This window comes from Pygocentrus nattereri, chromosome 5, assembly GCF_015220715.1.
Source record: "Pygocentrus nattereri isolate fPygNat1 chromosome 5, fPygNat1.pri, whole genome shotgun sequence".
NCBI classification, from domain to species: Eukaryota; Metazoa; Chordata; class Actinopteri; order Characiformes; family Serrasalmidae; genus Pygocentrus; species Pygocentrus nattereri.
In genome coordinates this window covers 40,088,552-40,160,640 of record NC_051215.1, presented here as the reverse complement: position 1 = coordinate 40,160,640, position 72,089 = coordinate 40,088,552, and the positions used below count along the sequence as shown (strand labels likewise).

Genomic DNA, 72,089 nt, shown 5'->3' with positions numbered 1-72,089 from the left:
CTGCTCCCCGGGCACTGTGGATATGGCTGCCCACCTCTCTGGGCAAGTGTGCTCACTGCCCCCTAGTGTGTGTGTTCACTAGTGTGTGTGTGGTGTTTCACTTCACTGATGGGTTAAATGAGGAGGTGAAATTTCCCCGTTGTGGGACTAATAAGGATGTCTTAATCTTAATCACTGATCACCTCCAGTATTTGAACGCTGAGCAGCACTTGTATGTCTGTAACCTACAGCTAGTAAGCTGCTGGGCCGTACTTCTGAATCATCTAAAAGGTCACACAGGCTCCCATTATGAGTCAATATGATCATATTTGTGGACACAGTGGAGAAATTTCTCATATGTCATATTGTGCATCACAACTGTAAAGTACATGGAAACACTGTGAGCCTTGATTTGAAGCGGGTGGATGGACAGTTTAGGGTTAACACAAGTAGCACAAATCAGAATCTAGCTACACTACAAACAGCAATGTAAAAAAGAACTTCAAGCAAGCACTGTTATCAAATTTATAAAAGGTTAAATACATTACTTGCTCTGAGTTTTGGACTTGGAGCAGCAGAGAGTCACTTTATTTGAGGAAGAGGAATGAGAGTAGCTTATGTATACATGAGCCAATTGTACCCAAAACACCAAATTTAACAGCCCTGCTCCCCATTCACACCTGGAACCTTGTAACTCTAACGAGTCACATGACACCAGGGAGGGACAACAACACAACTGGACATGTTCACTGTAAGGTGGACTCACTTGTGTTGCCAGCTATTTAGACAGTAATGGCTGTTTGTTGAGTTATTTTCGGAGAACATTAAATCTGTACTGCTTTACAAGCTGTACACTGACTACTTGCTAGTGAAAGGTTGGACCCCCTTTTGCCTTCAGAACTGCCTTAATTCTTCATGTCATACTTTCAACAAGGTGTTGGAAACATTCCTCAGAAAAGTTGATTATTTATTTGAGTTACTGTTGCCTTTCTATCATATCGAACCAGTCTGCCCATTTTCCTCTGACCTCTCACGTCAACAAGCATTTCTCATCCACACAACTGCCACTCACTGGATATTTTCTCTTTTTTGGACCATTCTCTGTAAACCCTAGAGATGGTTGTGCATGAAAATCCCAGCAGATTAGCAGTTTCTGAAATACTCAGACCAGCCCGTCTGGCACCAACAACCAGGCCACGTTCAAAGTTACTTAAATCACCTTTTTTTCCCATTCCGATGCTCAGTTTGCACTTCAGCAAGTTGTCTTGACCACCTCTACATGCCTAAATGCATTGAGTTGCAGCCATGTGATTGGCTGATTAGCTATTTGTGTTAACAAGCAACTGAACATACCCAATAAAGTGGTCGGCGAGTGTGTGTATACACACACACACACACACACACACACACACACACACACACACACACACACACACACACTGTCACAATTGGCCCCTCCCAGTTATGCATGCTCTTGTTTACTTTCATTTGTGCATTTGTTGTGTTTACCTGCTGGTCCTGCCTCCTTGCTTTCAAACTCCGCCCCTGACAGTAACCATCTGTGTTTACCACCTGTGTCTTGTGAATCCTCATTACCCCTGTTGTATTTAAGCCCTATGTGTTCCACTGTGAGAAGTCCGTCCCTCCTGCTCTCCATGTTGGCTCTCTGATATGGATTGTTTTGTATTGTATGGATTTGCCCTGAATAAATCTAGCTTTTCTCAGCATGTGCATCTGTCTCATCGCTGTTACACACATACACATTGTTTTTATTTAGCAGGCAAGTATTCTTAGTATTTTTAAAAGTAAAAGTAACTGTATTCTATAACTTGGACTGGAAACAGATATTTAATTTCTGTATTCTTCATGTGTATTCTAAATACTTGAATTCTGCTTCATCCCAGCCCTGTTGCTTCTGCTGGTCCGTACGTTGGCAGATTTGACGTCACCTAAGCCTAATTCAGTTCAACCCAATTAAAAAAAAATTTTAAATCTTCAGAAACCAACAGCTTTCTTTCTCTCTCAGTTCATTTTAAAAATCCCACAAAACTATAGACAATGGTTAGAGGAAAAACATGAAAATGATTAGACCACAGCTTTAAGAATTGATCATGTTTGAGTTCAACTTTCTTGAGGTAAACTCATAAAATCTGAAGTCTTCAAAGAGTGTCTGAATACATCATTAATTTGTGTTATGCATTCCACTTCTTCCATGCCCCTTTCTGGCCCCTCTTGCTCATCATCACTTGTGTTTTATCAAAGCTGTGATCTGTTCGGTTTTAGGTGGTTCTTTGTATAACGCATATGTTTTGGTTTTGCTTTGCAGAGATGTGCTTGAGTTCACATTTTGAGGTTGTTTTGAATATTTGTTACTTTTCTTTTTATCAACCTGAAAACATCGTGCCAGCTGTTAAGCAGGAGGGTGGATTTATTATGTTATGTATGTACAGAATATGTGGATACAGAGGGAAGAGTGAGTGATTCTGTTACAGAGAACCAGCTTGTTGAATGAGAATATAAAGTGAGGACACACGGCCTCTGCTTTGCACATGAAACAGCAGCTAATATAGAGACATCAAAGTAAGCCTTTCAGTCCAGTGCACTCTGCATTGTACCATGTTCCTCCCCTAACTAAAGCTGACACTCTCCTCTATTCATCAACCTTACAGCAGTTGCAGACTGCAAAGGAAAGCTTACAAGTAGTAGTCCAAGGCTAAAGCATTAAGATGTTACTTTTATTATTTGCTTCTTACCTTTTTGAAGAATATGCCTAGATTTATTCAATTGTTTCTATATATTTCACACAGTTTTGTGTCTAATAGCTGTCTAAAGGAGCACACACTTCATGAAGCCTTCCACCACATTATTTTCAACAACCAACCACATCAGCACATGGCACAGAATTTATGCTTTTAAGCATTTACTCTTGACACACTCACAGTGTATGTATCTGTGGGGAAAGTAGAAATAGTACTACCGCTTTGTTTGTTACTTTGATGTTTGTTTCTCTATTAGTATATGAAAGCGTTGTCCTTTTAAAGCCAAATAATTGTAGTCTTAAATAAATTCCATCAGCAAAAGCCTTTAAATAAAACAACTACTGTAAATATATGGAAACGGTTACCATAAATAAAACTAGAAAATGCATTTATGTATAGACATGCAGTGATTGCACAGCTTTAGCTTGCTGAGATATGCTAGGTGGTTGCTATGGTATCCAATTGTATGCTATGGTTGCTTGGGCTTTTGCTGCACAGTTGCTATAGTATTGCAGGTGGTTACTAGGGTGTTGCTAGGTGGTTGCTATGGCATCCCAAGTGGTTGCTAGGGGTTGTCTCTGGTTGCTATGATAACATACATGGCTAATAATATGATACTAATTAGCTGTCCTGCGATGGACTGGCGACCTGTCCAAGGTGTTTCCTGCCTTCTGTCTGATGTAAGCTGGGTGCACAGGAATTAATTTCTATGGGGGAAAAGGTGTCATTTGACAATGATTGTACAAAGCTATACATTGGATCAAAACAACTTCATCACATCATTTTTAATCAGACCAAGCATTCCAGAGCTGGAACAGTGTTGATATCCTGAGAAAAACTGCAAAACCAGTTAGAAGACAAAAAATGAAGAAGGAAATGAAGAAAGTGCAGTTGGTAAAAAGGATCTGGGCTGTACAGGAGGTACGAGGGAAGAAGAAATGACACAGAGAAGAGTGTGGGTCACTATTGCTGTGGGTTAGAGATTGGGTACCTGCCCTGAGTGAGTGAAAATTCTTATTTTAAACATAGTTTAATATGCTACAGAAAAGTAGAGGTGGGTGATTGGATTGGATCTCTATGGAGAAGTGGGGAAAGTTGAAAAAAAAAAACAGGCTTGTGTTTGACGGCGCAGGATGCACAGCTGGTGTGCACTGAAACTTCGATTTAAATAGAAGCGTATCTGTTCCTTCTGACAGCTCACTGAAAACACCTCAAATAAGGTTTTTAAGCTTGATTTTGAGGATAAGTACTTATCCATAAATATTTAATATTCAACTGTAAAAAGTGCTGTTCAGGCTAGCCCGAGCTCTTTTGCAATATAAACTGTCATACTGCTGATTTAAAGTGTCATAAGTTGATCATGACTGATGTTTGATACAGTTAGACACTGTGTTTTTTGATCATGTTGTAACTCTAGAAAACCTTTGACATATGCTGTCAATTTTAGACTTCATCACAGGCTTTGTCCTGGTAGCAGGAATGAGGTAGAATTGCCCATATCAAATGCTTTTGGCATAAGTGGGCCAGCAAAGTACAAAGAGAGAGAACATTTTTCTCTTCAGGGTGTCGGAGGTGATAACAGTTTTCATTTCAAGCCTGATTTTATCAGATGGTCTTCTGTAGTGATCCATGTAGTGATCCATGGCAGGGGATTAGTCTCAGAGGAGAGCTGTATAATGCTGCCAGATATCCACCCTTGTAACACACATACACACATGCACACACACTCCATTAATCTCCCCATAAAACACTCTCACTCACACTTTCACTAATTCTTCCCCAGCAATTATCCTGGATCTCTTCCCCTTTACAACCCCCCTGCCCTCCCCCCATGTCTCCCTATAAACATCTCCAGTAAGTACAGCTTGGTCAGTTTAAACAGGAACATTTCAAATGGCCAAGCTGCAGTGACTGAGGTTGTTGCATCTCACTGCTCATCTATTGATGGAAGCAGCCACAGCAGGCTGGACTATTAACAATAAAAATGAAGACAGCTACTGTTCATCCCACTTATTCCTTTCAAAAACTGTTGGCACACAACATGACAGTTTGACAAGAACACAGTTGAAATCAGGTCACTTCAGTTGCACAGGCTTTATACAAATCTCTGTCTGATCTTGCCTCACCATGAGATTTTCAGTTAAAGTTCTAAAAGTCATTGTGTATTATGTATTTTGTGCAGCTACCTAGTTAGCTAATAAGTGATTGCAGCTACCGAAGCTCGGTATAAGGGCATATGCAATCACACTCCGTCTGTTCACTGTGCATCTGTCAGTTTAAGGACTAATTGAAATGTTGTAAATGTGAAAATAAAATCCCGCCTATGCAAATGAAGATGTTGGCAGTAGAAACCATATGGTGAAATATATAGAACAGCACAGATCTCCACTAATATGCCTCCTCTACTGTTACATCACTTATAACGATGCTCTTTTTCTACCCTAAAGTACGGTGTGATGTCATGAACCAAATTTTTTGGTAACCTTAAGGATAATACCGTCCTGCACATAATATGCGTAATCGCATTAATTCTTGCCATTGCACCTCCTACTCTGGAAAGCTAAAGCCTTTATCTGATTCCCTGTCCTGCTGCACTGTGCGTCATGAGCTCTGCTGTGTGCAGGTGGGAGTTTGCCTTGCCTTTTATGCAAAGTGAAGAGCAGCGGTGGTGAATTCAGCTGGGGAAACCTAGAACCTAGAATCTGCATTCATATATTTTTCCTTTAGCTTCTCTGACTGTGCAAACAGCAAGTGCTACCTGTCCACCCACGTCAGGTTTAGGCTTCAGAAGCTTAGTCATCCTGCAACGGAACAGGCAATGTGACACATGAGAGGCAAAAATTACTTTTCCTAAAGTTATGGTGGTTGCAGTAGGACATGGTGCTGACAGAAGGAACTGTTTACTGCACAACTTTGAACAGAAGTTAGTCTTTCACATTGTACAGGCTGTGCTCTTCTGCTTTAAACCATCTTTTGCCTCGGTTGTTGCAACTTTTAAAATAAAGAGTTTTACTTAGAAAAAAGAAATCTACACAGCAGTTCTATGTGCTCTGTTTTTCCATTTCTAGGCCTAAAGTGTAATCTAAACCCACACTGAAGTAAAATACTGTCACTTTATTAAAATAAATAAATAGAAATAAATATAAGTAGAAAAAAACTGAAAAGGAATAATAACATTGATTCACACACACACACACACACACACACACACACACACACACACACACACACACACATATACATTTTCTAAGCCGTTTCTCCCTCAGGGTCAGGGGGGTTGGGGGGGTGGGGTGGATGCTGGAGCCTATCCCAGCGGTCATTGGCCGGAAGGCAGGATACATCCTGGACAGGTCTCAGAAAATACACGAGTGCGGAATTCTCAAGATAAATGCAAAAAATGCAGAGAAACTTCTTAGTATATCCAGCATCATTCAGCATGTGAAATGAAGTTTTTTCTATTTAATGGCAGAAACAGGCTGACCACTCCCTATCAGGAGCCACTAAATCGTTCTATATCTCTCCATCACTCTCTGTTTCTCTCTTCACTCATACTCAACTGCACTGTGCCTTAAATCATTCGTCACCACTAAAATCTCATTACCTGTTTGTCTGGCGATGCAAACAAACACTTATTCATTTACTGCTGACTTCCAATCAGTCTGGCTCATGGGGTCCAACACTGGCCCAAATTGAAATCTTACCCAAACATTTGTCTTCCATTCACTGTCTGATCTGCATGCCCAAATGAAAAAACTCCTTCTTGAAGACATAATCAAACAAATATCAAAATATATTTGTCCTCTGCCACTTAGAATAATTTTTACATTACTCTGTTTAAATTGCAACTAGATCTGTCATTAAATGAGTCTTTATTATATGTTTACTTACACCAAATATCATGTCATGTTCATAGAATTGTTCATACAAATGACTTTTGTGTAGTAGTGTTACTATAGCTGCTTTTGCTTAGCATCATCTCAACTCAAATGGAATATGGCTTTGACTCAGCGGTCTATGGCTTTGATTCTAGATGATGGGTACAAGGGTCCTGCTGAGCAAATTACTTAGGTCCCATTTCTCATTTTTACCTCTACCCGTTGTTTTCAAATGTCACCTTGACCCTTGGAACTAAGGTTACAAAAGGTCGTGGTTGAAATATTCCCCTACGAAATGGGATCCTCAAACAAAATAAGAACATTACTTCATTTACAGGCTACTAGCAGTGCTCTGTAGCCGACCCTGCCAGTCTACAGTGATAGCAGAGGAGGGTAAAGTTCAGCAACCTTGCTGCTGGGCTTCCGTTAAATTTAGGGTATTGTATAGTTTCAAAGAGGGGGATAAGATAATAATTGAATTTTGCCCAGCCCTAATTCTTTGGTGATATAAAGCTGAAGTCAGCTATTTGCCAACTTCTTGTTTGAATTTTCCTGTTCCACCTTAAATGGAGCGGCAGTTCCATTGTGACATTTCAGGAGTCAGCACTGGTGGACAATATAAGGTGGAATGGGTAATTTAGCTAGCTACCAAGTTATTAGCATACCCAGCTATTTTTATGCTTGTTATGAAGAAAAGGACCATAATACATCAAAATGACAGTGAACAAAGATAATGCAATGTTATCGTAATTTTTTAATGGAGAAAATATTTACATTTGTGTGATTCTTTGGTCACTTGTGTAGCCATCTTGCTGGTTTTTCTTTTTTTCTCATAACACTCTGTTTGGAGTGCATCTCTGAAATACCTCCGTTTGGAGGGCCATGTAGATCTAAAACTTTGCCCTACCCCCCTATCTCAACAAAAATTGGGACACCCTACCCCTAGGCATGAAAGCACAAGATGGAGGGCTAAGGGTGGCAGGCTAAGTCGTGGGGATAAAGAGATAAAATGGGATTGGGCATTTAGCCAAATTGAGGCTTATCCTGCTGTTGGTTCATCTACCCAGTAGACAGGTGGAACCTAAATGTGGTATAGTGTTGATTCCACCAGATTTAAATAATTTTTGGTTACTTAAAGATCAAAGTTGCGCCTGCTCTTCTTCTGTCCAGCAGAATGTCTTGCTACTCCAGTACTGTCAGACCAGTATAAATGACAGGGGTCAAACCTGAAGTCTCATCAACTGCAGAAAGATGAGGAAGCCCTTGAGGTCCTCTATGTGATCCTATTCCTGCATCCACTCCACTTTGCCTCAGCCTGGAGAGCATCTTTCAGTTAGCCAGCTGCATGTCTATTGATATCCCATCGTTTCACCCCAAAACACGAGGGGGAGTGTCAGGCTTTTAAATGTTTAAATCCAGTTAAATAGGCTTCATATTAATTATGCACCACAGCTGCAGACTGGAGATTTAAGGGGCTGGAGCCTAGACATGTGAAATATTCAGAAGCTCACTGTATTATGTTGCTTTCATCTCTGCGTGGCATCGTGCTCCCCCTTTACGAAAATGCATAAACTGATTAAAGATGGAGACATCCTGTCAAAACACTTTCAAAATATAATAATTAGATATGCCTTCAGATTCATGATCATGTATAGGAACCCATGTGGATTCCTTAATTCAGACCAAACAATGTGAACCTTTGAATGTATGAGTAATGTGCAGTGATGAGATCTGACACCTGTGGTGATGGGGGTAATGTTTGTGGCCATGATCAAGGAAGCTGAACACACTGTACACTTGCAGTATGCTTCAATCTGATTTTCTATTCCCTTCCGAGCTGATTGCAAGAACACAGTCTTCACACCACTGTGGTCTATAAGCTCTTGGCTGGCATTATGAGAGTAGAACCATCCATCATAATCTTAATGGCATTATTTTGGTTGATCTTATTTTATCTGTATGGCTCTTTCGGCTTTGCTGGAGACTCAGTGTTCTTTATTGCAACCCCCCACCCACCTTTCTCTCTCTCTCTCTCTCTCTCTCTCTCTCTCTCTCTTTTCTGTCCGTCTATGTGGGAAACAAATGAGATTATCTTCTGCTGGGTAGTAGCACTGCTAGCACTGAGGGATGAGAAAGCAATGAAGCCCTGGTACTGTCTTTTCTTCTGCGGGCCAAGCTACCAAGCTGAGACTTGTTCGGGCAAGATTCCATTTACCTGATGTCATTGCATGGATCTGAGCAGGGAATACTTTCAGGACATCCGTGATAGAATATGCTAAAGAGAACAGCATCCATCCTATTGTCTCACATCAGGCAGAGCGATGTAATGCCGCTGCTGTTTCCCATGGTTACCAACTGGGGCTCAAGCATTCCATCACTTGTATGGCGCATGGATGTGCATGTGCTATATACGTGAGTAAATGTACAGAGAGAAGGAGGAGAGAAAGACAGAGTGAGTGTATGAGACACAGTGAGCATGTGCCTATGCTGGGGCACATGTGTCACTAGTGTGCACTCTGTTGTGGTATACAATACCTGAGGGAATAGAGATGATGATGAAGACCCTGGTGTTGCTCAGGGGTAATATGTGAGGACTCCAACTCACTCTAATATGTTTAATCCAGCTGCACTTCTGAAGGGCCAACAGATGGTGAAAGCAGGCAGATTATTTTTGCTATTCCACAGAGATGAAGCCAGCCTTTTCTATGTGCATTTGGTGTGAGTTTTGGTTAGAGTGTGTGTGTTTCTGCTGTCGCTATGTTGACTGTACAATGCAAAACTGGATCCAGTGAGCCACAGGTGAAAGCTGATCTGAAATATTTTAACCTAGGGTTAAATGGTCCGTACATAGTTCTGAAGTTCAATTCCTCACTCTCATAACTACATAACATACATAGTTTCATAGTAGACATTGAATACAGTATTGAAGTGAAAATACATTTTAAGATTAATAACTGAATACTAGGACTGCATTTTAAGTTGAGATGGGCAGAATAGCCTACACCCATGCTCAAGTTAAAAGTATTTTTAACCCTTTAGACCCAGAATTTTTCATTTTTAGAGTTAGAGGCCTGTTGATCATTGCTCTGAACAAAGAAAATTACTAACAAACTGAACTTTTAAAGGTAAATCCCACCTCTTTGATATGAAAACAAAACCAAAGGATAGAAATCAACACAAAGCTGTCAGTTCAGCACTGAAGGGGAAGTGAACATTGACATTGTAGGAGGCATTATGAATGTAGTATTGAAAATACATAAAAAAATATAGAACACAGAGAGATAAAGAACTGGAATATGAAATGAGGTGACTTCAATAACAACTCAGACAGGAAGAGAATGTTATGCCACTGCTGGCCCGCTGAAGGCAAAGCCGGCAGACCACTGGCTTTTTCGCTCAGAGATTTCCAGGTGGCCCGCTTGTTGTTGAGTAGTAGACAAAATGACACTTTTAATCATTCATTTTCCTCTCACAGCCCAGTGGACTGATGTTTCCTTCTTTTCTTAGCCCTTATCAGTTAGTTTAGTAAATAATTTGAATCTAGCACTGTATCAGCAACAAAATGTTCAAATAAATGATTTTATATTTAGCCTAGTCAATCATTTTTTCTCTCAGGGGTTTGTCATTTTTTCTTAGCTTCCCAATATTTATATCCCAATAAAAGATAATGTACATTTAGATCTGTTTAAGGACATTAAATTCTTGTTGAACATTGTATGCAAGACAATAATTTGGGTTGTCTGAGAGTGGACCAGCAGTGGCATATAGTCATCTGTTTGCTGACTTTATCAAGCCAGTGGACTGATACACGCTTGTTAACTGTGAACTGATTAAGTTCTTCATCATTATTTCCTAGTGATGACTGTGATAAAAAAAATCACCACTGCATTTGCACATGGCTAAAGGCAGTATAAATAGCCCAAGAACTCCCTCCAGCTACAATCCCACAAAGCAGTCCAGTATCTATGAACTGAAATTAACTGACGACAGAAGTAAAACATATTAACACACACATTTGCATTGCAACAGGAAAATAATTAAATATGCATTCATTTGTTTGGCTTGTACTTGGAAAGTGGAAAACACAGAGTATTTAGACATGCAGTGGAGCTTCTTGGATTTAGCATCTAACAGCATAGGAAGTTAAGCAGAAAAGTCCAGGTGGCTAAAATGGAAAAGACTAAAAATCTAGATTATTTTCCTCACAGATTTACACTCTAAAGAAAATAAGGGTGCCAAAAATGTTCTTTGGTTTGGTGACACACATAAGCTTTCACTGGATGGTTATTTAAAAGATATTTTTTTCTGAGAGTGTGATGAGGCTTTTTAAAGTTCCATAAATGCAAAGATTCTACACTGACTAAAGGGTGTTCCCAGAACCATATAACCAAGCCAAGAACCATTTAGTGACCTAAGAGTATGTCGAAATAATAGCATAAGAATAGTAAAGTGAATTTTTATTGTAAATCGTGTCTTATTTGCCCTCATCTTTCTCTCTGTTCAACTGTTTTCAACTCTTTCACCTCTGGATCTTGTGGTAATTCACCAGGACTGCTTCCAGTAAAAGCTCTCCACATGCTTTTGGCAGCAACTCTAGCATGTGAGCCAGTGATGACGCATGCTTTCACCTTCCTCATACCCACACCAAGGCCAACTCTTTGACTTGCTCTCTGTTCCAATCAGAAGCCCGCCTTGCCATGTGCAGGAGATGATGTCATAATATGATTGACAGTAAGGATGAGTAGTGTTTTGTTGACTTCCTCATTTGGGTTCAGCTTCTCTGTATCTTCTTGGCCTGCAGCCCAGCCCTGTCCACTGGCACGCACTGCCCCAGCTGGGTGCACTCTGCTCTGGGCACCGGATGGGGAGAGACAAGGCCCCAGGTGCTCCAGACTGCACCACTTCTGTCCCAGAGAGAGTCCTCTACACACACAAGTCCCTAGTGCGCATGCATGCATACACACACACACACATACACACACATGCACACCCCTGGAGTTTAGCCATATTCAAAATGAGCTCAGCTGGCTGGTGGTTGGGGGTATGAGATGCTGTGTTATTATTTGTGTGCATGTGCGTGTGTGTATGTGTGCCCTTCCTCACTAGGCTGACTGATTCACATGCCGCAGGCTCCGTGGGAAAGTTTTTCGCCATTCAGTTTAGATTTCACATTAAGCTTCTTTAATGTGATTTACAAAATCAGATTGGAGGTCATTATTCAGGGTTCAAGCTTAAGAAGTGCTGCATTCCTTGGAATAAGGACTGTAGTATGCTTTCCTGTTGGTGGACACTCTTAGCAAAAAGGGCTCTATAAAGTACTGAAAAGGGTTCTGTGACTCATCACAATGGTGGAACCCTTTTTGGTGTGATGCCAAACCATTTTTTAAGGGTTCCTTAAAAAATCACACACAGCTAGATTTCCATTATAGAGAAGAGTCATTTGACCATGCATTAATGCATTCTGTGTAGAACCATAGCCTTTACTAAAGAACCCTTGAAGTACCATTTTTTTAAGAATGTAGAGCATTAGCAAACCTTGAATATTAGAGCTTGGCCTTCAGTGTGGGCTGTCAAAACAGACCAGCACTGGGAATAACATCCCCATACTTTCAGAAAAAAAGGTACTATCACTGGGGTAGTATCCCTAACATCACTGGAGTGGAACCCTCAGGGGTATGTCTTCAGTTCTGTTAAGTAGAGAACATTACCATATTCTGTTGCAATTATATATATATTAAATCATATTAGCTCTACACATCATGTCTTAACTCAAGGCTTTTATATCTTATTTTCCGAAACAGCACTATTTTTCTGATAGTGCATGATGTAAATTTCTGCTAGCACCCATATGCAATTCCAGTAGTATGTTAGCACAATTTGGTTGTTCTAGACTAAAACAGACATTTAAAGCTTGTAAGAGACATACTAACATATATTTTACCTTAGCTGTTTATGCGCACAGCTGGTAATAAAATTGCTCAGTGTACTCCAGCCAAGCAGAAATGCTTACTAGACTCAGAAAATGTTTCATCATCCATTGAACAAAATAATGTTAGTTATGCCCTGTAATGTAAGCTCAGTTCACAATGAGGGTATGCTATCACTATACTAAAGTTTCATTCTTATGTTTTTTACAAAATCAGCAGATATTTTCTTCTACCACACATGGTTCTTTATTTAGATCCCAGTATATAAACACAGCCTTCATACAGCACAGAAAACGCACACCACTGCAATCCGCTTGCCCAGTATTTTCAAGTTAACGCATCAGAACAAATCTTCAGTGGAGACCAAGGTCAGCATAGCGTTTTACCAGAGGAAGTGAGAACATCTTTTCTGATTGGTTATTGTCACCCCACATCACTGCTTATATGCATAAAGTTGAGCAGAGCTGAACTTCTTCGCATTGCACTGGTCGCTTGCTTTGCATTGGTTGTTGTCATGCTGCTATACATCGCTCAGTGTCACTGGGTCTTATTCAATATGATTGACTTTTGGCCGCTTTGTTGTGCTGCGTTGCTGCCGATGTGAAATAAGAGTTAATGAATCTTTTAGTAAAAAGCCCTGGTGCTGAAGCTGATTTTCATTTCTTGCATCTGACTTAAATAAATTTTCACAGTCAGTGATGTAGTTAGGAAGTCCAGAAGGCCTAGAGTGACACTTGTCTCACAAAGTTGGTCCCACTGGATAATCAACACATGATTGGTTGATTCCATATTTCAGTTTCTAAGTGTGTTATTGGTTAAACTGACATTTCAGGTCTTTTCTCCAGCTCCTGAAGTCCCAACCAATGAAAGTGTGTTAGTGGTTAATTTGACACTTCAGGCCTTTTGTTCAGCTCCTAAAGTCCTAACCAATGAAATAGCAAGCTTGGCTGTATCTATCCAGATGCCACACACACACACACACACACACACACACAAAACTTTTTTGAATATTTTTCCATGAAAACAATGCTTGCAGAGTTTAAATATACCATGCATGATAATTCTGTTAAACAAAAATGAACTAAAAATTACAGACATGTTTCATAATTTCACTGAAATCTTCATGCCTTCTCTGAAGGACTAGAATGCCCTTAATTTTTCTCACTGGTCTAAAGGATCTTCAAGTGGGCTCACAACTTTATGCCAATATAATTAGATTTCATTATGCTCTATCAGTGGTTATTCTGTAATGCTTCAAAAACAGTCATTTACACAAAGAACTGAACTATATGTGTGAGTGATGCTTGACTTGTGGAACTGAGCAGAGCAGAGATGAGAGACATGATATTACTTAGTGCCATTATCTCCATGCCATGGTAATTGCAGTACAGTACATGCTGATGGCTTTATTGCAGAGCAAGGGTAATCTGTAAATGAGGAGTTAATAAGGAGCATAACTCAGATGCTTTATTTCTGTCAAAGTTAATTTTGGGGGACATGCAGTACTGTGTCAAACCCTTACAAAATTCCCATTTAATATTGTAACAAACTAAGATGAGGGAGGAGAATGGAAAGGCAACAAATGGAAAGGCAACATTTAGATTTACAGAGCGAATGGAGTTGGGTAAATGGAGCTGAGAAAGAATAAGCAGAGTAATATTGTCAGCATTTTTCCTAATATGAGAGCCAAATATATTGTGACACATGGGATGGCACTGCAGGAGCTGTGAGACTGAATGACAAGGATGGGTGTTAAGAACGGAAATCAATAGCAAGAACAGCTGCGTCCAGAAAATCGGCCCAATCTCAGACACAAAGTTCCTCCCAGCACTGCCAGCGCATCCTCAACACATTCACATATGAAAAGATCATTAGTTTTATACTGGAGATGTGGTGCAGCATAAATACCTTGTCTGCTACCTTGTCTGCTGAATCAGACACAACTCACTGGCTGCTCAAGAGGAGTTTCCATTTAAAAGTGTGTGAAATTCCCGGGCTATTTTCTCACTTGTGGTTTTGCAACACTTTGTCACATGTCAAAGATTAGCATCAAAAAGAAATAACTTCCTAAAGAAAGCACAACCACAGCTGTGCTTTTCTAATCTTGTAAATGAGATTACAGGATCAACTAAGTTTCAGCACTCTATGTATAAGCAAACAGAGAGGTACCACCCACTCTATTTTTAACTAAGCTTCTCAAAATTGTAATAAGTCCTTTTTATCAGCCTGGCTTTTTAGTGTCTGGCTTGATATTTAGGTCTGAAATGCAAAATCACTGATGGCAACAGTAGATAATTCACTTACACATATTTCCCCAAGTTTTGGCTGAGTTCACCCTGAACACTCTAAAACACACTCACAATTATCAGTTTCATCTGCTCAGGGAAGGGATCCTGAAGCACCATCAGCATTACAAATGTTCTTCCACACATTGCTAGTTTACATATTTCCACCAAAGACATCCCAAAACATACACAGTGTAGCTTTAAGTTGACTGCAATTACAATTGGTAGCTTCCATAATCCTGTGTTTACATCATAACAAACAAAACATGAGATGAGTGTACAGAAAACACATTTATTCAGGCTTCATGTGTCTTCTGATAATAATAAATGTTCTATGGTCTGACTTTGTGCATTTAGGGGACGGCAGTGAGTAGTGTTTGTTTGGGAGCTACTAGGTAATGACAACTACAAAACAAGATAATCAAGCTAACCAACCAATTTGGACACTTTAGGCTTGTAATTTAATAGTCGCATACAATGGACAAAAAAGACTGACAAAAATTGAACATTGCAATTATTTATATAGCAATTCATTGTCAGCTAAAATATCATGGTCATGACAAACCTAACATGCAACACAGGTTAAAAAAAATCTGTCTTTGTTTGCTAAGGAAGTTGGAGTGGTTAAGAGTTCTACAGCGGGTGTGGAGTGAGTAGTGATGGAATGATGGAATGATGGGTGGAGGTTAAGAGCAGAAGTGAAAGTCTGCATGTGTCACCATGGAGACGAGTCTCCAAGAGGCAGTGCCAGTGTCCTCTCACATGAACCCCTCTTGCTGTCGCACACTCTGGAGCTGTCGCGATCCATAAAGCTAAGCGACAGTCTGTGCCGCACACACGCACAGACAGATACACGCTCTCACTCTTCTACCTATCCGAGGGGGATGGGTGCTCCATTGCTTTAACATCATGCCTGGGTTTCCCAGGGGCATTCGATCATCAAATCAGTCCATCAGATAATGACAGAAAGAGGAAGAGTGGAGCAGAAGAGATGAAGCGGATGCATTATTGATGCAGAGGTGTAATGCACTGGAAAACCACAGGCCGTAAATTCCTCACATGACCAGTCAGTCATTGCTTGAGGTAGCATAGCCTCTGGCTCTCATTAACTCCCAGACTGCTTCCTGCTAAAGGTCAGAGGAGGTATAAGGGGCACAAAGATGACTCTTGTCAAAGTCTATAGGGATGGTTACATGCTTTTAAACACCATATTCTGGCAACCAGGGAGGATCTAATGCCACCTACTCTTCAACAAGCTGTTCAAATCTCTTGATATGGCTGTAATTGCTTTCATGTTGAAGCTGAGAATGGTGTCGCTGAACCTTTAGAACTAAGGATGACTTTCATGCAGGTTCCATTCCTCTCAATTTCTTTCACACACAAAACAATACCTGCTTATAAGACCTTTCAATCCCCCTCAGATACCGACTATGATGTTGGTATTTGTTGCTCTATGTTAATGTAAGTCTTCAGATTAGGAATGAGGATGCAGGTCTCAAACATTAGGTAGGACTTACTGAACAACAGCATGTGAAGAGATGAGCTAAATCTCAAAACTAGGCTTATTATTAAGCGATATCATGTATAGAGATCATTTTAAGTACAAATTCAGGCTTTTTAACGATAGCAAGTGAAGACACAAGCTCAAACCTGAGACTATAGTCTTATTCAACAATAAAATGCGAAGAGACGAGTGCACCATCAATACTCATTTTAACATGTCCTCATCAACTTCACCATTTGCCCTTGGGAAATTACTGATGCCATCTTACAGGCCATTCCATTACTTTTCAGTCATCAATTGATGTTTATTAGATTAACTCCTGAAGGGATGAGGGACAGATTGAGCACAAGTGCCAAAAGTTTAAGGTTTTGAATATAAGATTTAAACAGGTTACATTGCTTATGGCAGTAAGCTGTAATATGTCAGTACAGTCAGTTTACTCCATCTCAAATGCTCAAATGCTCAAATCACTCATTATGCCTGAGTGAACACTAAAGGTCTCCTATGTCTTCTGCAGCCTTCACTGTGAGGCAAGTCTGATTTTGATCACTTAGCCTGTGAAGTGAGCTCAAACACAAAACCAGGCTTATTAAACGATAGCATGTGAAGTGATGAGCACAAACCCAAAACCAGGCTTTTTAAATGAGAATGTGTGAAGTGATGAGCTCAAACACAGACTATCGTTTAACAAGCCTGATTTTGTGAAGTCATGGGCTCAAACACAAAACCAAGCTAATTAAATGGTAGCTTGTGAAGCAATGCACTCAAACCAAAGCTTCCTTTTTTCGGATAATGGCAAACTGCTAAAATTGTCTAGTCAGGGATCTTCTTTTACAGTCATGCCCATATCTCTGTCTTGATAAGATTCCAAGGTATTAAGTATGCACTGACTTAGGTATCAGCATAAATCAAAGCCACCATAAAATAATTATGTTGTATTCTCATATAAATAACTGAGAGATAATGAGCTTTTTTGCTTTATTCCATGGCAAATGCCTCTTGCAGCACTGGCACACAGCCCAGCAGAATGCAAACACAGTATACTGCATTCCTCCAGCTCAGCATTTCCTATATATTTGTCTTTGAACAACACTGCATTTTTAAGACTTTATTTCTTTCCCTGCATGGAGTCATTCTGCTTCTCAGCAACCCTCAATCCACGCCCTAAACACTCGGTTATATCTACATCCACTATGAAACATTATCCCATTGATTGGTGCAGATCTGGAGGTGCAGTCTGAAATGAGAGAGAGAGAGAGAGAGAGAGAGATATTTATAGGCCTCCAGGTTCCCCTTGGTCTGATGGTTGTTTTGATGGATTGGATGTTTTTGGTCAGGCTGGCACACAGGCCAGCTCACAGCAGGACTTCAGTGCGTGCTGCATTGCAGTGGAAACAAAATATAAAGACATTAGAACACTGTGTGTTTGTGTGCGCATATATAGATGAATACTTACTTGTTTGCAAGTGCATGGTGTGTGTGGTCGGGTGCCCTTAAAAATCATGCATCTTAATCAGAGCAAGCATGCTGCTGCACTTCGGCCCTTACCTTCTGGCTGATATACTTACCTACCTACTGTAGCAGAACACTTGAGCACATTTATAGTCCTTACACACACACACACACACACACACACATCCTTCAACCCCTCCGGATAAACACATGCTCCGTACTCTACAAGCATGCCAGCCCTTGACACTCTTTATTTCAGTGCAGCAGTCACACAACTGAAGGTGGCTGTTGTAAGAATCATGCTTCAACCTATTGTACCTATTTGAGCAACTACACTCTGAATTAATACATAATGTACAGGCTCATTCTTGGGCAGTTGGCCAGAATGTGATCAATATGTTTCCACTCTTAATATCATACATAACAGGGTGGCTGCTACAGTAGGAAATTGATTGCTACCTTGTGGATGTATTAAGAGACTGCACTGTCCCTGAGTCAATAAGTGAAGAGCACCTACTGGTTTGTACTTCCTGTTCAGGACACACACTCGATCAGACAATTTCAACATGCTAGTAAATGCAGTATAGCAGAATGTAGAGGCATGTTGTATGTTTTACTGATCATCTCTGACAAGATAAAACTTTGTACCTCCAATTTTGTCGTTTTTCATTTCGTCAAGTTGTGAAAACAACACAAGTCTTACTGTCCAAATTTCAGATGTGTATATAATGTGTTATATGTGTTTTTGAATCATAACACCGCCACCCATTAGAAGCCCTGTGATTAAGAATGTGTGCATTAAGTCTGTTGTAGCCATTCTTAGTGTCTTATTTATCATTTTTTTTAAAGATCGTATCGCTGAATCTTAAATAGCCAATGCACTTATAAGACCACTGTAACACATCTAACTAATGTACAGGTGTATTATGTCTAACACATGTTCAGAAAACATGCATCTGATGATTGTATTTTTTATATTCCACCACGCAGACAATAATATGCAGCACCTTTCCTTTAGAACGGCATAATAATAAGAGTCACCCCAATAAAGTCTTTTACATAAAGAAGACACTCTTTATTATACATACAGATCTCTCAGTATAATAATCATATATATATATATATATATATATATATATATATATATATATATATATATATATATATATATATATATATTCATATATATATATATATATTCATATATATATATAATACCAGTACGTCAAAAATAATAATTATAGTTATCATATTTAAAAAACTAAGCAGATAAACTACTCTTTACTTTTTAAAAACATAAAAGTTTCATATATTAATATGGTTCTGTCTCATATAATCTGTCAACAAAAATAAAAAAAAGATCACAGGTTAAAGAGGTTACAAAGTAGCTTTTACTGTATGTAATACTGAATTATACAGGAGGATCGATGGTTGGCGCACAGGATTTGTGATCTAGGCCTAATAAATAAAGGGCTACCAAAAATGTCTGCGTTACGTAAGTGCATGAATGTATGCTATCCAGTTCTCAAATGAAGCTAAATGTAGCATGTGTGCATGTTTTTGTTTGTCTGTATATGTGTGTGTGCACTTATTCTGTTGTCATTGTCTATAAGGAAGGGATTCACAGAAACACCTGGGTCGAAGCAAGGCATGATGGTATTTGAAGTGCGGACAAATTGGGAGCTTGTGGTTTTTCAGAGAATGTTAGTAAGTCTTTCGTATTTGCCCCTTTGGTCCACTAATGGTCCACTAAAACAGACTAAGAGGGTACAGGGTGCATTTAAGGCTGGCTTTGTGCTTCCAAAAAGCATCAGATCAGACAGCACTTCATTTACCACATGGTTAATAAGCAACCATTATTCGATGACAGAAAGGAGCCATTTGGATGTACCATCTCCTCTCCTAATGATAATTGGTCAGCACAGACTGCTCAACATACAAATATTTGTAGCTTATATTATGGTCATAATTAATTGATGGTCACCACAAAGCTCTTAATGGTAGCAAGGCAGTGATTGCTATGACAATACTTCTCTCTCTTTTTTTTAATTTCCTGTGATGCACAATATCTCCAATTAAACTTTATTAGTGGATCCAACTGGAAAAATGTTCACTCTTATTAGTGCTTGCTCATATGTGGTTGTGTATGGCATCTGTAAACAAAAGGGGTGATAGCCTCTGAATCCCATTTCATACTTTCCTGTTAAGTTTCATCTGCTTTCTTTTAAAGGAGGTAGGTCTATTTTGTTGGCAACATAGAGAGCATCTTTCATCTCCTATTACAGAATTCCATTTGGGTGGGGTTTCGTCTTCTCCCTCCTAAAGAATCCCTCTTGGATGTGCTGGGCTCTAACAGGGGACACAGGAGAGCTGAAACCAGCATGGGGTGGAGAAGACACAAGACACTGGCTGCTGCACAATTTCCTTCTCCTTTTTCTTCACCGTCTCCCTCTGATCCACTCCTTTTCTCTCACCCAGTGCATTAGACACCAGAGATCTGGGCTCCTCTCTCAAGGCCAGGAACCCACCACTGGATCAAATCAAGGCAAGGGTCAGGAGGCATCAAAGCTGCAGAGTAAAAAGATTGGGCTGATAAGCATTTGGCATAGCATAAACCCTTCTCTAGTCCACTGGACAACTGTCACTGTAATGTCAAATATATTAGAATATTTCATAAGAAATGAACAAATAGAAATGGTCCAAAATTACCTGGAATAAGATCTTGTTTTATTAACATACAAAAAGTTTAAAAACTTTATTTTCCCCACTATAAAGCTAACATTTCAGAAATTCATGGTTTTGTTGTGACAGCATAATCTTTTAACTGCATATATTCCGTGGATGGGCATGCACACACCCAAGTGTATGGATGTATATTTCATATATTTCATATGAGATGCAACTTGTCGGGCCTGCTAAAAAAATAATGAATGGGGCCCTTGCCTCACCTCATTTCTCACAGCATAACCTATCAAATCACTAAACATGGTGCATAAATGCATAAAGCGTGACAAAATTTTCATAACTCTGCTCTTTATTTATAGCTTCATAATTCACAACTTTTACACGCAGCAAGCTGTGAGTATAAATATAAGCAACACTGTATATCAATATACTTTATGCAGCTAGTCAAAACTGTAATGTGTGTTGCTTCTCAAAAGCATTGCACCATGGCTATTGAAGCAAAACTCTACAAAACTATAAAAACTCTATGAACCATTATTTGACTAGCAAAGGACAGACACATTATTTAAGGCCCACTAAAATCTCCACTGTACTCATTCATTTCATCCAGCCATAGATCATGAAATTCAGTCATGCAGTAATGAGATATTCTGGTTTTAATTCATACTTTTCTCATGGCAATAGATGGACGGAAAGGCTAAGAGTGTCCTGAGCATAAAGAGTGGACAAAGGCCATTTTATCTCAATAGAAAAACACAGGGTATGTTGTACTATTGAATTATGAAGGTAAACCTCAAAAACACTTAAAAGATACTTAAAAGACATTTTTATGGTAAACAACTGTATATCAAAATATTTTGACACACAGACCCAAAACACACTAGTAGTGTCACGTTTAAAAACTACTATTAAAAACTATGATGATTTCTATTTATTTGTGTCACACACTGCATTTTTCAGTAGGCTTAAAAATCAGATGCTAACCCCCCGCCCCCAACCTCTGTGTACACTTTATATGAGAGTAGACGTGGCCGATATGGCAAAATGTCATATTAGGATACTTCTAATGCCTGATAAGTTAGAACAAAGTAAGCTCATGATTTAAAAATATCATTAAAACTATTAATTCAGTTATTGGCGATCAACATTTCACACTCTGTGCTGCTCTAAACTCAATTAAACAGGATTATGCTTTCTTGGTAATCAAACATGCAGTTGGTAAGTGGTTTTGCAGTACCAATTATACCCAGAACATGTTCACAAAAGCATATTTTGACATATTGTGATGTAATTCATCATGATAATGACAAATGTTGTCATACTGTCCAGCTTTCTGTGTGAGTTTGAATATATGTGAGCATTAATATTATCTCCCAGGACTGTTGGGTCATCTCACTCCTGCCCCTTCTCTTGAATGCGCTCCCAGCAGAAGAGGCCATGTGAAAAGAAGTTAATATTTAATGATGAAGCAAACTTAATGGCAGAATAATTCAACCCACAAGGAAGCATTAGACAGGTTTACTTTCTTGATTTTGCTGAGCTCACATTCATAATTAGTACACACACGTGCACACCTGCTCTGACTCATTATCTGTTTGCTGTCTCCTTTCTTTTAGACACATGCAGTAGGCTTGTCATCAAATACCCCCATGCCATATCCATTTAGTACAGTTCTAGATAAATATCTGAGGCTGCAGGACTTGCCATCTGATTTGTGCTTTTAAAAAAATGTTTAAAATAATTTAAACTTTTGAACTGAACATATATGCAATCAAATGATGAGACTGATCTTAGCCTAATCCCTATAATCTCTATATTTCTATATTTGTGTAATTTTTTGTGCCTGCCAGAATCTTTTTCTAATAAAACTGCAGAACTTTGATGTGGTTTTCATATTTACAAAGTAAACAGTATTAGAGATATTCATCTTCCGACACTGAATTGCACCATTGTTTTGGTCTTACCTTTCCCAAAGCTTGACACTTCTACAGGACGTAGTGCAGCAGCCAGCAGATATCAGAGCTGTGGATGAAAACAGCAGTCAATAGTACAGTACTGACTAACAGCAGGATACAGTCACATTGTAAAGAAAATAATGAGATGAGTATAAAGGTTTTTAATTAACAGAGAAGCGTCTCATACTACTAGACATGGGATGATCCTGATCTAGACTAAATGCTAACTATTCATGAACTAGGTTTGCACATGACATTCACATTCACAGTGGATGTTTTACCAGGACAGTAAAGAATGTGACTTGATGATATGTACATTGTAAAGTATCTGGGCAACGTCCCCAATTTAGCACAGATACCCTGAATAGAAAAGCCATAAACCTGGTATAACATAGCCATGCATATTAGCAGGTTTTGTTTGTTTACATTACAACCAGGTCAGTTAGAACTGGGCTAGCATTACTATTACTGAGGGATCTCCAGGCTCAGCAAATTGCAGAGGCAAATTTGCTCCTGGTTTATTACAAGACTTACAATTATTGAAAACTGCGGACTAAAACTGCAGAATAAATCACAGGTCTTGTCATTAATAACAAAGTTATAGTGTTTCCCCAGGTAAAACAAATCCAGCTTAAATTGCGCTTTACACTATTTTGATTTTCATGTTATTATGCACCGGAGTGTTTGACCCAGAATACAAAGGGTGGCATATGGCCTAACCTGGCAGCAAGTTCAATAGGGACAGTACTGCCACTCTGCTTCTGCACTCATCTCACTCAGTCACAACACACTAGACCCCAGGAGGACCATCTCTCTCTTTCTCTCTCTCTCTAAAGATACCACACAGATTTTCCCCATGTAGAGGTGGAGGTTTAATGAAATAACTAGCTGTCTAGCTTTCTCACATTCTTCACACTTCAGGCAGCCGTGTACACACACAAACACACACACATGTTCAGTAACTCACTTTAATCTTCATTCCACACACACAGTGTGGCTCCACTAGCTGGACGTGTGACCCTGAGTGTGTGGTGATGAAAAGTGCCTTCTGCTTGACTCAAGTGTCACTTCTGCACCCACTCTATGATGATAAGACTCTCTCCCTCCCCTTCTGCCTTTCTCACTCTCCCTCTTATAAACATACACATATACACTACAATACATACTCAGAAAACATCTTTTCTTCTTAATCATAATCTAATTTACAGCCTAAGAGCCACTTCTCACAAGCTAAATCAAGAAACTGTTTGTTCTTTTATAGATTCAGTTACTTTGCATAAAAGAGTTATTAATGATTCATGAGTGTCTCGGTAGCAAGAGCTTCCAAGAACTGGCATTCAAAAAGACACCACCTATATCTGAACAAGGGCAGTCACACATCACTCCTTCCTGCAGGCTAGCTCATAGTCTGGTCACTTATACAAAGACACATAAAATATTCAACACTATACGTACAGTGAGGAAAATAAGTATTTGAACACCTTGCGACTTTGCAAGTTCTCCCACTTAGAAATCATGGAGGGGTCTGAAATTTTTATCTTAGATGCATGTCCACTGTGAGAGACATAATCTAAAAAAAAAATCCAGAAATTACAATGTATGATTTTTTTAATAATTTATTTGTGTGTTACTGCTGCAAATAAGTATTTGAACACCTGTGAAAATCAATGTTAATATTTGGTACAGTAGCCTTTGTTTGCAATTACAGAGGTCAAACGTTTCCTGTAGTTTATCACCAGGTTTGCACACACTGCAGCAGGGGTTTTGGCCCATTCCTCCACACAGACCTTCTCCAGATCAGCCAGGTTTCTAGGCTGTCGCTGAGAAACACGGAGTTTGAGCTCCCTCCAAAGATTTTCTATAGGGTTTAGGTCTGGAGACTGGCTAGGCCACTCCAGAACCTTGATATGCTTCTTACGGAGCCACTCCTTGGTTATCCTGGCTGTGTGCTTTGGGTCATTGTCATGGAAAGACCCAGCCACGACCCATCTTCAATGCTCTAACTGAGGGAAGGAGGTTGTTCCCCAAAATCTCACAATACATGGCCCCGGTCATCCTCTCCTTAATACAGTGCAGTCGTCCTGTCCCATGTGCAGAAAAACACCACCAAAGCATGATGCTTCCACCCCCATGCTTCACAGTAGGGATGGTGTTTTTGTGATGGTACTCATCATTCTTCGTCCTCCAAACACAGCAAGATGAATTAAGACCAAAAACTTCTATTTTGGTCTCATCTGACCACAGAACTTTCTCCCATGACTCCTCTGGATCATCCAAATGGTCATGAGCAAACTTAAGACGGGCCTGGACGTGTGCTGATTTAAGCAGGGGAACCTTCCATGCCATGCATGATTTTAAACTATGACGTCTTAGTGTCTTAGTGTATTACCCACCGTAACCTTGGAAACAGTGGTGCCAGCTCTCTTCAGGTCATTGACCAGCTCCTCATGTGTAGTTCTGGGCTGATTCCTCACCTTTCTTAGGATCATTGATACGCCACGAGGTGAGATCTTGCATGGAGCCCCAGTCCAAGGGAGATTGACAGTCATGTTTAGCTTCTTCCATTTTCTAATAATTGCTCCAACAGTTGATCTTTTTTCACCAAGCTACTTGGCAATTGCCCCGTAGCCCTTTCCAGCCTTGTGGAGGTTTTGTCTCTGTCCTACAATTTTATCTCTGGTGTCTTTGGACAGCTCTTTGGAGTCTTACTGATTGTGTGGGGTGGACCGGTGTCTTTATGCAGCTAACAACCTCAAACAGGTGCTTCTAATTTAGAATAATAAGTGGAGTGGATGTGGACTTTTTAGTGGCAGACTAACAGGTCTTTGAGGGCCAGAATTTTTGCTGATTGACAGGTGTTCAAATACTTATTTGCAGCAGTAACACACAAATAAATTATTAAAAAATCATACATTGTAATTTCTGGATTTTTTTTAGATTATGTCTCTCAAGATGAAAATTTCAGACCCCTCCATGATTTCTAAGTGGGAGAACTTGCAAAGTCGCAGGGTGTTCAAATACTTATTTTCCTCACTGTATGTGTCTGTAAATGAATAAATAAAATTTTGTATTTGTAATATATTTGCAGACTAGGAAAGAGAACAAATACAATAGTAATTTGGGCATTGTGGCACAAAGACACCATATATGTGTTCCCCCTGCAAACAGGTATATAAAATCAAGCACATAGCAATGCAGCTTCTATAGACAAACAGTGGCAGTAAAAGGTTTGTATTGAAGAGCTCAGTGACTTTAAATGTGACACCGTCATAGGACACCACCTTTGCGAAATTCCACGTTTGTGAAATTTCTGCCCTGATAGATCTGCCCCAGTCAACTGTAAGTGCTATTATTATGTGAAATGGAAGTGTCTAGGTGCAGCAACAGCTCTGAATTAGCTCAGCCATGAACAGTAGACCAAGCAAACTCATAGAATGGGGCTGCCGAGTGCTGAAGCATGTAGCACATAAAAATCACCCATGCTCAGTTGCCTCAGTCACTGCAGAGTTCCAAGCTGCCTCTGGAAGCAACATCAGCCCAAGAGAGGATCACCCTGGAGAGTTCAGCTCCAACACACCGGGCTCTGATATTCAGATGCTGCTGAAGGCTTTCATTACTTGGATCTGGTGTGTTAGATTAGAATTGGAGGGTTGTAGATCTCCAGGACCAGGATTGGGCACCCTCAACCACTAAAGCAGCCATATTAAAATTCTGATGGACGAATTTGGATTTGGTGGATGCCAAGAGAATGCTACAAAACAGCATGCATAGCACCAATGGTAAGGTTTGATGGAGGAAGGATAATGCTCTGGTTTGGGCTTGACCACTTAGTTCCAGTGAAGGGTAATGTTAATGCTACATCATACTTTGACATTTTAGACAATTATCTGCTTCCAACTTTGGAGAAACAGTTTGAAGGCTCTTTCTTGTTCTAGCATGACTCTTCCACTGAGCGCAAAGTGACATCCAAAAAGGCATGATTTGATGAGTATAGTGTGGAGTAACTACAGTGGCGTTACTTAGACCTCTGACCTCAACCCATACAACCTGGTCCAACATCAGTGTCTGAGCTCACAAATGCTCTTTTGACTGAACGGGCACAGGCACATTCTGAAGTATGTAAATGGAATTTTGACAGTTAATGTAATTAATTACTAAACGTCACTTGATTTGATTAGTTGTCTGAATAATGAACTATATTTACATGCTGTTTGACAGATTTGAGTCTGTATATTTTCTGCTTGTTTCAATGTCAAAAATAACATGGAAAAATGTTAAGCACTGTTTTTTCATTTGCAAATTACATTTTTTTGTCACTGACATTAACTTCAAGATCTTCAGGCACAATCAACTTTCAATATTGATACCATCCCACCAAGCACAGACAGCTTACACTGAGGCAGCACAATATTTTTTTCTATATCCAGTGGTAGATAACTGCAAAGCAACTGAGACATCCAGAGACTCATGATGGAAAAGGCCTTTCACAAAAGAACATTTCCAGTGCTCCTCTTAGTGTGTAGCTGTCTGATCTAAGGCTGAGCAAGGAGAGCATGCATGCACTCTCTCTCTTTATAAAGGCATGCAGACTATGTTTCTGACTGGGCAAAACAACAGATTTCATCCTCACATGTCCTTATTTGCCCTTGAATAATATATGTGTATGGGTTAAAACGGTAATACAGTCACTTAAAACCCTTCCTAAAACAACACAAAATCTTAGTAAGTATAATATTCTTAACCATAGGCAGCGAAAATGTAGGTAAAAAGTAAGTGTTCTTTCTTCTGTAGTAAATGAACAGTTTCTGTCTGCCAGTTATGCAGGCTCATGCTAGTCTAATTTGTATCGCTTTGCAGGGCAGACACATTTATAATCACTAATTTGCTTAACAGGGCCTTTACAGTGGAAATCAATTTCATATAATCATATACAGAAGCTAAACTCCTATATAATATGGAAATTGAATGGTTCAATTCAATAAACACATTACAGAGAGGCCTCTGCATAGTATTTGCTTTCAAAGACGCCAGCATTTCCTATTCTTGACCCCACTGCTATAAATTTTACACAAAAGTGGGCAATTAGAATGTTGATTCAACTAAAACTAGCTAAAGCCCATCAGCTTTCTTGAGAGCACAACACTGAAAAGTGATAATTCAGTGCCAACAAGAGTACAGTAATAATGGGTCTGGACAAAAGTGGCAGGTGTTGTAGTGCTGGGCCTGGCTGCCACAGGTACTACATGTATCTGTGGCTCTAATGAAACACCCCAGAACTCACACTGGTTTTGCGTCTTTGCCATCTTACTTCTGAAAACTTCACACACACACACACACACACACACACGGAAGGGTACAGACTTATGAACCAGCATGTCCTCTGGTGTCGGTTATCTTACAGTCCTAAACACTGGAGCAAAAGTCTTCTTTAGCATGTAAGATTAGAAGTTAACATGTGAGATTTGATGCAAACATGGATACTGGACACTAGAATTCAAAATCAAGTAGTTGTATCTGTACATACAGTACAGTTTACTCAACCTCTAGTCAAAATGGTCATTAATTTTTCATTATCAAGAACAAAGAACTAAACAAACAGACAAAGAACTAAACCAAAGAGAAATTACAAAGAAGCCTTATATATATATATATATATATATATATATATATATATATATATATATATATATATATATATATATATATATATAAATCTGCATTTATTGTGTCCACCCTTTGACTTTATTACAGCTTCCATTCTTTTTGGGACACTTGGTTTCTGTTCTTTAAGGAAATATGTAGGTGATATTTTTCCACACCTCCAAACTTCAGTGTTACAACTTTGTTATATTTTCTGCTTCTAATGATCCACGCAACCACACGTTCAGTGATGTTGAGGTTTGGACTGGAATTCACTGGACCTCATTAACCAATCGTTCTTAAGCATAAATGTCTTCATAATATCCACTTAGTAATAGCGTTCACAAACATTCTGACATTCACCAATCTGAAGTAAGAACAGAATCTATGCACACTTAAGAGCACAAAGGTGCAAACAATTTTGCAGTTTAAGAACACATCTCTCTCTTTCTGTTTCCAGATGTTCCAGACTGCTCCTGCCTTGCTCTCATCAGAGACTGTACAGGGCCTCCCTGCTGACCTTCACAAGGGCATCCACTGTGCCACTCATTAAACAAACCCATAAGCTCCTCTCCGCTGTGCTGAGCTGTTGGGTGGCCTTCACACAGGGAAACGGGGGAGTGGCAAAATAATGAATATACTTGTGGGAAGCAAAGTAGCTGAGCATAAACACAAATCAATATTTTTCATTCCCTTGGAGAGCAGAATGCTGCAAACCCGTCCCAATCCAACATGGGTCAGATTTTCTGTTCTTTTAGCAAATTATGCTAAAGGCTAACACTAGCTCTTTATTTCAGAGTGAAATCTAAAATGAATCCAGAAACATATACAAGAAAACTAGTTGCTGGAATGAGTATAGGAGGAGGAACACTTGTCATTTACCAAAGCTTATCTGACACCTTTAAGTCCTCCAGTGAGCTAAGACACATTTCTGAGCTCTTGGCTTAATGTATGTAGTGTTTGAGTGGAGTGATAAAAAAGGGAGAACAGAGAAGAGCATAGGCAGATGCTCTTTTAATGACAACACAATATGCCTAGTACATCAAAGACCAACACACACACACACACACATGCTTATAATCAGAAATACATCACAGATGTCATTATACAACACGGAAAGGCCTGTTTGGTAGAGATCACACGGCAGTATGAGGTATAGAACAAAGGGAGCGTAACAACACTGTGTTATCTCATGCACACTGCTCCTACATCTCTCCTATTCAAGTTAAATGCCTTTATGAGAAAAGACAGAAATAATTACATAAAACTACCCCAGGGTGTAGCTCCATGCATGATACGGTTATTAAATATATGAATCTTGTGATGTTTTCATTGTTTCATTGTTTTTCATTAACAACCACAGGGGGGCTTTCTTATGCCAGAAGCAATGGAAGCGGTCAGGAGTGCAACAGCAGGTTAGATGCATGCATACATAATAATGCGTTAAATATCTTTACCAAAAAAATAAAGGGGGGGACTTGGCTTCAAAGTGAAATGCTAATGAGGGAATAGAGGCAGCTGTTGGCCTACTTTAGAGGCTGGCCCTGGAAGAAAAGCCCGATTGCTATCTGTGGAGCACTTTGCACCTTGCCATTAGAGGAGATAACTGAAGGACAGCAAAGCCTCTGGCCTAAGCTCTCGCATCAACCTGTCTCTGCCATGGTACTTCTAGGCTAACTTCTGCTATCCCATAATGAGTTTCCTTCTGTATATGAACTTCCTTCGAGCAATGAGCATAAAGTCGCATTTACACACTTTTTTATCTACCTTTTTCTTTACTTTTGTTCTGCTTTTTGCCTGTAGTAGTGTAGAATCCACAATGGAAGCACATCAGGGAAATCAGTGCAACCAAGAGACTAAACTGCCATTTGGAAAAAACAGGATGATAAAATACCTCACACCGAGTATTTTCCATGGGGCTAAATTAACTCTAATCATTGTTCACTGTTAAGACACTGAATCTGTGCTCCATCGCTGAATCTTCTCCATAGAGAGCCTTCACTCCCACAAAAGGAATAGTTGGTGATACGTGTCCACCTGAAATAACCCAGCGGTAAGGACTGGAATAAATGGTGAATGTTTTAGGATGTGGAGAACGTGTTATTGGTCACAGCTGGTTTTAAACATCGAAATAAGAAACATACAGATAGAGGGGGCCACATGCAGCCTACTGACCCAGCTTCCAGAACCAGCAACAGCAGTCTCTCTCTACATAAACAGCAACATCTCAGCTAAACCGAATTTGATCTGAAACAGCCTACCACACTGGGCGATCAGAGAGATTTCATGATAGAGAAGGCCATTAACAAAGTAAACGACAGACCCTCTATCTCCCCCAGCATGAAGGGCATAATGCAAACAGAAACCAGCCACACAAACAATGAGCCTTCCAGTAAAGTCATTTTCAGTTACTGCTCGAATGACATGGCTACTCTAACTGAAGTGGAGGCCATTTTACAACAGCGGCTGAGGGCTCTTGTGAACAGAAAATTGACTCTCGAGGACTCTCAGCTCATCTGACCTGCTGAGAAAAGCTTTGTGACAAATGTGTTCATCAATATGGCATGGTCCTACACTCTAAAGATGATTGTGAAGCCTAGGTGTGTGGGGTGGTGTGGGCTTGAAGGAGATCTGAGTCTAAGTGAGTAACAGAGAGGAAAAGAGGAGGAGAAACATGTGAATCAGCTCATGTTCCTCACCACGAGTGGTCTGACATGCTTACTCCACAGTGTTGGACTGACACATTGCATGCTCTGTATGGCTAAGAGCCAGAGGTGGGTAGAAAGCAGTTACTCAGTTACATGTATTTTAATGAAGTTTTGATGGTTTGTACTTCTCTAAGCATTATCAGTAATAATACTGTAGCATCAGAGCACACTTTGGTTCCCATGATGCTTTGTTCATGCTTAGCCTAGCTGTATCTAGTTGTCAGAACAGTACGTAAAGGTTTTCAGTTGTTTTTTTTTCAGTATGTGATGTTAATGGTTACAGGTTATGTGAACACTGGAGCAGTTCAGGTAGGCACTATGTTTGGGAGAGTTAGCTACTGTCATACCGGTTTGAATCCCAATTCATAACCTCCAGCGGGATGCTGTAGCAGGTTACAGCCATGCAAGAGTTTCAAAGAGCATATTTCTTCCCTCCAAACAAAGATATATTTTTGAACATTTTACAACATTTTAAGTTTTTCTCCCTTGTACTCTGGCTGCCAAGTCAATTCTAAAGAGAGCTGCATTATGTACCCACCACGCTACAATATTTCATTTTGTTGTCGGAACAAAACCTTATATCTACAAAATGTTAACTTTACAGGAGAAACAAAAAACATACTTTCCTTTTTATGTAAGCAAATGGAACCAGACTTTTTTCCAAGCCATTTTGGGCCATTTCATTTGGTCCATTCATCATAATATTTACACACAGTGTAAAGGGCAACAAGCATTTTCAAACTATGTCAAAACCTGAAAAATGGCAAAAAAGGTACAAAAAAGATTAGTGCCTAACAAAGATAACCAACAAACCATCAAAACTCACTACAAACACAGTAAAGTAGTGAAAGACAGACTGTACACTGGTACTCTCATTCCCTCTCACTGGTTTGTAGAGGGTGGCTGAGTTCATCTAACACTCTAATCTTCTGGTACTACTAAAATAATATATTGTTATGCATGCCTTTTGCTGGGTTCTAAATAAAAAAAGCTATAAAAATAGTATGGTTCCTTTTTGGAAATCTGATTGCTGTCTTGTTAATTTGCTTACTATGTAAGGTTTAATAGTGCACAATTTAAAAAAGCAGTCCAATCAAGACAAGCTATATCAGGTTAAAACGACATTCTAAAGATCCTAAGGAAGCTTAAATTTATTGAGTTTATTAAAGCAAACTGATATCGTGCTATGTTTGGAAAACAGCATTAGTTGCAACTGCTGCATTTTCCTAATGAATTTCAGTCTCTATATACATTCAGCAGTTCACTTGGAAGTCAGTCAGGGTATTGCTAATTGAAAAATGTTTGTCAGTTCATCCACTCAGATGATGATATAGGGTGCAATACAATTGTTTATGCAGAAGGGAATTCATAAAGAAATGTCAGTAAGCTCTTGCATATTTCCTCCTCCTATACTGACAACTGCTCCATCTTGAGCTCATTCTCTCTGTCTAAGGCCACGCTCATCTGCATACAAATTTCATTCATTTTAATGGCCTTAGCAATTACCCAGCTCTGTTCCCCAATCTCCACCAGCCAACTGCCTCCTTCCTCATCTGAGTGTGGAGAGAGAGGGAGGTACTGATTCTTCCACCCAGCTGATCTATGCACTGTAGCTCAGAAGCACTGGGCCTCCGGGCATGCTCTACTGGAACTTCACACAACACCTGACCTTAATAAGAATGTTTGTTGTGCTGTTTGCATCCACGGATATGCTCCGTTTGTGAATTATAAAAGAATGTCTGTCAGTTTTCAGAAAATTCAGGTCTAAATAATTACTAGCACACTGCTATTTATCTACCACATGTAGAAGCGAGGAACACATTATTGTACCATACATAAGGCACTATGAATGGTTTTGTGTGGGTGAGTTTGGGCAGTAAATAAAGAAATGAAGAACCTTCGGCTTCTGCTTTCACTGCAGAGACACCATGCTTGCATCCTGCTTTAATATACGAAAAGACATCACAAATTTATATAGAATACACGTACTTTATTACATGCAGCAGAAGTTCAATGATGACCTCACCTCTAATAGTAGTAAATGTCTTACAACATTAGCCTAAGATAGTCCAGTCCATTTGCCACATTAGCTAAATGTGTTCAAGACATTCTCCTACATTAGCTAAAGGCATTCTAGGTACTTGCTCCATTAACTGAAGATCTTCTAGCTATTTTGCCACTCTGGTATGTGATATAGGTGTCTTTGGTACATTAACCTGTGGCAATAAAGATTTTGTCCTAGATGTAGTAATGTCAGGCAAAATATAATGTATGATACTGATGAAGTTAAAACAGCTTGGAGGATAACAATGTTTCTGTTTCTGTTATACTGTATACTTAACTATTTCACTAAAGCAATGAATGCCAATCCCCTCCCCAGCCATTAACCTTTTCCATCTGCCTTCGTTGTGGCATGTCAGCATACACTATCTTTCAAGAGTTTGGAATCACATCAGAAATTATATAAATATAAAAAGATGGATGTATGACATGATTATATTAAGATGACACTACTCCACGTTAACTCTTTCAACTAATTTCTACAAAAGCAGTAAAACGAGGATAATTTGGATATGTCCACAACAGTGAAGAGAGCTGTAGATGGTTCTATAATGATAAAGAAAGTTGTTGAACCCCAGGCTTATTACACACTAAGGCTTATTATTCAGTAACTACAGGGACTTCAGTGCAAACTGGTTAAGCTACTCTTAAGTTATAAAAGTTTGTAACTTGGGGCCTACTGGTGAACCACTGGTGAACTTTCAAAGCTTACACATGCACACACACATATAGATATATGTATGTATTTGTGTATGTACGTTAGCGGTGTCACAGTTACTACTGTGGCAAAAATACCCCTGCCTTTTTGACATTTCTCAAGAGAGTACCATGACCAAAAAGACTAACAAAAAGATGAATGTTGCTGAGAAATTGTGTTCATATACAGTTAATAATTTATGCCACTTTGATAGCCTAATGTGACATTGTGACCATCATGAAAGCCAAAAATATTGTACAGTCTGACCCTGGCATTAGATGTCTTCTTGGTTTGCATGTGATATCGTAGCTGGGATTTACTTTGGTGACCACTAAACTCAGCCTGACAGTAACTATATAGAGTCTTAGATTTGTCGAGTCAGTTTCCCATTCAAATAGCCTTTCTCCTTCACTCACCCATTCAAAAAGTACAGAACTACATCTAATACAATCTGATTCAGGTAAGAGTAGCATGCATTCATTTTGCAGCTTAAACTACAGGCGACTCATAGGGTCAAAAAGAACCAGCGTTAACAGCACAATTTTTCTAACTGCATAAAAGATTGCATTAATGCTTTATTATCACATAAACTTTGCCAGCTCTATCAAATAATAATGCAATTAATAGCAACATAATTAATGGTGACAGCCAAAATATACACTATATGAACAAAAAGTATTAGGACACCTATGCATTACACCCAAAGGAGCTTTTATGAAATCTCATTCTAAATCCATAGACATTAATGTGAAGTTGATCCCCATTTGCAGATATAACAAATTTCACCTCTTCTGGGAAGCTTTCTACAAGATTTTGGAGTGTGTCTGCAGAGATTTTTGCCCATTCATTCAGAAGAGCATTTGTGAGATCAGACACCAATACTAGACGAGAGGGCCTGGCTCAGAATCTCTAGTCGAGATCATCCCAAAGGTGTTTGATTGGGTTGCCGTCAGGGCTCTGTGTGGGCTAGTCAAGTTCTTCCACACCAGACTCACCCAACCATGCCTTTACAGAGCTTGCTTTGTGCACTGAGGTACAGTCATCCTGGAACAGAGAAGGGCTTCCCCAAACTGTTCCTGCAGGGTTGGAAGTATAGAATTGTCCAAAATGTTTTAGGATGCTGAAACATTGATTTCCCTTCACTGGTACAAAGGGTCCTGAAAAACAACCCAATAGCACTAGTCCTCCTCTACCAAACTTTTCAATTGGTACACTGCAGTCAAGGAGGTAGTGTTCTCCTGGCATTCGGCAAACCCAGACTTGTCCATCAGACTGCCAAATACAGAAGCGTAATTCCTCACTTCACAAAATATGTTTAAAGTGCGCCAGAGTCCTTGCAGTCCTATTATATGTCCAAATGTTTGTGGACAACCTTTCTTATTAGTGAATTATTAGTTAAGGTGCACTCACCGCTGACACAGGAGCTCAAATGGACACACAGCATGTATAGTCTCCATAGAAAAGTGTTGGCAATAGAAGAAACCTAGCTTTGAGAGCTATGAAGCTCCCAGCATTGGGCAGTGGAGCAGTGCAACTGCATTCTCTGGAGTGATGAAGCACTACCTACCTATGGGATGAGTTGGAGTGTTGTTTGTGATCCAGAACTAATCATCCAAAATCAATACTTGATCTCACTAGTGTTCTTGCTGCTAAATGCAATCCAATCCTTTTAGCAATGTTCGAATGTTTAGTGTAAAGCCTTCCTTGGCTCTTTCTTGTTATCCCTGACCAATACTGTGGTTTGATATTATGGCATAACACCTTTTTAAGGTGTGAGTAATGGTATGTGTTTAATATATCCAATCAATCAATCAATCGATCAATCAATCAAAGCACTGCATGCCTTCAGGTGATGTGCAGTCATTCTTTCAGTGCACATAGCATTAGCAGTAGCCCGCTTGCTGCATTCAGACTAAGCCCAAAAGCCCCACACAGAGCTTTCAGCCTGATACATGAGCAGCCTTCTGCCTTTTCTGCCTATGCTCAGAAATGTGAGCCTAGCTGTCTGAACCAAGAGCAAAAAGTGCAGCACTTTCACTGTGTAAAAAAACAAGCATCTCATCTCTTTCTCTGTCCTTCTATATCTCTTTATCTATTCTTTAAATCTTTTCAATTTTACACTTTTTAAGGTAGTACAAGAGCTATCTGCTGCTGTATACATCACGTCATGCTATAATCTAGAAAGAATAAACAACATAACTTTTAAAACATCAATAACTAACACACATAATGGATTTTTTTTTCTAAAATTCCATCAAGACAATCCTTGTGCCTACAGTAATATTTACATTTCTGTGCATAATAACAAAACTGAGATTTACAAAAACAATAGATATTAAAGTCTTTCATATCTACAGAATCCCTTCAAAGCATGATACAGAACAGTACTGTGAGCAGCTGCAAACGTGCACGCATATAGAATAGCAATACATGCAGTGCCCATGGCAAGGCCGAAAACACTAATGGGCAACTGATGATTCATCAGTGAAGCAGTCATCATATGTAATGCTGGTTTAAATTGACAAGGACATGCACCAGTGTGAATATACTCTCTATTTATAGCTCATGTTTAAATGGATCGTTTCAATGCCCCTGATGTGCAGTGGAGGACCCCCAGAGCTGCCAGTATTCATGTCACACCTGATGGCCTTCCCTGCTGAGCTGCTCCAGTCATATCTTCGGGAAATGAGCCGTCTATCTGTCCACTCATGCATCTGTTTAAATTATTTCTTGAATTTCTGTGGTCAGTCATACTATATCTGTGGAAAGGTGGTTAACCCTTAGAAGTCAGAAGTTACTTTATTGTAACTGCATAATTACAGACGTAATTACACAAATATACACTGAATTATGTTTACATTCAATTTACATTCTATATTGATAGCTTTAAGTCTGTGTGGTGAACTTGTAAATGTAAAGGGTGCCTTTTCTTTGTGCAAAACAAGCAAGTAGGAAAATAACTTTACATTAAATGTCATTTACAATACAAAATCTCTGTAAATCTAAAATATATCCAAATATCTTCTACTTACAAGCACAAATGTGACACCCATTGAAAATGTTGAATCCATACTTTCAACAGAGTTGTTGCACTTGTCAGGTAATTTTTTGAATTTCTAGAATCATAGATTAGCAAAAGCACAGATAAGTATGGTCAGTGTGCAGTATATCTGAGGTGTTTCAAAGCTAGTGATGGTCAATGGATGACCTCTCTGCTGCAGCAGTGACTCAGTGGCTCAGGATTCTGCAAGACTGCCCTCCTTCCACATGCAATAGCCACTCCTACACTGTACTGTGTAACATCAGCTCCCTCATAAATTCCCCTGTCAGTGGAAAAGGTCAGCAATGTAAGACTGATAGAGATATATGAGGGTGATATAATGAGACAGACTGCCTACAAAGACAGCATCATATAGAATAGGTGCTGCTAGTAGACGACTACATGAACATGTCAAGTAGTGCTGGGTGATGCTGTCTATGCTGACCTACCATTGTTGCATCACACAATAATATTGATTTTTAGCAATATTAGTATTAATAAAAATGCAGTATTGATTAAAATGCAGTTAACTGCAATGCATTTGTTTTGCTGGGTGCTTCAACATATATGAAGACTAAATAAATTATTTCTTTTTGGACTGTTTAGTGTTGTGTAAAGTTTATTTTGATGTAAGTTTGAGAGAAGAAACTACAACAAAACAAACAAATAATCAAATAGCTGTGGCATTTTCTTGAACAGACTACCAGAAGTAATATTAGACAACGATATTAATGCAAACTTTAATATCAAACTCAAATTAACATTCATACTGTGATATATTTGAGAAGAACTGTAATCTTGAATTTTATTGCTACCAGCCAGCACTAGTACTGGAGATTATCATTTATTCCCATGTGTTAACATGCTTTTTTTCAGCAGGGTATTATTAAATAACTGATAAATATTGTCACAGCCCTTTTTGAACACTGTGAGTAATCAGCTCTCATTCTGCCACGCTCTACATTTTTGCGGTTTAAGACTCACATAGTGGATGATTTAATCTAGCTTCTGTGGCTTGCACTAGACTGAGAGGATGTAACAGCAGATTAGGTAAGAGTCCTGCAGCTGTCTGACTGCTGCCCGCCCCCTCGCTGCCTCTCTCTAGGGAGATAATCAATGACTGCCCCTTTACACCCTCAGCCAGCAGGTAGCAAGGGCTTCTGGGTAAAGACCTCCCCTGCTCATCCATAGACCCTGCCAGCGGCCCTCTCAACATGAGACCTCTATATCTTTCATAAGCCCTCTAGGAGTCTATAAGCAGTAAAAAGAACAGATTCTAGACTGGTCACGACTAAGGGTGTTAACTTCCAAACTTGCAAGCCTGATGTGATTAGATTCCAATGCTGTGTCCAGTTTTGTTTCCCTTTTTTTGAGAAACTATTCAACTGCACTCTCTCTATGCAAGATTGGACAGGTTTAACAGAATGTTGGTAAGAACCTCACTTAACAATGATTTACAGTTACAGTGATATTCATGTCACATGATTTTTATTTTGTATGCATGTTAAAGGTCCCACTGTTAGGTTAGACATAGTTTTATTTGTGCAGTGGCAAATTTGTTGTTGCCATACCCCACCTGTGTAGTTTCATTACAACAATACAGTCCAGCTTGGTAGCAAAGCATTTTAAACTGGGAGCTCACCATTATGTAGCAAATCTAAATACAATGTTAGGTTTACTAGACTCTTTACTTAGCTTGGATGATGATAATGTTTACTATCTCCAAAACTACTGCAAGGTATGATATTCCTTACCTTAAAGCTAATAACTAAGGGCAGTCTTTTCTATTGTATACAAAGGGGACCGAAGGCCTGAAAGCACTAATGAAAATGATATTTGGCTTTCTTTTCTAATTTAATGAAGGATTTTCATTACAAATTGTATTGTTGTCATTACAAGCTCAAATGAAAAGTTAAATTAATTTTGAATTTCTTAGTATTTGATGTGTCCTTATTTTGCTTTTATGACAGCTTGCCTGCATGCTGGCATGGTCTCCACAAGTCTGTGCAAAAGCCTTTGATGCACAGCAGAACAAATTCTCCTGAGGGTCATCTAACTGCAAGACTCAATGGAAGAGATAAGACTAAAAAAAGATCTTTTTGTACATTCCATAAAAGGATGGCAAGGCAAAAAAATCACAAGATACATGAAACAGAACAAAAGAACAACAATTTGTGCTACCAATTATAGTGATGTTCAATAGTTTTAATTATCAGCCAAAACACTTTTTACCAACATCGTGTAAAGCTTGTCCAACCTGACCACAGTCACTATTTGTTGCCAAACCACAGATAAGTTAAATTTTATGATTCAATTAAATTATATTACATTATTTTACTACAATGTAGAATTGTACAGACTGATGTGAAATGAGACTGGAGCAACAATTAATTAAAAAAATATCTTTTTTAGTAGAGCATTATAGACACTCAAAACAAAAAAACAATAAGTTTTTTGGGGGATTTTTTTGGCAATAGAATTTTATTTTGGCTGAAAAATGAGCACCTACTTTTCTGAGTACTATTGTAATTGACTACAATTTTTACAATTGTGCTAATGTTCCAAAATCAATGCAGATGATTTACCACCTTGGTAATGCATCGCTACACTTTTACACCCCTTGTCCCACCTATACGTAGAGCACAAGCCTTCCACTGACACACTGGGATGTCTTCCAGGGAACATTAATGATGTATCCTAAGGCCAGTATCTGAAATGGATAATGTGGATCATTTTCACTGTGTTTAATTAGACCATTAAGAGATTAGCTGGAACGGCGGAGAGTAAGAGCTGACAATATACGCTGTTCAACAAGACAGCAGAGTTTATACAGGCTTGTGTCAGGAGCTGATAATGTTAACTACACATTTCTGAAAATGATGGTGACTAGATAATGTATGTGGCACCAATACCGATGGCTTGAGCACAGTGAAGCAGACTTGAAAGCATTAAGTAAAGTTAAGATACATTTTTATTCTAACAGATTTATCTGTCTTGCTTCTATCAGGGAAGCCTTTAGAGAAATGTATGTTTTTTCTTCCATTTTCTATATTATATGAAAAAAGAATGCATGTCTAAGGGTGAGTGCATACACCAGGGAACTAGAAAAAAAAACTAGAGTTGCATTGGCTGCAAGTGTGAAGGACACTGCAAAGGCCTAATAGCACGTGAATATTATCCTCCACCAGCATATAGTGGTGTTCACATGAGTTGGTCTTGTGATGAGGCAAGAAAGGCCTGAATCAACTGCTTATTCCTGAGCTAATGTAGGATCAATAAGACACCATAGCCTTCTACTTTGCACAATGCATTCATCCACTCTTCCTTTTCTACACTGCATGCAAGCACAGATGCAGACATTTCACATACTACAGTGAGCATGAATATTTATAGCTTACGGCATTAGTGACAACAAACAGGGATCACTTGGGGAATACATGGCTGTCTATTTGGGTGACAGCCTAGCTGCATTTGAATTTCCATTTAACTGTGAAAGAAGCAAACAGCCAGTAATTATGCCGATACATTCAAGCTCGGTCAATGTGGGCTGGGCCACAAAAAGATGAGTAGATTTAAATTAGTACTGGAGAGCAACGTTTCTGAGAAATGCTCCATAACAGTTACACAACCTCACAGCACCCAGCATGGCCTTCTTCTCAGAAGTGGATTTCAGCGTTAGAATCAAAGGGAGCAAAAAGGGCGGCCTGACGCACATCTCCACCAGCCGCTGGATCTCATGAGAAATGAAAGGGATAAATTAAATTAAATTCTTGTTAAATGTTAAAGCAAGCACGCAGATACCAATCCTCCCTCTTCAATTCAACGAGAGGCTTAGCTTCTGAATGAAATTACTGCAAATCACCAAAACAGTACACTGTCACATCAGCCTTGAACTACGCCGAATGCCCACGAAGCATGAAGCGTAAACAGTGAGCAGGGCTTGTTCTCTGTCGCATTACCAATGCAAATGCAGCCCATCTATGGCATTATTCATTATTTACATGAGGCACCTGATTGACAGACAGTTTGAGCTTCCTCACAGAAGGCCCTGGGGAACACACATACACACACACAAAGACCCTTCAGAAACAGACCAACAGGACAGCCCTGGGTAGTAGAGCTATATTTAAGGTGAAGCTGGTCAAGGTCACAGGCAGTGTCCTCTGTGAGAGAGGCTGATATCTGGCTGGGCTGTTGGCTCTCCCTGGGGCTCCGAGAGCAGTATTGATGGGACAGAGTGTGGAGATATCAAACCTGGCTCTCCTGGCTCACTCTGGCTAAGAAGGGAGTTATGATAATGCAACACTGATAGGCTAGTGAAAGGAGGGGAGAGATGTTCTATTAGATATCTTTGCAGAAAGGGAACATTTCAAAAGGCCAATCTGAACTTGAATCAAACCTAAACCTGAGTGTAGTATGATTATAACTTGCCAAAATAATATCCCCTAAAATAGGGCCAAAATATCCAAAAAGGCTCAACGGCACAGTATATTTACTAAGATTAAGCATACATCCATGATCATCATAAAATCCTCAATAAATAAGTAAGCTATGTTTGGCCGCTTTTTGTTGGCCTCCACTCTCCAGCCATATATAAACTAGTAGTAGAATAAAGCGAGGTCCCAAACCTGGAAATGATCCACCAAACAGGTAAATATGTTCATACGTTTCATCAAAAAGTTACTGTCCCTAGATTATTATCCATTGGGCTGTTTATAATTTATTGTGTGCTGAATATGATCTATTAATTACACCCAAACAGAGCTTGATGCTGCAAACCAAGAGGGCAGCTAAAAGCAGCCATGCCCCAGAGATAGAGGAGAAAAATAAAAAGAAATCTGTCTGTCCAAACCCTCTTATGGGATAATCCAGCCTGGCTGGCCACGGGTAACATGGACACACTGTAATTCCCTGCTTGGATTGTTGGCACAGGATTTTAGCAAATGGCAGAAATGCATGTGAAAGAGCGGGGGGAGGTGGCTGGGGTCGCTCTAGTTTGATGAAATTCTGTTAGGCCAAAAATGGACCAAAAATGGCTGGTGTAGATCGCTATTGTCAGAGGTATGGCCAAGTCAGAAACTATTTAGCGACAATAGGTCCTGGGGGCATGAGTTTCTGGAAAAGAACTTCTAAAGGAGCTTAAGACTAAAGAAGTGAGAGAGTGCCACGTTGGAATGGTGGCTCAAATATGCTAAAGTGTCTTTGTGAAACAGTTTAATAGGATCTGCAAATTTGTGAAATTGAGATAAGAGAGAGAACAAGGGCAAGATGGAGACAGAGTAGAGTGAGAAATAGAGAGAGACAGTGAGGGACGGACAGAGAGACAGAAAATGTGAACAGCTCTTCTCTGCTTACACTTCCCCACGCTGCTGGTGTCAGAGATGTGAACGAACAGCAATCAGAAGGATTTATCTCAGTAAAGACCATCTGCAGAAAAGCTTTCCACTCTGTACAAAGTACTGTCTGCTTAGAAACACACTACACAGCACAGAACCTCCAGTCAGCTCCACCACTGTGCCACCTCCACTGCTATGTCCACCAGGTCAAATGTTACCAGCACGTATGATAAGATTCCATACGTTGACTGTCAAAACCATCTTCCACCAGTGTGACAACTGCCTCTTTAGTTGCTGCAGAGCATCTGGATGTGTCTTCCAGTGCAGTGAACTCAGGTGTTAATTAGCTGCTGTTATCTGCCTCTTAAACGCAGCGTAAGGTAAACAGCACTGCTTCAGGAAGTGTCCTGTGGCCTTGGCTAGCTCCACAAGTCAGCACTTTCCCCCTTCAGGAAATCATTAGCAGCCTGCTGCTGGAGAGAATGCCTGCCACACACCAACAGCAGTGGCTGATATTTTTTCTTCTTTGTTCTGCACACACTCATTATCCCATTTACAAAGAGACAAAAGCAAATCGAGATGGGGACAGAGACTCTATATTACTGGAATAGCAACACCCATTATACCTTAATGTAATTTCTTGTCAGTGATGTGAATATGGCCTCATTTGTTCCATCACACACACATATTAACAATTAACCTGTCACCTTGTAAATCTACATGTAGGACTAAACCATAATTGCCTAGGTGATTGAGATTTTGGCGCAAGGGTTGTCTCAATTACTCAAAGTTGACTCAATTCAATCAAATTGTACTTTCTTGATGAATCAGCTTGGTGCCATTTAGATGTTCAATTTCTATTTGAATGCCTCTGTGCCATTTGAAGGTCATTATAAAGCGTTATAATGTCATTAAAGGTCATTATAAAGTGTCCAGCAATCTGAACATACTACACAAGTACAGAAACCAACACCAGCATCACTCATTAATGCATGTGTCTGTGCTTCCAAATTGCACTAAGAATATGAATTAAGATTAAATGTTTGCTGTCACATATTTGATGTACATGAACTAAAAGGTTTTGTTTAAGTTTAGCTGTACAGCTCAGCAGATAGTCACAAGGTTGAGTTAAGCTTTACTGAGCGATTAACTGTAAAACTGCAATATGTAGGCTAAATATCCATGTTTAAACGGACCTGGCTTAAGTAGTATTAAATCCTGTGTGGGTAATGAATGTACACCACCACTAGCCTGATGCTAACATAACACTGAAAATTTGCATTATCATAAGGATAATTCTCAGGTTACTTAGAACATGAAGATTTCTGCAGCTATATGATGATACATAGCCAAACAAATTCATGAAAGGACTGGTTAAAAGCAGCATTAAAGAGCACTCCAAATTTCTCAAATTCTGGCAGAAAACTTTAAAAGCATTGCCTGCAGATACTTTGATAATGCATATTTTAAATTCTACTGGATGTGTTTCTATGGCACAATTTTTTTATGTATTCTCCAAGGCTTCCTTTTATCCTTTTAAATAAAGAATTTAAAAGGCATGACAGAGTATTTTATTGGTCAGCCTATTTTTTAAAAAGAATTATTAAACAGTAGGCAGACTGCATGATAATAAAAATAATCAATAGCAGCAACTTTAATATAAAATGTTGATCATATCACCCACACCTATGTATGTATGTATGTATATTAGGCTATATGGAAATATGTATTAATTATTCAGGTATGAATTGAATGTAGTGCGCTGGGACAATTAGATTTGATTTTAAGATAACACCAAAATTAGTGAAGGCCTTTTCAGCAAGGTTCAACTTACAGAGCAAACTTTGTCGGAGCAAAATGCTGAGTGTGTGTGCATGTACAAGAGGCCATGTACAACAACATGTGTATACAGTACTTTAGTGTAGTGTACATGTACTGCAGTGCTTGGCTTCCCACACTTCACATTCGGTTTACAGAATTCATTATGAACTACAGCTATTCCCATAAGGGGAATTCAAAATCTCTGAGGTACTAATGAAAGGGGAGGGTGTCATGAAAATTAAGCAAAAGAGAGTGGGAGAAGAGAGCAGAGCGATAACCCTGTTTCTCTTTACTGCAACTGCTGCAGTGCTATTGCTGCTGCAGTTTTCAGTTTGTCACTGCACTCACCTGGAAGAACAAGGCAAAAACAGTGGTGTCCACTCCTGGTCCTGTTAGGTAGCACTGTCTTCTGGCCTTTTGTTGGGCATCTGAACTTTATGCTTTGTGAATGGTTACAGTTCCCACAGTTGGGCTCCAGTGTGTAATTGGATTCCGAGGCATAAAAGCACAAGCTGATTGAGCAGCTAAAGCCTGCCGAAATCATGGCCCTTGAGAACCAAGACTGGACACCACCGACCTTTACCAGAGATCAGGCGTTCTGGTAGACACTAACAGCCCTGTTCTACCTCCTCAAGGCCACGGCTGAGCTGTGCAAAGGAAAATTTAACTAAATGTAGATCATGGCTCATTGAATGGGATGGTTAAGTGCCTGACTATAGGGTGTTTTTTTGGTTGTTTTTTTTTTTTTTTGGTTGTTTTTATTGATGCCATCCATGATGACTGATGACCATCCCTTTGCATGTAGTGTACTGAAATGGCCCTCAGTGTAGGGTGCTACAGCAGGCTCCAGTCGGACCCACCATTCATACCGCTGTAGATGCTCCGGTGATGCGGGGACATCTCATCTCCTCCTGACCTCCTCTGGGCCACTTCCCGGCCTGGACTTCCAAACTTGCCATGTTCTGGGCTCGCACCGTACCCGTGCCTCAGCATCTCAGGACTCCCTGAAATCACACGACCTTTTTGCAGGTGCTCAGGCGTGCCTGACAGAATCTGTTTAGGCTCAGGACTTCCACATGCGCTCCCGATGCTCCCCCTGTGCTTCTGAAAGAGGTCAGGGCTTCCAGGAGGCTGAGAGGACACCAGCAAGTGCTTGGAGAACTGCTCCGGGCTGCCTCTAGACAGGCCTTTGATGAGCTTTTCTGGGCTGAGACCTCGCAGACCCTTATGGTCGGGGCTAGAGAAGGAGCCACAGCGAGGCCGGCATACTTGAGGAAAGGTGTGAGCAGCATATTCCGGGCTGGTGCTCCGTCTGCGACCAGAGTGTTCCGGGCCTGGGCCCTCTTCCCCTGAGCCTGACCGGGGCTTGTGGAGGAGTTCAGGACTGCCCCCCGCTGAACCGGCCAGTAACTGATGCTTGTGCGTGAGGTGATCCGGGCTATCTGTGCTGCCAGCACTGGAAGTGCTACTCCCATCCCCAACGTCCCTCAGCAGCCCTGGCCCAGGCACACTGGCATGGGACAGGCTGCTCTGGCTATCGATCGAGTTCCGACAACCCGCTGGTGCTGCGGTGCCCACTGATCCTCCTGTGTTTGTGCCCTTCTCCTCATCTAGCATGAGACACAGTTCCCTCAGTTCTAAGTTCTCCTTCAGCACCTCCTCCTGCCTCTGCTCCAGCTCCTTCAGCTTCTGTAGGTAAAGCGTCACCTCCTTGCGCATGATCCCAGCGCTGTAGCGGCCAAGGCGCTGCCACTCCCTCGAGACCTTCTTCCCCTTCTGTCGGTCGTCATCCAAGAAGCAGCAAAGATCCCGCAGCTCCTGGTTGTCCTCCTGCAGCTTCTGATTCACCTCCTGCAAAGGCAAGGAAAGAAACGACTCAACAGCAATGTCAAAGGAAGGACAATTCAGTGCAACACTACAGCTATTAAGAAGTTCTTAACAATACTGCAGTAAAGGAGAGCTGATACATACACAGCATACAAAACAGAGACATTAACGTAGTGCTCTCTACACACATTTCTCTGTGTCTTGAAACAACAGCCAGGATTTAGCAAAACACCTTCAAGGCATCCCTTGGTTTAGCTCTTCACTAGCAAAAATATGTAGACATGTTAGTGTGTGTGTTTTTATTTAAATATTTCTCTTGTTGCAGTACTAAAACTAGTAGAGTATTTCCAAAGAAAAGCTTTACAATTTTTTACACACATACAAACATTTTGAGGGTTCATACATGTACATACACAAACCTAAATACCTAAATAAGGACACCTAAATAAGCTCTTCATGACAACTGACATAGACCTACAAAAACATTTATAACCACTTATTCTGACAGGCGTTATAACATGCTATGTTGTTTCACCCAAAAAGGTATCATGAAACAACCCCGAGTCAGAAAACATTATTGCCACCTGAGACAGGCATTATGTCAACTTGACATTAAAGATGACAAAAGCAGCCTTTATGTCAGATGATGCTTATTGCAATAAGCCTTCATTAATGTTTATGTAGGTTTAAATAAATTGTCAAGATGAGCTTATGTAGGTGTCACACAGCCTTATGGACACTCTGACCTACAGTAAATTTTACTGGTTACACATCAATGGGGCTATTCATTAACTTAAAGCTGCTTAGCCAACTGTGTGGTGTTCATTTATTCTTTTGTTATGCAATAAACTCTTAATCTTAATTTATTCTCAGAAGTTCTATTTGCTCCTCTCCAAGGCCATAGCCCAGAGGTGGGTGTAAAGGACACAGGGAAACTGTAATGCAATATCCCTACAATAGCTTTGGGCATAAGCACCTTGCTCCAGGGTACAATGCCAGAGAAAGGACACTTGACCTCCAGTGTTAGGTCAACAACCATGAAACCTCCTGCTCCTCCACATTCTGATCTCTGGCATGAGGCCTCAACCCACTGAGTCATTGCTGCCCTTCAGAACATCTATGACTGAAAACTGCCTCACACACCTTCAGAATACTAAACAAGCTGGGATACTGGCTTTGACTCATCTGGCTCTGTATCACTCATGTCCCCCAAACTTCCCTGCATTCATAATCCAGCTCACAAAATCAAACAAGCAGAACATTGTAGCCAACATTCTGTTATGATCTGAGCATCCATAAGCAACTATGCCCATGCATCTATCCTAGTTTCCTACAGACATGATTTTATACAATCACATATTTGTCAGAAAACTTAAGTGTTAAGCATTGGATCATATCAGAGTTGATAGAGTACTCTTAGCTGTCTTAGTACGTTCCTCCTAAAACAAAAACCCCTCCATGTATCAGCAGTGGCTATAGGTGTAGTGGACAGTGCTATTCTATGCAGCCAGGCACTGGCATCGTCATCCACCTTAGCTCAGTGATACCTTCAGTCCCCGGATCTCGTTCAGGTGCTGCTGAAGCCTGCGGTTCACTTCTCTGATGAGGTTGCTGTGGTCCATGATGACGCTCATCTTCTCCGATTCGGCTTTGCGCAGCCTCCGCACCAGCTCCTCCTTACTCCACTTGAGGAGCTCCTCGTCCGTGAGTTTAGACAGGTCTTCGGCACCACTTTCAGCCTTTTTGGACATGGCTGACTGCGGCTGAGCTTGGCTGGGCTTCTCCATTCTTCTTTAACCGACTTCAGCCGGCGCGCAGGAAGCTCCAGCAGGCTGAGCTGTGGCTGAGAGACAGGAGCAACCCGGCGCCCTGGCCGACACTTTCCAGAAATTTCCTTCCTCAGAAGATCCAGCCGGAATTACGAGACGCTCGTGCTGACCCTCTTGGTGCTATCCATACTGAAACTGCAGCGCTCAAAGCCCCCAGTGCCGGCTGGCCGCTTCTTCTTCTCTTGTGGGGAAAAAGACCCGTGTCTTTACGGAAGAGCCCCTCTCTCTTCCCGTCTGCCGCCGCTTATCGTGCCTCCCTCTCCCGCCATGGAGCTACGTGTAAGACCGGCCTTTCTCACCGCTAAAGCACCATCGCTCCGGGGGCACGGTGCGGGACTGCAGCGCACGCGCCCTAACGCGCGCGCGCACACACACACACAAACACACACACACACACACACGCGTGCGCTCGCTCTCTCTCTCGCTCTCTCTCTCGCTCTCTCTCTCTCTCTCTCTCTCTCTCTCTCTGTCTCTCTCATCCACATATGTCTCACGCCCCCCTTAACCTAATGGAGATGGCTTTTTAGTGATCTAGCGCCATCTGGCGTTTGTATTGTGTTTGTATGCAAGATCCCTGGAAATGTTCGAAAACACGTCTGATTCAACATAAATATATAAACAAAAGCTTCATAATTAAACTTCAAACACATGCACATTGTAATATATATATATATATATATATATATATATATAGAGAGAGAGAGAGAGAGAGAGAGAGAGAGAAAGAGAGAGAGAGATAGGATCTACATATTATGCATACATGTCTATGTATGTATATGTACACATACATATGTACAATTTCTGCTGGACCCTTTATGATATATGTGTGTATATGTCCATATGGCCACACATCAGGAAAGAGTTAAGAACCATATACGCATACAACAGGTTTCCATCACAGAGAACCATTCAATCATTTATGTATCACTTATGTATTCAAATAGCTCTGTATACTATTACTTGTCCTTAAGAACTTGTAAAGGACCACTTTCTGAGTATATCCACGCTTTCCCTCAGTGATCAGCAGGAGCATTGCAAGATGCAAGCCATGTTTAATGCTGCTGTGTACACTGTAACTGTCCTCATGAGTCTATCTTGAACTGGTGGCATTTGAATTGAATGGGCAGGAGAGCACACATCCTTGTTTATTGTGAATATAGTGCATAGTCATGTAATGAAAGAGCACACAACAGAGCACACAGGGGCTGCTGGGAAATGTCACGGTTTGAATAGGGTGTTGTTTCGGATATAGGTCAGCAGGCTCACTGTCATTTACTCCAAAGGTTCTGGTGAGGTGAGGATGATGGTTCTTGTTCATTGATCTGACCTGCTGTTGAAAAATATATGAATCATCACTGCGGTACGAAGACAGATGGAGCTCTGGCACCACACTGGTTTTAGGTTCTTAAATAAGTAGTTAAGGCAGAACAATGAGACACACTTAATACCAGGGACAAGGATATACATTTCAGAAATGCTTTAGCAAGACTTTGCAAGGAGAGAAGCAAACAAGTGGTGTGTAGGTCTGTAATTAGTACACACAAGAGACAGGTGATCTCAAGTGAGCCGGTCCTAAGCAGGAGAGGGCCAATCAGGAACGGAAGAGCTAATGACTAATGCAAGTCTCCCTTGGGTGAGTATCCCTGGCAGTTTTCTATTTTTGACCTGCGGTTGAATATTTATTTATTTATTTATTTATGCTCATAATTAAGACCAAAGAGAAAAGCCCCATTATTTAATCCTTGTTTTAATTTGCCCTTTTTTTGCCAGTGTCCTGTACTGTAAGATCTATAGATCCTGTAACTGAGATGAGTGGTAATTGCCTGGGGGATTAACCTGTAAAACCAGTCGAGCTAGCAAACGCTCCACCCTTCCCTCAAGACAACAATCAGTGCTGTTTCCTTCAGCAACCAGGTGCTGTAGCAGATACAGCAACAACAGGTAACTTTACTATTTCTACTCTTATCTTATTCTTATTCTGTGTAATGCCTAATACTCAGAACATGCACTATATTGTTTATAAAAACTGCAAAACCTTACTGTAGAATATATGAAAAATGTCATGGCATTCTCAGCCCACAACAGCATTTTCAGAAAGCGGGCTTGTTTGTCTTGGTTTTCAGGTCTCTTTTAAGCAACCATGCATTTAGCCAAATTAGTAAAACTAAGTATGAATAATGTTCGCGTCTGAGGGCGTATCCTCAATTATCTGCCTGTTTGTCCACCTTGAGGTTTATTTCCAGAAATACTGTGGTGCCTGAAGAGCCATTGTGAAGGGATGAAGACCATCATGCCTGTTGCTTTTTGCCTTCTGTCCGTGGTTCTTCTCCCTCTTGGACAGTGTTGGGAAGCACCTTTGTTTTGCCATGAATATGAATGTCCAGAGTTCACCGTGGTAAACACATATGAGGTAGGTCTGCAGATGTTTTTAATCTTTCTTCCTGATATAAATTTGTCTTCACAGTCAATACCATAATGTAAGTGTAGATATGATGGTAGCCTTTGGTTCTTATTCCTGGTCTGTGATGCTTGAACAGTCTTTTGAGGAGCGCCTCTATGCCTCCAGTCGGTGGATTACAACAGACATCACAAGCACCGATAACCACGACGTAGCAGATGGATTTTGGAAACTCTATAAGTACACACAAGGAGAGAATACTGAGAGTAAGTTAAGATACAAGATGTGTTTAAATCCTAAGAGACAGCACGTGTAAAAAGCTTGCTGTGTTTCATTCTTTAGAAAGGGTGATTCCCACAACCAGACCTGGGCTTGTGTCAGTGAATGAGGCCGGTGAGAACGGACAACGTCAAGTGTCTGTCTCTTTCTACGTCGCCCCAGACACGGTCCTCCCTCACCCGAATGATGATACCATTAAGGAAATAACCAGACCCAGTGGCACGATCTATGTCAGGTAAGCCCACCAGTGTAATCTGTATAGATTCAGAAGAGCTTTGAAAGACCAGAAGTGTTCCACTGACTGAAGTTAACTTAATGTTTTAAGGGTTAGGCCATTGAATTATTTTCAAAGTCTTTTGAAAGACTTCGGGGAGATGGGACTGTAATACTCACCCCCCCAACCCAAACCAGTTGCCTCCACAGCTGGTGCAGCCTGTAACAAAACTCATTCTTCATTTTACAATTAACACTTTTAATACATGTAAATCACAAAATTCTTATTCTATTTAGTTAAGGTAAGCTGTATGCTTTGCTCTTTAGTGGTCTTCTCTTTAATGTTCCAAATTGTTGGTGATTTTATTAAATATTATTTGTTTTTGGGTTTTTTTTGTTTTTTTTGACTAAGCCGAACAATATATTAGGAGAATCAACCTCTACTACTTTGCATTGACTACCTAATATAATCTTAAACGATATTTACTTCAGGGTAAATAAAATCATACTTCTGGATTTACAGCAAGCTATATTTTGAGGATTGAAAGGGAATATTCACTCAAATGCTGGACCACTTAGAAACTTGCTTTGGTTCAGATGTTCTCTCAGCTTGCCTGGGCACAAATGTGTGGTGTTTTTTTTTTTTTTTTTTTTTTTTTTTTTTTTTTTTTTTTTTTAATTGATCAAAGAATTTGTCTAAAATGCAAAATGTTTTATATTTATATAAATATTTTGTATTAAATCTAGCCGTTTTGTGCACATGGGTCTTTTTTATGACAAAACAAAAAAAATTCCAATTTTGTTTGGGAATAAAACAAAAAAATTAAATATTCAAATGGGTACAGTTGGGTGTTCATACATGGCTGTTTAAAATAAAAGCCATAGCTTAGCTCATTTAAACCCAACTCAGTTAGGTAAACATTTTTTTTTTTACATTTCAGGTAAAAATCAGAATGTTTTTTATTTATTTATTTATTTATTTATTTATTTATTTATTTTTAACTCAATTTCCCTCTGACTTTAACTCTTCACCAATTGTGCTTTCCACTGCATGGTACAGCTCAACTCGACCCGACTTGATTTTGGTACCAATTTATTTTCCACTGCAGGCATAGTACCCCTCAATGTAGCTAATCATCATAGCAACACCACATGAAACTTCTAGGATGTGAAGGAGACAAATTTTGTTCATAAGCTACTTATGGTAGCAAGAAAAAACACCTTGTGGTGTTTTTCCTTATCATACTGGATTTAGTTGGACATGAATAGGTAAATAGTTTAAGGTAGAGCCACTCTTATGTATATACATAAACTGTCCAAGAGTGTCCACTCTTGTTGATTCAGTCATGCGCTCTTTTACCAACACACCTTTTTCTATTATGTCTGTCAGGGTATTTTCTGGTGTGGCCTCAGAGTCTGATGCCATAGAGAACAAGAATAAGCTGAAGGAGGACCTGCAGACCGCAGGGAAGCTGTTTGATAAGAACAGATTTGACGGGGCTGGATATGAACCTGTGTGGATCTTAATCAACAGACACAATGAAGTGTGGATCCATGCTGCCTGATAGCTGACACGTCTTCTAAACACTATGGATCATAAATGCTGTCACTAACATAACTGCATTATCTCTCTTATTGCATGTGCACGATTATATGTTCTTCCTGTGCAATAATTATGTGTACCTCACTGTTTCATTAAGGATTCCTTAAAAATAAAATTCAAGCATGCACTTCTTCAGTGTGTGCAGTACAGAAGTGTTGATCTGTTGTAGCCATTTTATTATAAAACTTCTATATTTTGCAGTCATGTGGGATTTTCTGGTGTTCGGTGCTTTATACTAATAACAGTGACAGGGTTACTCAAATCCGGCACATTTCATCCGAATTATATTTACGGTGATGAGGTTCAGACCTGATAAGATCCCAATTTGTAAAGGGAGGTTCTTTCTCCAAGGCAGGGGTCAACACCCCTCCTCCTGGAGATCTACTTTCCTGCAAAGTTTAGTTCGAACCTGCATCTAACATTTGTACCCCAGGCTCAAGGAGGACGCTGGGGGCAGGAGAAATGGTCACAGCAGACAGTCCTTTAATCACACATCAAATTAATACAATACAAAACCTACGCTAGCCGCTTTTCAGTGGCTTCAGTAGCTTTTAAGCTAGCTAGACTTCTCAGTCTTTCTTACTGAAGCTTTTCAGCTCTTTAGGCCTCTGCTGCTGCTCGCCTCTCTCTCGCTCTGCTCTCTCTCTCGCTCTGCTCCCTCTCAGCTCTTTTTAAAAGGCCGCTCACACTGCCAGCCAGATCAGCATCAGTTGGCTCTCATTAAGGGCAGCGTAAGCACCCGAGTCAAGAGGGAGTGAGAGCGAGCCGCTCTGCCTCACCATCGCCGACCCCGGCTTGCAACTCGGCTTGGGACTCGCTCCTTGCCCTGGTGCCTGTTATGGCCGTCACCATCGTCCTCCTCCTCCCACTGTCACTCCACTGGTCTAAGGCGAGAGTTTTTTTGGAATTCTGTTGTGTCAGAGCGCTCGAGGTCTCCTTTTTGAACCTGTTTGAAGTGGTCTTACATTACAGCAAAATATGCCCTCCCTTCAAATCATAGAAACCTGAATGTTTTTTTAGACTTTAGAAGACTAGACTATTAAAGGTTCAGTTTTATTTTCTGTTGATTTACCTAACAAGTAATGCATGTTGTGTGACCGGTTCAAGAACAGGTTATAGGAATATGCTGTAACACCCAGGTCTTAAATAAGATTTCTAATTTATCCTGTCATCTTTTTAATGTGTTCTCAGTCAACTTAATGTTTATCTAGACGTTGCAATAAAAACTGGTCGTCTTCTTCTTTTGGCTGCTCCCTTTAGGGGTCGCCACAGTGGATCATCTGCCTCCATCTTGCCCTATACACTGCCTCCTCTACTTTTACACCAAATTGCAATAAAAACTGGTATAAAATCAAAATTAATTTGTTTTGTGTTTTGATTTTTGAAAATGCCTACCTCAATCCAATAATGTAGCCCCTTAAACCCTAAGGGCCTGTATGTAGACTCTCATTTTAGCCCCTTGCTCTCATACAAGTTATTGAATAATAAGAGTCTTAAGATTTATAACTGAAAAGTAAGCCCACTGTTAACTCCTCAGTTGAAAAGTACATGTAAAGACAAAGGAATGTGTTACCATAGCTATTCACTTATCTTGCTTGACAAGTCCTTTGACCTGAAAGCAAAGATGTTTGGGAATGATGGGTATGAGGACAATGTAGACCCGTCAGGCTGCATCAGGCGTCTTCTGAACACAAGTTTCTGCATATAAGCCGAACTGTCTTTTAGGAATCCTTCACTTTATGCACTTTTAATATGTAGGAAGTATATCATTAAAGATTTAATGCCCCACTATGCAATAGGTGTTGGCCCTTCAGGCAAAAGTATTGTTCTTCTGAAAGGAACAAAGACGCCAAAGTTGACATTCCACACCATTAGGCTAGACGTATTTTAACTTATTCTGTGTTTTTAAATTATATTAACAGCAGAAACATTTCTGTACGCTGACCTGTATATTTATTGAAAACACAGGATGGAAGATTTGTGTATGTACAGTGCTCAAATTCTCTATAATTCGGTCACCCCGATGTAGACATAGTCATTCAGAATGTATTCAAATGGTGCATTGTAGAGAAACTTATACTAACCAGGCACATTCAACACACGCACACCAACACAAACCTACTGGCAAACATACACTCACACTACCATTGCTGTCTTTGTGCTCCCTTTTTAGTGACATCATTATACCTGGGCCTAAAATATGAGCAAAGTTGCTCAGAGCAGTTTGATGTGAAATGGTGCATTAAAAAGAAATCGACTTCAATGTCTTTACAGCGGTGGTGATGGGAACCAGGGGTCACAATGTCTACAACAAAAACATAGCCATTTCATTTATGATCCGAAATGACCGTCAAGCCTAGACATGTCTTTAGAGTTGTATATCACTGCTGCCAGAGCAAAACTGTGTATCACCAAAATAAAAAATTAACAGGAGAAGGAAAAACCTTCTTTACTTTTAATGTAAGTGAATGGAACCAGAATTCTTTCCAAGTGAATTTTGGCCATTTCTGTTGGTCCATTCTTCATGAATTTACAATATAAATTTACAAAGGCCAACAAGCATTTTCAAATAATGTCAAAAACTAGCAAATGGCAAAAATGGAGATATGAGGTTTTGTTCCAGCAGCAATGATATGTATGTTCATGATGGTAAAATAGTGGTAAATCTGAAAAAAATAAAATGACCATTTTGCAGCTCCCTACATGTGCCTATCCACCATGAATGGATTTAAAAAAAAATACACTTTTGGCCAAAAACCTCATTGCTCAGTTATCAGGCTGCGTATCCATAAGCATTTTATATAGTAACTTTCTGAGAAAGCTTTTAGAAGCTTCAGGTGTCCCATCACCACTGCTGTGAAGAATTATGGTTTGGTAAGTTTCTCTAGAGTGGCACATTTTACATCAATCCACTCTGAATGACTGTTTACATCTCAGTGACTTTATTATGCAGAACTTCCATGGAAAATCCATGGAATTCAATTTTTGAGGTATAACTTAAAATTTACGCCCTGTCATAATCCAGTCAGTGCAAATAGGCCAGAAAGATAGCAATGCCAGCTCGTGTGGAGGGCTGGGTGAGTGTGCTGAACCTGTGTGGTTGAGTAGGAGGAGTTTTGCATGGCAGCATGAGAATGCAGTTCAGAATGACCCTGTGTGTGTGTGTGTGTGTGGGTGGGTGTGCGTGTATTTGTATGTGTATAGCAGGGTTTCCCCTCTGCTTGCATGTGTACTCCTTGTTGAAGGGGAAAGTGGGTCAGGGCTCCAGAGAGTGAGTGTCACTGTGACTGATCTGCAGTCAGCCTAATTAGTCCCCACTCCTCTCCCTCCAGCAGAGCAGGAGAATGTGATGAGCCTGCATTTTCCCACCTCCGCAGCTCCGTACTGTAATTCATCTGCACATGTCTTTCCACTCTCCGAGCTGCAAAATTGGACATTGGCTCATCTGAAGAAAGTTCTAGGGCTGTTCTTTGCTTGTTTATTCATTTATTTATTTTTGACGGTAAGCATCATTGCAAAACAGGTGAGCTTATTTTAACTCAGTTCAGCTGTGCAGGTGATCTTTCTTAGCACGTACACTCTGTCAGATGATTTGACAGATAAGATTTTTCAACTTCCAAGCTACAGCTTGTAAAACAAGCTACTGTACATATCAGACACAACTAGATCATGCTCTTAAAGAAATATGGTAGATGCACCCCTCTTTATCATTCTGACATGAAACATGTTCTATTGAGAAGCAGTAGAACATTTAGTCCATTTTGTCAAAGCCCACATTCTCTATTAATATGCACAAAGCTGCAGAAAGTTGCAGGGAGTTGTTGTGTTGTACTTATCTGAGCACTAGATGGCAGTATTAGCACTCTCTGTGTTCTTCCTCGACCACAACATGAAGAGCTGAATGTCGTTGAGAACATCTTTTAGTTTCAGTCAGTTAGGTACACATAGCTTATTATTTTGTCATAGAATCAGTAGCTCTTTTTGTAAATACAATGTCAAAACTTTACAAATCCAGTCAGTCACTTTAAATTGCTAACAACAACAACAACAAAAAAAAACAGACAAGGCTGTGGTGGGTTCCTTTTGGCCACATTTGACAAGTAGGGCACATTGACTGACACATGTGTGGGCAGTAGCCCACTTTATTAGAACATAGCCCTTACCCAACATGCCTCAGTCCCTCTCCTCACAATGGGAAACTGGCCACTCAGTGGCCTCCTCACTTACTGACTCAGTTTCCATGGTTACATTTCTATACCAAGAAGCCAGCCATGTTCGTCAGAAACATAATTACACTTTTATGAACACGTATCTGTAATAGCCCTAAAATGTGTTTTTTATGAGTCATACAGAACTTGCGATGTCATTCACATCATACAGTATCAGTACTTTCCACCGAGGTCGTGGTTATGAGTTATATTTGTGGACCATTTGGAAAGAAGGAAGCCATTTGTTACCTGAGCTCTTTTCCTTTCAAACAAAGAAGCAGAAGTTAGAACAGGAAAGCTGTGTTTTCATTTTGTGCTACACTTGTTCATTTCATTGCAAGTGTATTCAGAAATGCTGGAAGTTTTTGGTGAGTTGCAAGAGAGTCTTCCTCTTTGGATGGTGTGGCTAGTGCGTGCTTTAAGGCTTGAGAATTTTAATCTGGCCTTTTTTGGATGGTGCACACTGTTGTGAAGCCTGAGCCAAGAGTTGTTTGGTAGAGCTCATGGGAATTAATCTTATCAGGGACAGGCCAGTTTCCTGGGAAATGTACTGGTACTCCATTCTGACTGATAAGGTGGAGTGAGAGCTCAACAGCAAAGCTGTGAATGCCAGTGGATGCAGTTGGTGCTCTGCTAACTGTGTTTAGTCTCTCTGGTCAAAACCTCTATCTCCATGTTTCTTATCTCTCTGACTGCCTTTCTCTTCCATTCTGCTCCCTTTCTTTTCCTTGATTTCCCTTTTTCTCTTTTTGTTGCTCTCTCATTTTCTCTCTACCCCCTCTTTTGCTCTCCCTCTCGCTTTCTCACTTTTTCTCTAACACTACTGCTTTCCCTTTCTTTCTTCTTTCTCCCTCTCTCACTGTCACTCTCTTCCTCTGTCTCTCTTTCTCCCTCTCTCTATCCCTCTCTTCCTCTTTTTCTTTCTCCCTCTCTCTATCCCTCTCTCACTGTCCTTCTGTTCCTACCTCTCTTTTTCCCTCTCTCTGTCTCTCTCTCACTGTCACTCACTTCCTCTCTTTCTGTACTTCTCCATCTCTCTATCCCTCTCTCATTGTCCCTCTCTTTCTCTCTCTTTCCTCCTCTAGACCTCTCTTGCTGTCCCTTTATTCCTCTTTCTCTCTTTCTCCCTCTCTCTCCTTTCCTTCTCTCTATCCCTCTCTCACTGTCCCTCTCTTCCTCTTTCTCTCCTTCTCCTTCTCTCTATCCCCCTTTCATTGTTCCTCTCTTCTCTTTGTGCCTGTTAATCTTTGTTGTATGTTCACTCTTGCTAACTTTCTTTGTGTCTCTGTTTGTCTTTTCTTTCTGTGTATTTCTTTCCATTCCTCCCACTTTCTCTCTCTCTCTCTCTCTCTCTCTCTCTCTCTCTCTCTCTCTCTCTCTCTCTCTCTCTCTCTCTCTCTCACTCTCTCTCTCTCTCTTTCTCTCTCTCTCTAGCTACATTCCCTAAAGGACCCGATTCCATGTCAACTCAGTATCCCGTCCTGGTCTCATGGCAACATCCTGCTCTTTGTTGTGTTGAGGAGATGGTGGCATCTCTGTTCCTAACTGAAGATGACTCACACAAACCACACACTCTAAAGTAGGGCAGAGTTTTGCCGAGTACAAAGTTACTGCAGACATTTGAACCTATAACAGGATTTCACGTTGAGAAACAGCCTCCTGTGAATACCTTCCTCTGTTTATTATTGATGAGGTTGCTAGTTATTTATAACTGGTTGAGGACACAGCATCAGAAGTTCTTCATGAAAAAGATTTGAGAATAAATGAAACACGTGGCTTCACTGATGTAGTAAAATGCTGAAACAGTTAAAACAAGTTCAGTCTTTGAGAGCTGCAGATCTTTAAGAACTGTTGTTAGCAGATTGCAATCAGCTCAGTGTTCCCTACATGGGAGTTTTAGTATTTAACAAGTCATAATCTCAGAGCAATGATGTGTATGCATCATTCATGGTCACAGTGCTTGCCTGAAACAGTTTTTAGGCCATTAGTATTACCTCTACCCTTCCTTCAGACTCACCCTGTTAGTTTTGCCTCATCTGCATATGTTTAATGGATGACATCTGGTAGGTCAGGGGAACTCATGGTAACCTCTGGGTACCTTCAGCGGGGCCTTTCTATGCAAGTGATCATAGATCTGTGTGCTGACTGTCTCCCCCAATTTACCTTCATCTCACAACATGCCTGAGAGTTTTTTCATTTTTTTGGAACCTTAGAATTCAGGCTGATGAATTATTGATAGGTTTTTTTTTTAACTGGGGATTTTATTCATGGCAGTTTATGTCATGAATTCCTTGGTACTCATTAAACTTTCAGGTTTTTTTTCCAAACTTTTTGCATGAGTTGAACTCTCACATGTTCACAAGCACTATAATCAGCACAAGATCATGTTGTTAAACTAGCTGTTATTACATAATTTCATATCATGCAATATTTAGCCATTCAGCTAGTCCTTTGGTCGCTGGATGTCTCTCTAATTCAGTTCCACTTTATTGGTATAGTATTTCTATTTGACACTGCAACATGGATTTCTATGGAAATTCAGACCATTAATGCCCAAAGATTAACATGACAGGAAAAACTCTCTAAGAGCACTGACAGGAACTAAGACTCATAATGTGAAACATATCATCTTCTGGGTAGCTCTGGACAAAGCTATGATACAAATATACTCTTAAAAAGATGTTTCTTCAAGAGTTCTGTAGTAAGTAGAACGATTGTGTTTAGAACCGCGAGTTCCATATAGAATCCGGTGCACCCATAAAGGGTTCTATGCATGGTGAAAAGGTTCTTCAGAATGATGGAGAATGTGTTGTATATAGTCTTATCTAGAACCTTTTTTGAAAAGTGTTTTACATAGCCCTCAGAAAGGGTTCTTCTATTATTACAAGCTTGACATTGTAACAATAGAAGAACCCTTTGCATAAAGGTTCTGTAAAGAACCAAATACAACACATTTTATGCAAAGGACACTTTATGCATGCAAACGGTTCTTTGAGTGTTGATGGTTCTATATACAACTATTGTCTTTACTAAAGAACCCTTGAAGAACCGTTTATTAAAGTGTATAGTACAAACTTAAGACTAACTTGGAATAGAGGTCTAATCAACAGCTGATAAATTGAAATACCTCTCTAGTAGTTAATGAGCAAGTCATTACATTGATGTGCACAAATGTTTTTATGCACACTTAAAACATGTTTCTTCAAGGGTTCTTTAGTAAAGGCAATGTGTCTATTTAGAACTGTGAGTTCTACATAGAATCATCTCTTACTTGCATGGTGAAGTCAGACTGTGTAGGACCTTTTTTAAAAATGGTTCATCACCTAAGAAAGAGTTATTCTATTGTTAGAAGCTAGGCATAATTTTTGCTGCTATATAGATCCATAGTTCCATATAGAACCATATACAATGCCTTCTACATCATTCTGAAGAACCATATCACCATGCACAGAATATTTAGGGTGAAAGGGTTCTATATGGAACCCACACTTCCTAATAGAACAGTTGCCTTCATTGAAGAGCCCTTAAAGAACGTTCTTTTATGTGTGTAAAAGTAACCAGCATACAGCATACAGTATAACATATAAACATACAGTAGTTCAGTTCTGCCGATTGCACTACATTGAATGTTACTACATTTTCCATAGGTGGACTGAGAGGGGTTTGTTTTAAGAGCCTGTAAAAAGTCGGGCAAATACAACAAACACAACATAATTCTAATTAATTCTGTTTGAACTACACAAATTTACTATATACAGAAGAATACATTCAAATTATTGTCCATGGTATCAACCATATGCTAGAGATGCAGCATATCAGGATGAATTATTGCAGTTTTCCTGGACAGCACAGTGGCACAGTGGGTAGTCCTGCCACCTCACAGCATTAAGGGTCCAATTCCCCAGCTGGGTGACCAGGGTCCTTTATGCCTGTTCACTCCATGGCTGTGTGTGTTTCTACCCACAGTCCACAGACATGAAATCAGGCCAATTGGACAGGCTAAATAGCCCCTAGGTTCATGTGTGTATGTGGAAGATCATATATGTTTGTGTGTCTGCCCTGTGATGGACTGGCGACCTGTCCATGGAGTTTGCTGCCTTTCACCCAAGGACTGCTCGGATAGGCTCCAACACTATCCAGATTGGACTCTGTGTGTTTGTGGAATATTCCTTTAAGTAAGTTAAAAGCATATGGTACAAATTAAGGGGATATTTGGTACCTACACATATTATATTTGCATGGAATTACTACTAAGCTGCATATTGGAGCATGTTGCATCCTATGTCTCACTGCAGCTCACTCGATATCTTCAGAGACAACTCGCCATGACCCAGAATCTCCAAAGTCTTGAGTAAACCTTCTGTGCCTCTAGCAGATTATTGAACAAACAGCTAGCAACTTTATTAATGATGCCCTCTGACTGTCAGTTAATCCACTGGTCTAAAGTTCACTGTGCCTCCTCTATTTTTGCTCTTTTCTTCTTGAGATAGAAGCTTGTGCTATGCTTGCTTTGCGGCAAGAAGGAAAATGTTAGGTTTCACGGCACTTAAAAGCTGCCATGATAATATTTTTGTATGTAAATTAACTGCCGTTTCCATCTGCAGCCTGCCACATGCAAATTGGATGTCAAATTCAGCTCCTGGAATGAATAATGGGTATATGAATAATGGGCATTCTAAATCTGTTCGCAGCAAAAAGACTTACAATAACAATTACACTTTTATGCAGTTTGCTATAACGGATGTGAAATGTGTTGCCACCCATTCATTCCTGAAAAGACCCTTAACCCAAAGCATGCTGCTTTTAGGTCTCAAGATTGTTTCTTCTGTCTTGAAAACTCCCCACTCCCACCCCCGTTCCTGCAGTCCTGCTGGTTAAGAATCAGTGCATGTGTCAGGGGAGACATGATGTAGAGTGATGGGGTTGAGTCCTGTCTCTCAGAACTCTCTCCACAAAAGCGCTCTGCAAAAAATCTGAAGAATCTTTGTTTGGCTCAGCGGGCCTTGTTCAAGTCTAAGTTCTTCCCACAAATATTTGTGGATGTGCTCTGGCTCAAAACACTGTACATGCCACGAACAGTCTGCAAATGAGGAAGAAAGCCAGTGCAACCTCATTACTATTCTTCATAGTTTCTGAGACACAATACCTGGGGAATTTCAGAGGTTTAAAACAAGTAGTAATTATCCAGCAAACTCAGACCCTAAGTAAACATTTCAGTAATTAATTAAGAGCAACTCAGTGCTTTTAGATTTAAAGTTCATGGAACCATTTTTTAAGCGTAGTGTGCTCCCCAAGACTCCTGACAGGGCTCAGCATTATTGAGCTAATGATGTTTCTGCTATCAATACTACTGTATGCTACCTAGGACAACGCGCTAAGTTTTTACTCAACGCCCTGGCATTGCCCACAACCATAAACAGCCTCTGTGCTGCACCACTCACTTTCTCTCTTTCCCTTTCTCCTCAATGTGACGGCAGGGTGCAGTGATTTCCTCAGAGGACAGGGCACTGTCCAAACACATAAAAAGTCATCGTATGCCTGCAGGGCCTCCACTTCTCCAGTGCAGTTTGGTGTGCGGATAAAGTGCAGGCAAATCTCGGGAACAGAGGTGTTCTCAGGACTTCTCAGCACTCCGCTGCCTTCACTTCCTGACTGCTTTGACGTTAACTGGGCCTCCAACTGAGGGTGAAAAAAACTGCAATGGGTATAGGGTGAATTTATTCAATAGGAAAATTATATTTTATTATATTATTATGTGCTTTGGCCACATCTAGTTGAGCTTGAGCTTGCAAGTGAGCTTGTTTTGAACTTTCAATTGTGCATATTTGTGTGTGTGTGTGTGTGTGTGTGTGTGTGAGAGAGAGAGAGAGAGAGAGAGAGAGAGAGAGAGAGAGAGAGAGAGAGAGAGAGAGAATTTCATAAGCTGTCTGCTTTTGTAAGCTTTCTTTCCTGGATCGTGGACTAAAGTCATTCCTCATGCCTTGGGAGAAAGGTAGGTATAGGTAAGGCAAAGTCACGAGTTTCCATTTATAAGTAATGAGAGAATGTGAAAGGCTGCAGAAAGCATTCATTAATCAGTGTCATGTATGACAGTTCCCAGGGAGGCACTATGTCCATTCCACTTGCTTAAATAAAAGGGTTATTCACTGAGTCTTTAGTGAAGGTATTAGTTTTATATAGAACACAATGAACTACTGGAATGTTTAAAAGGTTCTTTGCAGTTCAGAAAATGGTTAATTTTATTTGTGCCATTCTAATGTTACACATTTTCACAAGTTGTATTCTACAAGATCATGTTCAGGTGAAACTGGCTGTTATTACGTCATGTTACATGCAACCTTAGATAGCTTAGAGTTTTGGTGATGAGTTGTTATATTTTCTATTGCATCAAATATTATTATTATTATTATTATTATTATTATTATTATTATAGCAAAAGTACTGCTACTGCAGTATTAGCAGTATTATTAGTAGTAGCAGGAGTAGTAGTGGAAGTAGCAGTAACAGTAGTAGTACTAGTAGCAGTAGTTGTAACAGCAGTAGCAGTACTATCAGTAGCAGTAGTAGTAGCAGCAGTAGTTAGTAGTAGTACTAGTACTAGCAGTACTAATAGTAGTAGTAGCAGTAGTAGAAGCAGCAGTAGTAGCAATAGTAATAACAGTAGTAGTAGTAGTAGTAGTAGTAACAGCAGTAGCAGTATTAGCAGTAGTAGTAGTAGAAGCAGCAGTAGTAATAGTAGTAGTAGTAGTAGTAGTAGCAGTGGTATTAATAGCAGTAGTAGTAGTAGCAGTAGTAGTAGTAGTAGTAGTAGTACTGGTACAGTAGTAGTGGTAGTATTAGTAGTAGCGGTATTAGCAGTAGTAATAGTAGTAGCCGTAGCAGAAGTAGTAGTAGTAGTAGTAGCAGTAATAATAGAAGCAAAAGTAGTAGTAGTAGTAACAGCAGTAGCAGTATTAGCAGTAGCAGTAGTAACAGTAGTAGTAGTACTGGTAGTAATAGTAGTAGTAGCAGTAGCAGTAGTAGTAACAGCAGTAGCAGTATTAGCAGTAGTAGTAGTAGTAGTAGTACCAGTAGTAGTAGTAGTAGTAGCAGTAGTAGCAGTAGTAATAGTAGTAGCAGTAGCAGAAGTAGTAGTAGTAGTAGTAGCAGTAGTAGTAGTAGTAGCAGTAGCAGAAATAATAGCAGTAGCAGTAGTAGAAGTAGAAGTAGTAGTAGTAACAGTAGTAGTAGCAGTAGTAGAAGTAGTAGTAGTAGTAGTAGTAGTAGTAGCAGCAGAAGTAGTAGTAGCAGTAGTAGTAGTAGTAGTAGTAGTAGTAGTAGTAGTCTTAGCTGAAGTAGTAGTAGCAGCAGCAGTAGTAGTAGTAGTAGCAGTAGTAGCAGTAATAATAGTAGTAGTAGTAGTAGTAGCAGTAGTAGAAGTCGCAGTAGTACTAGCAGTAGTAGTAGCAGTAATAGTAGTAGTAGTAGCAGTAGTAGAAGTAGTAGTAGTACTGGTAGTAATAGTAGTAGTAGTGGTAGCAGTAGTAGTAACAGCAGTAGCAGTATTAGCAGCAGTAGTAGTAGTAGTAGTAGTAGTAGCAGTATTAGCAGTAGTAATAGTAGTAGCAGTAGGAACAGCAGTAGCAGTATTAGCAGTAGCATTAGTAGTAGCCGTAGTATTAGTAGTAGTAGTGGTAGTAATAGTAGTAGCAGTAGTAGTAGTAGTAGTAGTAGTCATAGCTGAAGTAGTAGCAGTAGTAGTAGTAGTAGTAGTAGTAGTAGCAGAAATAATAGCAGTAGCAGTAGTAGTAGTAGAAGTAGTAGTAGTAACAGTAGTAGTAGCAGTAGTAGAAGTAGTAGTAGTAGTAGTAGTAGCAGCAGAAGTAGTAGTAGTAGTAGTAGTAGTAGTCTTAGCTGAAGTAGTAGTAGCAGCAGCAGTAGTAGTAGTAGCAGTAGTAGCAGTAATAATAGTAGTAGTAGTAGTAGCAGTAGTAGAAGTTGCAGTAGTACTAACAGTAGTAGTAGCAGTAATAGTAGTAGTAGTAGCAGTTGTAGAAGTAGTAGTAGTAGTATTAGTAGCAGTAGTAGTAGCAGCAACAGCAGACATAGTAGTAGCAGTAGTAGTAGCAGTAGTAGTAGTAGCAGTAGTAGTAGCAGTAGTTGTAGCAGTAGTAGAAGTAGTAGCAGTAGTAGTAGTAGTACTAGTAGCAGTAGTAGAAGTAGTAGTCATAGCTGAAGTAGTAGCAGTAGTAGTAGTAGCAGTAGTAGTAGTAGCAGTAGCAGAAATATTAGCAGTAGTAGTAGTAGTAGCAGTAGTAGACGTAGTAGTAGTTGTAACAGTAGTATTAGCAGTAGTAGAAGTAGTAGTAGTAGTAGTATTAGCAGTAATAGTAGCAGCAGCAGAAGTAGTAGTAGTAGTAGTAGTCATAGCTGAAGTAGTAGTAGTAGTAGTAGCAGCAATAGTAGTAGTAGCAGTAGTAGTAGTAGTAGTAGTAGTAGTAGTAGTCTTAGCTGAAGTAGTAGTAGCAGCAGCAGTAGTAGTAGTAGTAGCAGTAGTAGCAGTAATAATAGTAGTAGTAGTAGTAGTAGCAGTAGTAGAAGTCGCAGTAGTACTAGCAGTAGTAGTAGCAGTAATAGTAGTAGTAGTAGCAGTAGTAGAAGTAGTAGTAGTACTGGTAGTAATAGTAGTAGTAGTGGTAGCAGTAGTAGTAACAGCAGTAGCAGTATTAGCAGCAGTAGTAGTAGTAGTAGTAGTAGTAGCAGTATTAGCAGTAGTAATAGTAGTAGCAGTAGCAGAAGTAGTAGTAGTAGTAGTAGCAGTATTAATAGAAGCAAAAGTAGTAGTAGTAGGAACAGCAGTAGCAGTATTAGCAGTAGCATTAGTAGTAGCCGTAGTATTAGTAGTAGTAGTGGTAGTAATAGTAGTAGCAGTAGTAGTAGTAGTAGTAGTAGTCATAGCTGAAGTAGTAGCAGTAGTAGTAGTAGTAGTAGTAGTTGTAGCAGAAATAATAGCAGTAGCAGTAGTAGTAGTAGAAGTAGTAGTAGTAACAGTAGTAGTAGCAGTAGTAGAAGTAGTAGTAGTAGTAGTAGTAGCAGCAGAAGTAGTAGTAGTAGTAGTAGTAGTAGTAGTAGTCTTAGCTGAAGTAGTAGTAGCAGCAGCAGTAGTAGTAGTAGCAGTAGTAGCAGTAATAATAGTAGTAGTAGTAGTAGCAGTAGTAGAAGTTGCAGTAGTACTAACAGTAGTAGTAGCAGTAATAGTAGTAGTAGTAGCAGTTGTAGAAGTAGTAGTAGTAGTATTAGTAGCAGTAGTAGTAGCAGCAACAGCAGACATAGTAGTAGCAGTAGTAGTAGCAGTAGTAGTAGTAGCAGTAGTAGTAGCAGTAGTTGTAGCAGTAGTAGAAGTAGTAGCAGTAGTAGTAGTAGTACTAGTAGCAGTAGTAGAAGTAGTAGTCATAGCTGAAGTAGTAGCAGTAGTAGTAGTAGCAGTAGTAGTAGTAGCAGTAGCAGAAATATTAGCAGTAGTAGTAGTAGTAGCAGTAGTAGACGTAGTAGTAGTTGTAACAGTAGTATTAGCAGTAGTAGAAGTAGTAGTAGTAGTAGTATTAGCAGTAATAGTAGCAGCAGCAGAAGTAGTAGTAGTAGTAGTAGTCATAGCTGAAGTAGTAGTAGTAGTAGTAGCAGCAATAGTAGTAGTAGCAGTAATAGTAGTAAAAGCAGTAGTAGTAGGAGTAGTAGTAGCAGTAGTACTAACAGTAGTAGTAGCAGTAGTAGTAGTAGTAGTATCAGTAGTTGTAGCAGTAGTAGTACTAGTAGCAGTAGCAATAGTCCATATAGTTATTAAATAATAAGCCTTAGTAAATAAAAACCCTGGGATGTTAAGGTTTTAAAGAACTTTCCACTGTAGGTTCTATATAGTACTAAAATGGGTATTGTGGTATTGTTTTTTTGGCATCATTTATTGGTAGCTCTGTGTCTGAAAGAATATCTTCTAGGAAAAACGTTTTCCTCTGTATTTCAGTGCGGTTGAAGGTGCGGTGGACTCAGTGCAGTGTGGTGAATATTTTCGGCTGTGGGGATTAAGTGATGAGTTTGCCCACAGTATGAGTTGGTTGAGGATTAGTGAGACTTACAGACAGATGTTTAAAGGCTGCGAGTTCTCTTCACCCTCCACCCCCACCTGCCTCCCACACCAATCTGTCACAATCACACAACACCTTACAATAACTCACACACACAGTAACTTTCTGAACAGGTTATTTTGGGTTAGTTAACCCCTTAAAAGGACAAAAGCCGCTAGAAAGCCGGTTTTCATTAAGTTATCAAATAACTTCTAATTCATATAATTATTAAAATCAATAGTAAGCCTCAGGATGTATTAACCCTGGGAATTTAAGTGGTTCATGAGAAAGCAGGGTTTGACTGGTTAATACAGGCACTAGTTGTCTGCAACATTAATGCAAGAAAAGTGTTTAATTTTCATATCAGTTTATAATACTCACTCACAAGCACCTTATTAGGAATACCTGTACACCTGCTCACACATATAACCTAGAAATCAAGGGATTTAATATAATAGTTTAGTATAAAGTTTTAAGGAACAATGAGAACTTATGAAATCATCAATAATATACTTCATATATATATATATATATATATATATATATATATATATATATATATATATATATATATATAAAATTTAACTTTATTCTCAACTGTCCCCACCCCTGTGGAATCAACTACATCCCTTGATTTTTAGAGCATCCAACACAAAATGATGTAGAGAACTTTCATATTGCAATCCTTTCATCTATGTACCTGCAATAAAATTGGTTTTATATTAATAAAACAAATTTTAATACTTTGGTTCTTTTTTTATCTTTTTTGTTTGTTTGCTTGCTTTTGTTTTCTTTTTGCTTATACAGTCTTTTTTACCACAAATATTCATTAATAGTTGTATGTACTTCACTGGTTTATTTATTATGTGTAACATGAATATAGCACATAATATACAATCTACTGTATATGTGCACACACCAAGTTTTTGGATGCGAAACATACTTGTGAAATAAATCCGTTTCTGTTTTCACCTGATTCTCTGATTCTCATTAAACCCAGTTCTTTAAAAAAATTACTATGAAAAAAAACATGATTTAGCAATATAGTTTCTATTAGTCATCAATTTTGTATTTCCTCAATTAATTTTGATTTTTTTTATCATAAACAGCCTCTTCTGAAGTTAGAATTGGCAAGGATTTCTCATCGGTCAAGATGTGTGCCAGTATGATGTGGGTGCCAACAGCAAAAATCAATAATGATGGGTTGTAGTTCCATGTAATGCACTGAAGGACTGGCAGCTACATGAACCCCCCCCATATCCATCCTCTCATTCCAACCATTTTATCACAACAGAAAATCTGAGAGAATTCTAACCTTTCTGTGAGGTAATTTTTTTCTAAGGAAAAGCAAATGCATATAAAAATCACTGTTTTTATTTTCCTCTCAAACACATGTCACAATTCTTGACACTCCTGCATGAGCACCATCTCCAAAGCCAAACCCTCATATTTTTAGAGGAATATCAAGCTGTCAGACACCTACTCATAGCTTTTTACTCATTGTAAGATGGGTGCCAACAATTCTTGAAAGCACTCCATCCTCTTTTTCTTTTCCAGGTCAAATTTGAGCCATGCCAAACTAATTTAATTGTATTAATTAAATGTTAATTATTAACACGTTTCTTGTGTTGATAGTTTATTCTCTGAGCTGTAATAGCCTCATGTTGTTGTTGGATAGGTCACTGCTCTGGCAAAGCACTGAAAGCAGGTCACCTCTTTCATCTCTGGGAGATGACATCATTTGCAATAGATCTTTCTGTACACCTCTATTTGCATCTGTCTATCCTCTTTGTCCTTCCTCCAGGTAACATTCCTAAATGGGATCCAAGGCAGGGCTGTGGGCCCAGTGCCCCTCCTTCTCCGCCTCAGTCTGTCCCAGCTAGTCCTCTACCTCTCGACTGCCCTTGGCCTGACTTTGGTCATGGGCTAATGTATCCTTGCCTAATATAGAGTAACCAAAGACAATAAGGGACTCTTAGAATAGTTCTGCCATTCTGGAGTCTCCATGGAAAAGACCAGGCACTTGTGGTGTGGTGAAGAAATGGCAAGGAGCTTTGGTGGCAGCAGCAGTATTACCTTCCACTAAATCGATACTATCTCCCTGTTTCTGCCTCTTTCACTAGAACTGAAATGCGATGCACTATGTAGTGTTGTTGTCAAGACCATCCGAGGCGATACTAAGTCATGACCGAGACCTAGACAAATCACATCCGAGTCAAGACCAAGACTTTGCAGTAATCAAGTGTCAAGGCTGCATGCAGGGATGGACAAGACCAAGTTAAGACCACACAAGTGTTTACTGCCTCCAAGAACTCCCTCACAGAAAGTTATTATATGAAATGGTAATGAATATATTATCTGATGCCTGAGAAATTGTTTTACAAAAGTTCTTCAATAAGGTTTTTGGCCTAAAAAGGTCTTTATAAAATACATCCGGGCTGGGAAGTTGACTTCAGGGCTTTATAAGGCAAAATAATACATAAAGAAAACTTAAAGTAACATTATTTTGCCATCATCAAAATTATTGTTACTATTTCATTATTCCCGCGACCCTGACGGAGAAGTGGCTTAGAAATGGATATTACATTATTTATGATCATTATAAAAACTCACTAATATTAGTGATTAATATTGATATTGTAACCCCTGTTTCCTTTACTGCCACTCTAAAGAGATATTTTCATTTCACACTAAACCACTCTTTCTTTTACATTTCAACAATTGAATTATCTATCAAGTTTGAAAAATCACTGTAATTTCTTTTTAAGAATTAAAAAAGAAAACATTAAAAATGCTCACATTTTGGCTGTCAGAAACCCTCATATCTCCAAAAAAGTAATTTAACAGTAGAATAAAAAAACCTGAAAAAAAACTTTCATTGTAAGATTATGAAAGATTTATCCTATGTCATTTTGGACAATTTCAACTGGTCAGTTTGTCATGAAATTTTGGCGCTGCATAAATGTCAGCTGGTGTTTTCAAATTATATAATAACATTTTTAAAATTACAAAAAGTGGAGATACACTATTTGGACAAAAGTATTGCACCTACAGGAGCTTATATGATATGTGGGAATTTTTGCCCATTTATTCAGAAGAGCATTCGTGAGGTCGGACACTGATGCTAAGCAAGAGGGCCTGGCTCGCAATCTCTGTTCTAATTACTGACAGACGTGTACGATGGGGTTGAGGTCAGGGCTCTGTGAGGGCCAGGCAAGTTCCTCCACACCAAACTCACCCAGCCATGCCTTTATGGACCTTGCTTTGTGCACTGGGGCAGAATCATACTGGAACAGAAAAGGGCCTTCTCCAAACCCTTCACAGACAGTTGGAAGCATAGAAATCTCCAACATGTCCTGGTAGGTTAAGCATTAAGATTTTCCTTCACTAGAAAGAAGGGCCCTAGAGTGCTGTACACCACTCCATCCAAAACATGCCAATGTGCTTGGTGAAGCAGTGCTTGCATGCAGCTGCTTGGCCATGGAAACCCATGATATGAAGCTCTCAGCACACAGTCTTTCTGCTAATGTTAATGCCAGAGGAAGTTTGGAGCTCTGTGGTTATTGAGTCAGCAGTGAGTTGGCGACTTGCTCTGTAACTTTACGTGGTCTGACACTTCGTGGCTGAGTTGCTGTGGTTCCTAAACAGTACCACTTTTTAATAATACCACTAGCAGTTGATTGTGGAATATCTAGGAGGGAAGAAGTTTCGCAAACTGATTTGTTGCAACAGTGGCAGCCTATTACACTATCACACTCAAACCCACTGAACAAGCCATTCTTTCACAAATGTCTGTAAAGGCAGATTGCATGGCTAGGTGCTTGATTTTATACATCTGTGGCAATGGGACTGAAAGAACCACCTGAATTCAACGATTAAGAGGTGTGTGCCAATACTTTTGTCTATATAGTGTGTATCCAATTGTGTTTTTAAATGAAAACATTAATAATATTATAATTGAATGAGGGAATGAGGGAATTCTCACATCAATGAACAAACAACACACAATGAAACAAGCAATACTACATTCACAGTCATAACGTTAGGCTATTAAAAATAAAGGCTGCTCATTAACTGGATACTGAATGAGAAAAGAATTGACCAGACAGAGATATCCATCGGAGATTTGAAGTTAAAGTACAAAAAGGCCTGTTTGTCTCTACAAAAAGCACTCTCAAAAAGTGGGGCAATAAGAAGAGAAGAAAATGGATGGAAGGAGAAGCAGCAACGGTTTTCATGTTACTTCTTGCTCTTACAACTGGTGCTATTGCCTTCATTGGTTGTTGTGTTGCAATCTTGTAAAGCTCTGGTTTGCCATAGAGAAGTCTCTTCTCAATTCACTCCTCCAGATGAGATCGTCTGGCAGACATACTGAGGGGAACCCCTACTGCCCACTCTCTTTCCATCTTTCAGTCTCTTTCTATCCTTCCCTTTCTCCTTCTATCTCTCTCAGTCTCTCTGGTTCTGCTCTCCTCAGAGGCTCAGTAATAAAAGGACTCTCTCTGGCAGGGCTTGGCATCAATATTGACAGTACAAGTGTGTGTGTGTTCAGCGCTGAGAGAGAGGTGTGGGTGTTTCTCGTCCCCTGTGAGGGAGACAGGCAGAGTTAATAACCATGGTTCTTTTAAAATGATGAGGAATAGGAAAGCTTTACTCAGGAGATGGAGGAGTTGGTATAAAAAAAGCAGAGGAATTCTTTCATGGACCCAGACTACTTTAAAACTCTATTTTAAAACTTTGCTGAAGAACTCTGAACCCAGCTTTGACCCTTGTGCTCTGGGTTAATAGGATTTTAGTAGGTACGAGGCAAGAGAGCTTAGATAAAGGTGAGTGGATGTGCAAGGTTTGGAGGAGAAGTCTGTCATTGGGAGCATGTCAAACGGGAGCAAGGGTTAGTTTACATGGCATTGAACCGAACAGAAAACGGTACAAAACATATATAACAGATTCTGCACTGGAAAAAACTATTTAATGTTTTTTACTTAAAAAGTAAGTAACCTGGTTGCCTTAAAATTTTGACTTAATTGAATTTGTAATGTTAAGTTAGAAGACAATACAAGCAATAAACAAAACAATAATGTGACATATACACACTTTGCACTGGAGCTAGGAGGCAAATGTGAAGCTGGCATAATCCAAACTCCATGCTTAAGTGATCACACATTGGGGCTAAATTGGGCTGGAGCTCCAGCACATTGGGTTCATGAGAATGAGAACTGGAGCTAAGCTCTGGTACTGTAATTTAATGGTCATGGAAATCATTTTCTATGCAGTCTGTGCGAGATCTGTTAAATTATCTGATGTGATAAACTCCTCTTACAGAAAAACCTTTTTCAACCAACACACTGGACTCTATATATGTCACTAGTGGTGGTGTTACATCTGGCACACTTCATATTGTTCTGCTGATTTTCACAATCATGTAGGTACATATTGTCTCCTTCCTGCTGTTTATTGATGTTTTAACTATAAATAAAACACCTATACAAAATGCCTTGCTACAGTTTGTAGTTTGTACAGTTTGTAAACTATGCCTCAACCTTTAAGCAGCCTAGATTATTTGCCATTTTAAGTCATTTCAAATGATTTCGTTCCATAAGTCAAGACTGAGGATGTTAAACCTGAGGAATGTTTTTACAAAATTCGACAGCTTTGTACTCAAGGCCCAAATTTGCACTCAGCATGGGTTTATGGTGTTAGGTAGAAAGTCAGAAGTCTGGGGTTTTCAATAGTTTAAGAAGGATGTCCACATCTAAATGGAAGGCATCGAACTATTGTCAGCAATTGAGGAGTGGGACGCTCCAGTCCTGGATGGCCGGATTGCTGCACAGTTTGGTGATTTTCCTGCTCACGCACACCTGATTCAACATATCAGTTGATTATCAGCTTTGACTGATGTGCCAGAGCAAGA

General features: G+C 39.8%; 2 protein-coding genes across 5 annotated transcripts; one reads left to right on the top strand and one right to left on the bottom strand.

Annotated features, from left to right (window-relative positions):
• Positions 1-19,008: 19,008 nt before the first annotated feature.
• ccdc85a (coiled-coil domain containing 85A) lies at positions 19,009-47,823 on the bottom strand. 2 transcript variants are annotated; one of them, XM_017722576.2, is made up of 4 exons: positions 47,099-47,823; positions 44,594-45,575; positions 22,431-22,488; positions 19,009-20,349 (listed from the first exon to the last, which is right to left on the bottom strand). In XM_017722576.2, the coding sequence occupies exons 1-4, from the start codon at positions 47,336-47,338 to the stop codon at positions 20,334-20,336; spliced, it is 1,296 nt and encodes a 431-aa protein (XP_017578065.1). In that variant the 5' UTR covers positions 47,339-47,823; the 3' UTR covers positions 19,009-20,333. The 2 variants fall into 2 exon arrangements, with proteins under 2 accessions (XP_017578065.1, XP_017578055.1); XM_017722566.2 differs by having other exon boundaries at positions 44,585-45,575; positions 47,099-47,822.
• Positions 47,824-48,669: 846 nt separating this feature from the next.
• soul2 (heme-binding protein soul2) lies at positions 48,670-52,030 on the top strand. 3 transcript variants are annotated; one of them, XM_017722607.2, is made up of 6 exons: positions 48,670-49,013; positions 49,151-49,321; positions 49,624-49,790; positions 49,918-50,044; positions 50,121-50,292; positions 51,661-52,030. In XM_017722607.2, the coding sequence occupies exons 3-6, from the start codon at positions 49,659-49,661 to the stop codon at positions 51,833-51,835; spliced, it is 606 nt and encodes a 201-aa protein (XP_017578096.1). In that variant the 5' UTR covers positions 48,670-49,013; positions 49,151-49,321; positions 49,624-49,658; the 3' UTR covers positions 51,836-52,030. The 3 variants fall into 3 exon arrangements, with proteins under 3 accessions (XP_017578096.1, XP_017578079.1, XP_017578087.1); XM_017722590.2 differs by having other exon boundaries at positions 48,671-49,013; positions 49,612-49,790; XM_017722598.2 differs by lacking the exon at positions 48,670-49,013 and having other exon boundaries at positions 49,091-49,321; positions 49,612-49,790.
• Positions 52,031-72,089: the final 20,059 nt, after the last annotated feature.

What these genes read in the sequence shown, in the direction of transcription:
- ccdc85a (XM_017722566.2), bottom strand. Translation starts at nt 47,338, where the DNA reads ATGGAGAAGCCCAGCCAAGCTCAGCCGCAGTCAGCCATGTCCAAAAAG. An exon ending in ACGAGATCCGGGGACTGAAG is followed by an intron (nt 45,576 to 47,098) that starts GTATCACTGAGC and finishes TTGCCTTTGCAG; the next exon opens with GAGGTGAATCAGAAGCTGCA. An exon ending in CATCTACAGCGGTATGAATG is followed by an intron (nt 22,489 to 44,584) that starts GTGGGTCCGACT and finishes TTTCATCCACAG; the next exon opens with CTCTGATATCTGCTGGCTGC.
- soul2 (XM_017722607.2), top strand. Translation starts at nt 49,659, where the DNA reads ATGAAGACCATCATGCCTGTTGCTTTTTGCCTTCTGTCCGTGGTTCTT. An exon ending in CCGTGGTAAACACATATGAG is followed by an intron (nt 49,791 to 49,917) that starts GTAGGTCTGCAG and finishes ATGCTTGAACAG; the next exon opens with TCTTTTGAGGAGCGCCTCTA. An exon ending in ACAAGGAGAGAATACTGAGA is followed by an intron (nt 50,045 to 50,120) that starts GTAAGTTAAGAT and finishes TTCATTCTTTAG; the next exon opens with AAAGGGTGATTCCCACAACC.